Genomic DNA, 72089 nt, shown 5'->3' on the forward strand with positions numbered 1-72089 from the left:
GAAGCTGAACAGTTCTGTGAAGATCTACAAGACCTTCTAGAACTAACACCCAAAAAAGATGTCCTTTTTTTATAGGGGCCTGGGATGCAAAAGTAGGAAGTCAAGAAATACCTGGAATAACAGACAAATTTGGCCTTAGAGTACAGAATGAAGCAGGGCAAAGGGTAATAGAGTTTTGCCAGGAGAGCGCACTGGTCATAGCAAACACCCTCTTCCAACAACACAAGAGAAGACTCTACATATGGACATCACCAGATGGTCAACACCAAAATCAGATTGATTATATTCTTTGCAGCCAAACATGGAGGAGCTCTATACAGTCAGCAAAAACAAGACCAGGAGCTGACTATGGCTCAGATCATGAACTCCTTATTGCCAAATTCAGACTTAAATTGAAGAAAGTAGGGAAAACCACTAGGCCATTCAGGTACAATCTAAATCAAATCCCTTATGATTATACAGTGGAAGTGACAAATAGATTTAAGCGATTAGATCTGATAGACTGAGTGCCTGGAGAACCATGGACAGAGGTTCCTGACATTGCAGAGGAGGCCGTGACCAAGACCATCCCCAAGAAAAAGAAATGCACAAGGCAAAATGGTTGTCTGAGGAGGCCTTACAAATATCTATGAAAAGAAGAGAAGCAAAAGTCAAAGGAGAAAAGGAAAGATATACCCACTTGAATGCAGAGTTCCACAGCATAGCAAGCAAAGATAAGAAGGCCTTCCTCAGTCATCAGTGCAAAGAAATAGAGGGAAACAACAGAAAGGGAAAGACTAGAGATCTCTTCAAAAAAATTAGAGATACCAAGGGAACTTTTCATGCAAAGATGGGCACTATCTCTATATTAAAGTAAATCTATCCATTTTCCATACTGTCAAGAACAATGCATACTCAGTGGCACTGTGCTTACAAATCTCCATTACAATGTATCAGGCTGGAGGGTGATTTCTTTGATATGCCTCTTTTAAGAGAGCATCTTCCAGGCCTTGCTTGTTTTTACACCCACCCAGAAGCACATTGAAGAAAACCTGCAGTGGAATGGAGTTTGTTTTCCTCAGTTCAGAAGACAGAATTTAGAATTATAATAGCAACTACTTTTCCTTTTTCCCCCCCTTTGGCTTGTCACGTGACTTGCAGGATCTCAGTTCCCCAACCAAGGATTGAACCTGGCCACAGCAGTGAAAGCCTGGAATCCTAACCCCTAAATCATCAGGGAACTCCCAATCTCCTAAAGAATTTACTCCCAATTCAGAGTTTTCACCATCGCAACAGATAAAGACTAATTTGATTCACTAGCTATGAAAAATAGGCATAGAAACATCCTTTTTAAAATTCTTGGGTCTGTTAAAAATGCCAGGGATTCATTCAGCAAGAAAATCCTATGAAAAGTCATTACAAAGGTTCTTTTTCCCCCTTGCCTTTTGTGGAATCCAGAGTGGCAGCAGCAATTCCTGGTAGGACTGTCTTTTCCTGCACCATAGCCCATATTGGACAAGGAAACTGTATATCTGAATGATTCAGGAAATCAAAGTAATAAAACTGCCAGCAACAATGCAGCCAAGTGATTAGAAGAAGGCTGGTTGAAAATTGAAACACCCTTTTACTCATTAATCTCCAACTGCTAAAGACAAACAAAAAGCAAAATTAACATGATTGTAAACTAAGCACTTGCATCCTGTGGCTACCGTGTTGGCCTGCTGAGAGGGAACGAGCTGATCAAAGCTAGTTCGTCCACGGAGAACTGCAGGATGAATGCTGCTTGGGGGAGCACACAGCTGGGATCCATTACCGGGCCTGTTTCAGGAACAGGTGAATACCGTAATTAATCTTGGCTTCAATTTGGAGGGAAGCAGGGAACCTACCTGCCCTGTCCACTGAGTTTATATGTTAATCCCTCCAGCTCTGGGAAAAAGTTTTTAAATTGGTGTAAAGACTTCTACTGCCCTTCCAAAAGTATAGAGAGAAGAAACAGTTGGGGTGGGTTGCTAAGATCCCTAACTTCAGACAGTTAAGACACCTTCCAGGAAAGCTGTTGATTGCTACCATCCTTGGTTTGATGCATCGAAGCACACATAGCCAAGGCTCTTCCAATGAGGCTCGCAGGGTTTTAATGCAAGAAAATACTTGAAGATGCAGGGGGCCTCACCCCACAAACAGAAACCAGGAAATTCAGGTACTTGGAAACGGAGTTGCTGTCAGGGCAAACATCAAACCAATGGGTTCTTGAATTGCCTAAAGCCTGTCCAGGACTTTATATATTATTCTAGATAAAGAAAAATGAATAGGCACCTGCCTTGCCCCTTCTTTACACCAGATTCTTTCTTTTTAATGCAATAACTTGTACAAACAAAATATCTGCATCAACAATAGAAATTTCACAGTAAAAACACAGGGCTTGCACTAAAATTCAGTGCAGAATGAACTGGGTAGCAAAACAAAACCAGTGCGCAGATGCAATCCTTCTTCTTTGAGACAACAAATTGGGATGTAAGCAAAAGATGCTGGACTGTGCCCTCTGACACCCCTAATATGGGGCAGTAGAGACCGCTCTGTCACAGAGAACTGAAGAAAAGCCTGTTGAGAGGCCTGTTAGGAACTGTAATACATGGGTGCCCCTCCTTCAACATGGCCTCTGTGGTAATAGGCTAAGGTCCCACTGAGACACAAACTAGTCCGGCAAGCATAAAAACAAAAGTAGGGTCCTTTTCCCAGAGACACTACACATGTGGATAGAAAAGTAGCTTCACTGTGACTGCCTCGCCCATTCCACTTTCTCCTCCCACACAATTCAATAATAAAATATTACTACAGTTCTGAAATGTCATTGTTGCCAGCTTTTTTTTCCTTTTCATTTCATCTGGATCTGATGTCCTACTATTAACATTTTGTTTGGGGATCTGCTTAATTCAGGCTGTTATAACAAGACACCATAGACTTGCTGTCTTAAACCAGAGAAATTTTTATCATAGTCCTGAAAGCTGAGAAGTATAAGATCAGGGTGCCAGCAGATTTGGTGTCTGGTCATGTTAGGAGAAACACTGAAACCGTCCACCCTGACCAGTCCCATTTGCAAGAGTTATTTTATGACAGGAGGTCCTGGTAAGGAACATGGAACTAACAAGCCATCACCAACCAGAATTCCAGAAAGGTCAAAAGGAGACACTAGCCGGTATGTCCTACCAACATGCCAGAATCCTACTTGCTGAAATCCATCTTGGCTGACTGATGTGTGTGCCACCAGGAAGGACCCTGAATCAGAATGATTAGCCAATGACAACTCAGAAACCAATCCTGTTACCATAAAATCTGCAAGCCACCTGGCAGAGTAGCCCTCCTGGGTTCCCTTTAGTTCAGTTCGGTTCAGTCACTCAGTCACGTCCAACTCTTCGCGACCCCATGGACTGTAGCACGCCAGGCTTCCCTGTCCTTCACCATCTCCCCAAGCCTGTTCAAACTCATGTCCATTGAGTCAGTGATGCCATCCAACTATCTCATACTCTGCCATCCCCTTCTCCTCCTGCCTTCAATCTTTACCAGCATCAAAGTCTTTTCCAATGAGTCAGTTCTTTGCATTAGGTGGCCAAAGTATTGGAGTTTCAGCTTCAGCATCAGTCTTTCCAGTGAATATTCAGGACTGATTTCCTTTAGGATGGACTGGTTGGATCTCCTTGCAGTCCAAGGGACTCTCAAGAGTCTTCTCCAACACCACAGTTCAAAATCATCAATTCTTCAGTGCTCAGCTTTCTTTATGGTCCAACTCTCACATCCATACATGACTCTCCTTACATAACATAACAAAGCTCTAAGATGGTGGAGTAGAAGGACATGTGCTCATCTTCTCCTATAAGAACTCCAAAACTGCAACTCACTGCTAAACAACCATCGACAGGAGAATGTTTGTCCAAGGGCAAAGGAGAAGCCCCAGCAAGACAGTAGAAGGGACAGAATCATGTTTAGAATTAAACCCCACACCTGCCAGAGACGCCAAGTTAAGTGCTAAGTGAAGTCTCTCAGTCATGTCCAACTCTTTGCGACCCCATGGACTGTAGCCTACTAGGCTTCTCCATCCATGGGATTTTCCAGGCAAGAATACTGGAGTGGGTTGCCATTTCCTTCTCCAGAAGATCTTCCCGGCCCAGGGATTGAACCCTGGTCTCCCACATTGTAGGCAGGCGCTTTACCATCTGAGCCACCAGGGAAGTCATCGCTAGGAGACACTAGAGACACTAGGAGGGCTCAAACAAAATCTTGTGTGCACCAGGACCCAGAGACCCCTGGGTTCCTTACCCTCCTGCTTTCTGCCCCACCCTTCCCCGGGGGTGGGGGGGTGTCCTTTCCCCAGTAAAGTCTCTTTGTCAGCACATGTGTCTCCTCTGACAATTCATTTCTGAGTGTTAGCCCACTCTCGAGCCCTAGAAGGGATCCCCTTTCCTACAACAGTGAGAGCCCTCTTACCAGTTCGCAGATGTCACTCTTCTCATTGTATACTCATAAAGCAGAGAGTAAAAAGAGAAGCAAGCTTTTTCCTGTTTCTTCTAAGGGTACTAATCCCATCATGAGGGCTCCACCCACATGATCTAGTTGCCTCCTAAAGGTTCCATTTTCGGATAGCATTACAATGGGGATTAAAGTTTTAACATACAATTGAGGAGTGTGTTCAACTCTGCAACCAATGGACTCTAGCCTGCCAGGCTTTTCTGCCCATGGAATTTCCCAGGGAAGAATCCTGGAGTGGGTTGTCATTTCTTACTCCAATGTAAGTAAGGGGCACAAGGAATCAGAACCCATATCAATTTCCAACAGCATCCAACACCTATTTTTTCAAAATTAACTGAGCAAGACTGGACATGAATGCATGGAAAACAAATTTCACCATATATTTTATTTTTGTTGTTCAAGGTAGGGAGGGAGTCTGTGCATGATTCACCTATCATGCTACAGGCCTTGAGGTGAATTCCACATGGTCATTCACCTTGGGTTAAGGACCACTCTTTAGTGGGGAAACATACAATCTGAGGGTCAGGAAGAGAAGATGGCATGGCCTCAGGTCTTCCCATTATCCTAGAGAGAGAGAGATGCTGTGGCTATGTGCTGTTGCCTTCCAGTAGAGGGACATGTACCCTGAGATGATACTTTCTTGGAGTAAAATTGTGAGAAATCAGCCTTGTCCAAATGTGGAAGCAGAGACTGGAGCCAGTGTGACTGTGTTTAGGTGCCAGCTGCCCAATACCTGGGGATTTCAGGGGTCCTTAGGAAGTTGCAACCCCTTTTGTTAGGGGTAGAAAGTTACCCTGGGAAGCTAAGTTTGGGCACAGCCCATCCTGCTGGCAGAAAGGGAGACTCTTATCCCTCCTGGCATGACACACAAGGCATCGGGGCTAGCTTTCACAGACATTTTAGGATGCTCCTACTTGAGGCACCATACTCACCTATTCATTTTTTAAGAAGTGCTAGTCATAACCTGCTAATGGCCAATGTGAACAATACTGTGTTACAACAATCTGCTAAGTAAAGGAAATGTTTAGAGTTACTAAAGACTCTCAGAGCAAGTTTCAGCGGCGTACCTGTATTACATTTGGACACATCAGAATATTAAGTTATAGAAAGAAGGTAATTTTGAAAATGAATAACCAACAAGGACCTATTATATAGCACATGGAACTCTACTCAATGTTATGTGCCAGCCTGGACGGGAAGGGAATTTGAAGGAGAGTGGATACATGTGTATTTATGGCTGAGCCTCTGCAATGTTCACCTGAAACAACCACAACATTGTTAATGGGCTAAGTGTCAGTTAGTGTTGGTCACTCAGTGAACAGGGAAAAGGTCAGCAGCTCAGTGAACAGTGAAAACATCAGTCTTTCAGTCGTGTCTGACTCTTTGCGCCCCCATGGACTGTAGCCTGCCAGGTCTTCTACCTATGAAATTCTCCAGGCAAGAATACAGAGTGGGTAGCCATTCCCTTCTCCAGGGGATCTTCCCAATCCAGGGATCAAACTGGGTCTCCTGCATTGCAGGCATTCTGCTCAGTCATGTATAACTCTTCGCAACCCCAGGCAGATTCTTGACCATCTGAGCCGCCAGGGAAGAACTAACCAGCTATACCCTAATACAAAATAAAAAGTTTTAAGTTTGAAAAAAAAAGAAGGCAAATGGAGATAGTCTATCAACTGGGGCAAAAAGATGAAGACATAATAAGATAAAGGAAGATATGCTAAATAATACTTTGAAGTAAATTAATTCAACAAATATTTATTGAACACCTGTGCTAAGTTCTGAGGATAAGCTGATGAATAAGGCAGATGTAGTCCTGACTTGTCCTACAGACAAGTAAAGTGAAGTGAAGTGAAGTTGCTCAGTCGTGTCTGACTCTTTATGACCCCATGGACTGTAGCCTGCCAAGTTCCTCCATCCATGGGATTTTCCAGGCAAGAATACTGGAGTGGGCTGCCATTTCCTTCCCCAGAGGATCTTTCTGACCCAGGAATCAAACCCGGGTCTTACAGGCAGACTCTTTTACCATCTGAGCCACCAGTGAATCCCACAGATGAGTAAACAGCCCAGTATATCTTAAAAAGCTAAAATATTAATTTTTAAAGTTTTTTTCCTGAAACACTTGTACTAACACTTAAAACTCTCTCAAGGCGAAATCCTATTTACCTGAATGAACTGAAAAAAAAAATTAAAGATAAACAGAAGCAATAATTTCAAAGTAAAAGTAAACTTTATGTAATCTTTAAAAATGATTCAGAAAATTTTTGAATGTTTATTTTGTGCTAAACTTGTTTAAGGAAAATCCTGTCTTGTTGTTGTTCAGTCACTAAGTTGTGTCCAATTCTTTGCAACTCCGTGGACTGCAGCACACCAGGCTTTCCCTCACTATCTCCCAGAATTTGCTCAAACTCATGTCCATTGAGTCAGTGATACCATTCAACCATCTTATCCTCTGTCACCATCATCTCCTACTGCCTTAAATCTTTCCCAATATCAGGGTCTTTTCCAGTGAGTCAGCTCTTCACATCAGGTGGCCAAACTGTTGGAGTCTGAGCTTCAGCATCAGTCCTTCCAATGAATAATCAGGGTTGATCTCCTTTAGGATTGACTGGTTTGATCTCTTTGTCCAGGGGACTCTCAAGAGTCTTCTCTAGCACCGTAGTGCAAAAGGATCAGTTCTTGGCAGGCTCAGCCTTCTTGATAGTCCAATTCTCACATCCACACAAGACTGCTGGAAAATCCATAGCTTTGACTATATGGACTTCTATCAGCAAAGTGATGTCTCTACTTTTTAATATGCTGTCTAGGTTGGTCATAGCTTTTCTTCCAAGGAGCAAGCATCTTTTTAATTTCATGGCTGCAGTCACTGTTCGAAGTTACAGTGGAGTCCAAGAAAATAAAATCTGCCACTTTTCTCCCATCTATTTGCCATGAAGTGATGGGACTGGATGCCATGTTACTAGTTTTTTGAATGTTGAGTTTTATATTTTCATACAAAAGACTATTTGGGGAGAATTTTTAAGATTTAAAAATAAGAATCTTACAAGTATCCAAGACTCTTCATGTAACAATAAAGCAACATTCACCATGCTTCCAAGGACATGTTGTTATTTAATAGAAGGGCATTTTTCAAGTATGCCAGAACTAATGAAATGTAGCCACTCTATAAATAAGCTATTTCAAGACACATTCTAGAGCAAGAGATGATCAAAAGAAAAAATTCAAACATAAGGAAGTTGCAGTTGGAAGAGACTGGCAATAAGTACTGAAAACATTTCATTTGTAGGGATGAGTCTTGGTAACTGGTGTAAATACACGTATACCAAGAAAAAAAATAGACAAAAAACATGAATAAACAGTCCCCAAAGAAATACAAATGGCTGGTAAAATATGAAAGATGATCACCTTCACCACTGATCAGAGAGATGCAAGTTAAAACCATAAAGAAATGCCACTTTCCATGGATAAACAACTAGGTCCTAGTGTACAGCACAGAAAATTATATTAACCATATATACCATAATGGAAAAAATATAAAAACAGAATGTATATATGTATATAACCAAGTCACTTTGCTACACAGCAGAGATTGGCACAACACTGTAAATCAATTATACTTCAATTTTTTTAATTTAATAAAAAGAAATACCACTATCCAACCTATTATATTAACTTAAAAGAACACTTTTTTAATACTTACAGAAAAACCAGCTTGACAGAGGAAACTACTGGCCAAAGTTGGGACAATTTTAGTATCAAAAGAACAATGACTGTAATTAACTGAAAGACACTGACTATGCAAGAAACCTTGAGTTCATGTGATACTCAGGAAAAATAAAGCAAGAGGAATAAAACATGCAAGCAAGCAAAGCAAATAAATTTTGCAAGTAACCATTACACCAAGTTCTTTCTCTGAAAGGGACAGGAACATTTTTCCTTTGCAATAGTAATTACATCTCAGTGTACCTAATATTCCTAGTTGATGAGGAAAAGCACTTCTTTCAAAAAAAATGTCAGTTATAAAAGTAGACAGAATTGGAAAATCACAATTTACAATTCCGAAGGACACAATTAAGCCAAGAATTATCAACAGATGCTAAAATCACCAGGTAAAATGTTGGATAGTCACCTGGTGGCAAAATTATCACCTCATAGATCATTAGCTGGTTCCAAGGTGATAGTCACTAAAAACACCCTGTGATCAATCTCAACATCATCAACAATGGAATAACCCCAGAACTTCATTATGTGACTCCTAGTTATATCATTATGTGATACAGTATTTAACCTGACTTTAACTAAGCCTTTAGATTCAACTTCCAATAACAGAAAATTATCACAGTTATTGTTAAATGATAATAAGAAAAATCCAGAAATTAGGACATTCTAGGGAACAACTGACCTGATCTTTCCAAATGGGTGTCATAGAAAAATAAAAGCCTGGAGGGAAGACTTCCTAGTGGTGTAGTGGTTAAGAATTCATGTGCTAATGCAGGGGAAGTGGGTTCAATCCCTGGACAGGGAACTAAGATCCCACATGCCTGACACAGTCAAATGAATGTTTCGTTGTTGGTTTTTTTTTTTTAAGTTGGGGGATATGAGAAAGATAAAGAAGGACAGGAAAAGGAGTGTCTGTTCTAGATTAAAGTACACTTCAGAAACCCAACAACCAAATGCAATCAGAGTTCCTGATTGGATTCTAATATGAACAAAGTTGCTGCAAAGACATTTTGGGGCCAAGTGGGGGAAACTTAGGTGTGTGGATATTAACTGTGGTTCTGTAGGGAAGAATTCTTATTTAGATATGCATATCACAACAGTTAGGAGTGGGGGGTGGGGAGGGAATTGGAGGAAGGCAGTTGAAGGTACAAACTTCCTGTTACAAGATAACTAAGTACTAGAGAAGTAATGTACAACATAATAAATATAATTAACACTGCTACATGTTATATATGAAAGTTGTTAAGAAAGTAAATCCTGAGTTCTCACCAAAAGAAAATTTTTTTTCTATTTTTTAAATTTGTTTATATATAAGATGATAAATGGTCAATAAATTTATTCTAATAATCATTTCGTACTATCTGTAAATCAAATCATGCTGCACACCTTAAACTTACAGTGTTATTTATCAATTGTATTTCAACAAAACTGGAAGAAAAAATATTAGGAGTGAAATATTTAGGAGTCTATATTTACTTTAAAAAACTTCTATTTAAAAAAAGTAAAACATGACAAATGTTCAAATAATTATTAAATCTAAGTGATAAGTTTATGGTATTTGTTACTTATTCCTCTATTTTTCTGCACATTTATAATTTTCTTAATAAGGATAAAAAGTATTTTTAATATCTAGCATTTGTGAGTTTAACAAAATAGACCATCCCATACATATTATTTGGAGAAGGCAATGGCAACCCACTCGAATACTCTTGCCTGGAAAATCCCATGGATGGAGGAGCCTAGTAGGCTGCAGTCCACGGGGTCACGAAGAGTCGGATATGACTGAACAACTTCACTTTCAGTTTTCACTTTCATGCATTGGAGAAGGAAACGGCAACCCACTCCAGTGGTCTTACCTGGAGAATCCCAGGGATGGGGGAGCCTGGTGGGCTGCCGTCTATGGGGTCGCACAGAGTCGGACACGACTGAAGCAACTTAGCAGCACCAGTAGCATACACATTATTGGTTAGAGTGTAAATTGGTATAACATTCTTAGGGGACAATTTGGAACACATAAATTTTATTTATTTGTTACTGAAGTATAGATGTTTCACAATGTTGTATTTGTTTCATGTGTACAACAAAGTGATTCAGTTGTACATATACGTATAGATTTGATTATTTTTCTAGATTTTTTCCATTATAGGTTATTACAAGATATTGAGTATAGTTTCCTGTGCTATACAATAGGTCATTGTTGGCTATCTATTTTATATATAACAATTTGTATCTGCTAATCCCAAACGCCTAATTTATCTCTTCCCCCTTTCCTCTTTGGTAACCATAAGTGTGTTTTCTATGTCTGTGAGTCTATGTCTGTTTTGTAAACAAGTTCATTTGTATAATTTTTTTTAGATTCCACATATAAGTGATATCATATTTGTCTTTACCTGATGAATTTTACTTTTAAATATACATACCTGTTGACATGGTAATCCCATCTTTAAGAATTTACTAATGACTAGTGATACAAATATAGAGGGTATAGGTATAAGGATATTTATTACAAGCATTATTTATAATATAAACAAATTTGCAACAACAGTGAAGTGGTTAAATATATTCTGACAAACATTACATATTATTTATGACAAAGAAAGCCACATTACTGTAAAAAAGAACAAAGTAGGTGCATATTTACTATATTGGTTTGCTAGGGCTTCCTTAAAAAAGTAACAGATTAGATGGGAGGCTTAAAGAATAGAGATTTATTTTCTTGCAGTTCTGGAGGCTGGGAACCTGAGACAACTTGTCAATAAGGCCTCTTTCCTTGGCTTGTAAATGGCTCTCTTTTCCTGTGCCTTCATGTGGTTTTTCCTCTGTATGATCTGTGTCCAAATTTTCTCTTCTTATAAGGACATCAGTCATATTGGAGTAGGGACCACACTAACAACCTTATTTAAACTTAACTTTGTCTTTAAACTCTATTTCCTGGACTTTCCTGGTGGTATGGTGGATAGAAATTTGCCTGCCAATGCAGGAAACAAGGGTTCAACCCCTGGTCTAGGAAGATTCCACATGCTACGGGGTGACTAAGTCCATGTGCCACAACTACGGAGCCTGCTCTTTAGGACCTGCGAGCTGCAACTACTGAGTCCATATGCTGCAACTCCTGAAGCCCATGTAACTAGAGCCTGTGCGCCACAGCCAGAAAGCCATTGCAATGAGAAGCCCATGCACCACAAGGGAGAGAAGCCCCCACTCGCTGCAACTAGAGAAAAGCCATGCACAACAAGAAAGACTCTGTACAACCAAAAATAAAAACAAACAAACAAATAAATAAAAACACCCTATCTCCCAACATAGTCACATTCTTAGGTGTTGGAAACTAGAACTTCAACATATAAAATTTGGGGGACACAATTCAGTCTATAACATTAGTAACATAGACATTCATGATTTTTTAGGTTAAAAAAATTGTTGAGCAGAACAGCACATGCAGTACAATCCCCCTTTTTTCAAACTTAAACAATAAAAACAAACCTCTGGTATATGCTTATATGCAGTTTGGGGTACATTGCAAAGATTCTGGAAGGACATATACCCAGCTGTTAAAAATGGTCCCTGGGGAATAAAACTTGAGTTAGGAATGGGAGGGAGGGACAGATTTTCACTCTCTTTCTCTCTCTCTTTTTTTTTTTTACAAACATGGGTTACATTTGTAATTGGAAATTTTTAGCTTAAAAAATAGAGCTATAGGGCAGACCCCCTGATGAAAGGAAAACATATCCTTTCTTGAAAGAAAGTGTCCTTATTGAAATGAGGGTTGGGGACTGGCATTCAATCCAAGGTAGATTGACAAAGAATGGAAAATGGGAAGAAAAACAACTAAAACTGAAGTATTGTTCTGATATTGACTTTGATAATTACATAAAGGTTTAAAGCTATCTTTGAGGGGCTTCTCTGGTGGCTCAGTGGTAAAGAATCTGCCTGACAATGCAAGACACTCAAGTTCAATCCCTTACCCAGGAAGATCCCACATGCCAGAGAAACTTAGCTGGATTTTTCCACAGCTAAATAAGGCTCACCTGTGACCTGAACACATGTCTAGCACTTAGAAAACAGCCTTGAAAAAGTGTCCACACAAAACCTATCACACAATTATACACAGCAGCTGTACTTATAACAGCTAAAATAAATAAATAAATAAAGCTATCTTGGAAATACTGTAGGATTTCATTGAACTAGTAGAATTAAAAGCAGAGTTTTCCTTTCTTCCAAAGTACTGCAGCAGATAAGAGCAAACAAAGCATTCTATAATAGAAAAAAAAAAAAAAAGAAAGAAGGAAAATAAGTACTTGAAAATTAAATACATAAACAAAGAGGAAAATTAAGAGATAAGAGTTTTGGTAATCGATGTGAATAAGAGTTAAATTTACTGACTCCTGTGTGCCTGGCTCTGAGCTAAGGACTCTCCCCTGGGAAGATGACAGAATCTGCCTGCAACTCTTTTCTGGCTGTTGTATTTGAAACAAAGCTGAGCCTTGAAGAGAACTCTATGCAGCCAGCAACAAATATCTTGGTTAGAAAACTTGAGGAAAGGAGATTTTCTGTATCCCAGCCTGGCAGGATTCCCTAAACTGTTGGGAAGATGTAGGAAGAGGTAGGAAGAATGAGCTCTGTGGTGCTTCTGGGATGAGACCACCAGCCCGTCCAATGGGCCTGAGACGAGAACTGGAGGCAGGAGAAACCCTTGAGGCACAGGTGCCAAAAGGACAGGAAGGTGTATTTACCACAGCCCAGGGTTAGATGTATACAATCTGCCATAACTCCCTGAATCCTTAAGTCTCAATAAATGGGAAGAGAGAAACTCAGGATGCCCAAGATTCATTTTACCTGCCAGCTCAGAGGAATGAGGGGCTCAGGGTAAGAAATTCTGTCTTAGAAGATAAAGTGACATTTCCTGCATATCTGAACTTTTGGACAGAGATTCATACTGGCTATACATGCTCTTCTCATTTAATTCTCTTACAATCCTATTAACTTCATTTTACAGATGAGGAAAGGACTTTTTAAGGTTAATTTCTCTCCAGTCACAAAGCTAGTAAGTAGCAAAACTAGAATTCAAATTTGGGTTTCTCTCAAACTGAAACCAATGTTGTTATTACTATATGCTGCTTCAGATAGGTTTTGCCTTCTCTCTCCCACCTGCACCCAATGCCTACTCCCAAATCTTGCTTTTAATTAAGTGCATACTCTATTCCAAGAAGTCACTTTTGAGCATTCCCGCCCTCAAGTTTAGGCAGCCTGCTGTAGGCCTCCCTAAATCCCCTGACCCCATCTTATTACAGACCATACCACATTTGAATGATCTTGTGTAAGTGTGTTCTCCTTCAGGAGACTGTGAACTCTCCAGAGAGGAATGAAATAGTTCCTGTGCCTGACACATAGTAGACTATTTAGCTCTATAACACAAGAATATCACTTATATTAGATTGTTTCCTCACTAAACTCTGAAATTCATAAAACTAAAGAATACAGCTGGTTTTATGCATGATTAAATCACTGGAGTCTGACACAGAGTTTGGCACAGAGTCAGTTCAGTTCAGTCGATCAGCCGTGTTCAACTCTGCGATCCCATGGACTGCAGCACGCCAGGCTTCCCTGTTCATCACCAACTCCCAGAGCCTGCTCAAACTCATGTCCATTGAGTCAGTGATGCCATCCACCCATCTCATCCTCTGTTGTCCCCTTCTCATCCCACCTTCAATCTTTACCAGCATCAGGGTCTTTTCAAATGAGTCAGTTCTTCACATCAGGTGGCCAAAGTATTGGAGTTTCGGCATCAGTCTTTCCAATGAATATTCAGGACTGATTTCCTTTAGGATGGACTGGTTGGATCTCCTTGCAGTCCAAGGGACTCTCAAGAGTCTTCTCCAACACCACAGTTCAAAAGCATCGATTCTTCGGTGTTCAGCTTTCTTTATAGTCCAACACTCACATCCATACGTCACTACTGGAAAAACAATAGCTTTGACTAGACAGACCTTTGTTGGCAAAGTAATGTCTCTGCTTTTTAATATGCTGTCTGGGTTGGCCATAACATTTCTTCCAAGGAGTAAGCGTCTTTTAATCTCATGGCTGCGGTCACCATCTGCAGTGATTTTGGAGCCGAAAAAATAAAGTCTGTCACTGTTTCCACTGTTTCCCTCTATCTGCCATGAGGTGATGGGGCCAAATGCAATGATCTTAGTTTTCTGAATGTTGAGCTTTAAGCCAGCATTTTCACTCTCCTCTTTCACTTTCATCAAGAGGCCCTTTAGTTCTTCTTTGCTTTCTATCATAAGGGTGGTGTCATCTGCATATCTGAGATTATTGATATTTCCCCCAGCAATCTTGATTCCAGCTTGTGCTTCATCTAGTCCAGCATTTCCTTTTTCTTTAAGAGGGAAATAAAGTTTATTAGAGTGGGAGATGCTGTTAGACAAGTGGGCCAGCTCAAGGGAGAACCAACCTCAAATAGGGGTCCTTAGTTCACTGTTATACTCAGGGTACAAGAAGTGGGATAGGGGTCTTGCGGGTCATTTGCTGGTTGGATGAGGCACATATACTGGGTGGAGGGAAGAGTAAAGCAAACAGCTTCTCCCTGTGGGGTAGGAGGGGAGACAGGTTATACTGCTCAGGAAGATCTGAAATCCGTTAATAGTTACAATGTGGGGGAGAGAAGGACAGTAAGAATCTGGTTTATCTGTTCCTGCATTCCAAGACCCTCCTTGGTTTCATCTGCTCTTTTGTCCTTGGATCCTCTCTTTATTTTGGGGGCCAATTCTTTGGCCCCTATTGATACCTGCTCATGTCTAACTATCTACCTATTCACCTTCTCAGACATGTGAGAACCCAGTCTCAAAGAAAAAGGGGTGATGACCACTCTGTCAGTCCAGCATTTCTCATGATGTACTCTGCATATAAGTTAAATAAGCAGGGTGACAATATACAGCCTTGACGTACTCCTTTCCCGATATGGAACCAGTCTGTTGTTCCATATCCAGTTCTAACTGTTGCCTCTTGACCTGCATACAGATTTTTCAGGAGGCAGGTCAGGTGGTCTGCTATTCCCATCTCTTGAAGAATTTTCCACAGTTTGTGGTGATCAGCAACCCACTCCAGTATTCTTGCCTGGAAAATCCCATGGGCCGAGGAGCCTGGTAGGCTACAGTCCTGTGGTTGCAAAGAGCCGGACCCAACTGAGCAACTTCACTTTCACACAGTCAAAGGCTTTGGCATAGTCAATAAACCAGATGTAGATGTTTTTCTGGAACTCTCTTGCTTTATTGATGATCCAGCGAATGTTAGCAATTTGATCTCTGGTTCCTCTGCCTTTTCTAAATCCAGCTTGAACATCTGGAGGTTCACAGTTGAAGCCTGGCTTGGAGAATTTTGAGCATAGTTTACTAGCGTGTGAGATGAGTGCAATTGTACAGTGTTTGAACATTCTTTGGCATTGCCTTTCTTTGGGTTTGGAATGAAAACTGACCTTTTCCAGTCCTGTGGCCACTGCTGAATTTTCCAAATTTGCTGGCATATTGACTGCAGCACTTTCACAGCATCATCTTTTAGGATTTGAAATAGCTCAACTGGAATTCCATCACCTCCACTAGCTTTGTTCAGAGTGATGCTTCCTAAGGCCCACTTGACTTTGTATTCCAGGATGTCTAGCTCTAGATTAGTGATCACACCATCGTGGTTATCTGTGTCATGAAGATCTTTTTTGTATAGTTCTTCTGTGTATTCTTGTCATCTCTTCTTAATATCTTCTGCTTCTGTTAGGTCCATACCATTTCTGGCCTTAATGAGCCCATCTTTGCATGAAATATTCCCTTGATATCTCTAATTTTCTTGAAGAGATCTCTAGTCTTTCCCATTCTATTGTTTTCCTTTATTTTTTGCATCGATCACTGAGGAAGGCTTTCTTCTCTTTCCTTGCTATTCTTCAAAACTCTGCATTCAAATGGGTATATCTTTCCTTTTCTCCTTTGCCTTTCACTTTTCTTTTCTCAGCTATTTGTAAGGCCTCCTCAGACAACCGTTTTGTCTTTTGCGTTTCTTTTTCTTGGGGATGGTCTTGATCACTGCCTCCTATACAATGTCAGGAACCTCTGCCCTTAGTTCTTCAGGCACTCTGTCTATCAGATCCCTTGAAACTGTCACTTTCACTGTATAATTGTAAGGGATTTGATTTAGGTCATACCTGAATGGTCTAGTGGTTATCCCTACTCTCTTCAGTTTAAGTCTGAATTTGGCAATAAGGAGTTCATGATCTGAGCCATAGTCAGCTCCTGGACTTGTTCTTGCTGACTGTATAGAGCTCCTCCATGTTTGGCTGCAAAGAATATAATCAATCTGATTTTGGTGTTGACCATCTGGTGATGTCCATGTGTAGAGTCTTCTCTTGTGTTGTTGGAAGAGGGTGTTTGTTATGACCAGTCTATTAGCCTTTGCCCTGCTTCATTTTGTACTCCAAGGCCAAATTTGCCTGTTACTCCAGGTATTTCTTGACTCCTACTTTCGCATTCCAGTCCCCTATAATGAAAAGGACATCTTTTTTGGGTGTTAGTTCTAGAATGTCTTATGGGTCTTCATAGAACCATTCAACTTCAGCTTCTCCAGCATTACTGGTTGGGGGATAGACTTGAATTACTGTGATATTGAGTGGTTTACCTTGGAAATGAACAGAGATCATTCTGTTGTTTTTGAGATTGCATCCAAGTACTGCATTTTGGACTCTTTTGTTGACTATGAGGGCTACTCCATTTCTTCTAAGGGATTCTTGCCCACAGTAGTAGATACAATGGTCATGTGAGTTAAGTTCACCCATTCCAGTCCATTTTAGTTCGCTGATTCCTAAAATGTTGATGTTTACTCTTGCCATCCCCTGTCTGACCACTTCCAATTTGCCTTGATTCATGACTCTAACATTCCAGCTTCCTATGCAATATTGCTCTTTACAGCATCGAACTTTACTTCCATCACCAGTCTCATTCACAACTGAGTGATGTTTTTGTTTTGGCTATGTCTCTTCATTCTTTCCAGAGTTATTTCTCCACTGATCTCCAGTAGCATATTAGGCACCCACCAATCTGGGAGTTCATTTTTCAGTGTCATATCTTTTTGCCTTTTCATACTGTTCAAGGCAAGAATACTGAAGTGGTTTGCCATTCCCTTCTCCAGTGGACCACGTTTTGTCAGAACTCTCCACCATGACCCATCTGTCTTGGGGTGGCACGGATTAGGTTTCCAATAAATATCTTTGAATAAATGAGTCTATCTTGTCTCTCTATTGTTACATTCCAAGAAAAAGCAGCTTCTTAACATTCTTATTTAGTGTTTTAAATTCACTTTTTAAAATTTGTCATCATTTTCCCATTTTCATCCTCATTCGCATGAAACATGATCTCCACTATCTGAACTCATGTGATTTTGATTCAGCCGTGTGTTTATCCCTCAGTGTTTTATCCCGTGTGTTTTAGCTGCTCAGTCGTGTCTCTTTGTGACCCCACGGACTGCAGCCTACCAGACTCCTCTGTTCATAGGATTCTCCAGGCAAGAATACTGGAGCAGGTTGCCATGTCCTCCTCCACAGGATCTTCCCAACCCAAAGACTGAACCCAGGTCTCCCTCGTTGCAGAAGGATTCTTTACCATCTGAGCCACCGGGGAAGCCCTACCTGATTGCTGTTGCTAAGCCGCTTCAGTCTTGTCCGACTCTGTGCGAGCTCATAGACGGTAGCCCACCAGGCTCCTCCTTCCCTGGGATTCTCCAGGCAAGACCACTGGAGTGGGTTGCCATTTCTTTCTCCAATGCATGAAAGTGAAAAGTGAAAGTGAAGTTGTTCAGTCGTGTCCGACTCTTCGCGACCCCACGAACTGCAGCCTACCAGGTTCCTCAATCCATGGGATTTTCCAGGCAAGAGTACTGGATTGGGTGGCTATTGCCTTCTCCGATCTGATTGCTAGAAGGTCAGAAATCAGGAGGAGGTACTTAGAGGTGAACAGTTAGTCTCCAATTTACATGCTCGCTGCACTCCCAGGTAATTATAAAGTCACACGTTACTAGGGTGCCCTCACGACATAATCGCCTCAAGGAATAGATTGATTAAATTACATAAAACTGATTAAAATAACGGTGTTGTATAACGGAAGAGTTAAAATAATATTTGCTAGGCAAGGTTGTGTAGTTTCTTTAAATATATGACATAGGCTTTCACAAGATAAACAAGGAATACATGTTCCAAGTTACCTTCCAAGCAGTTAGCCTGGATAGACAGTCTCACGGACAATGGAGGGAACGAAGCACTCCTCCAGACCGGCGTTTGCAGCCCAACCCTGCGCCTCTGTGGGCGGGGCCACTGAGGCTACAGAGACCTAAAGCAAGAGGGGGCGGGATCGAGGGCGGGCCCAGGCCTCCAGGGGCGGGGCCGCAGCGGCCGAGGGGCAGGCTGGGAAGCGGCGCCATATTGGCGTCGGCCGCGCTGTATTGTCATAAATAGAGCCGGTTTTGTGGTGTTTTCACTACTCGGTTGGATGCCTCGGCTGTAGTAAGTGAGAGAGTGAGCGTGCAAGCGAGTTACAAGCAAGCGGAGGAAAGTGGAGGAGGAGAAGGGAAGAGCAAGAACAGGACTCCAGAGCGAAAGACAACTCGCCGGTGAGGGAGACGCAGGAAGCGATGAAAGAGATGTCTGCGTAAGTGGTGGGGGGCGGCGGTTGGGGGTGAGGCAGAACTGGGTGGGCTGGGGTGGCCAGCCCGGACCCCGTTTCCGTTCCCTGCCTCTCGCGTCCTGTCCAGAGCTCTACTGTAGTCTCCTTTCTCCCTCCAGACCGGTCGGCAAGGGCACCTCCCCTACACCCGGCGGCTCACCTGGCCAGACTCGGGGACTCTAGGAGTCCCCATCTGTTCCCTGGCTGCCCTATCTCCGAGGACGCCCCCGGACTAGGTTGCGGTGGGAGAAAGGCCTGTGTGTCTGTGGGGAAAAATTGTCGGTCACTCTCCTGCCCCCATCGCTGTCTGAGCCGGTCTCTGCTCCTGTCTGCATTGGCGCAAATACCATCCCCCTACCTCCCCCTCCTCCCTTCCCTTGACCGGCTGTCTTCAGGTCTTCTGGAGTGCATTCACTCCTATCCCAGCCCATGGGTTTCTCTTTTTATTCAAGCTATGGTTTTTTCCACCCTTCCCTCATTTCCCCACCTATCCACAGTACATCTGCCAGTCTATACCTCCTGGTCATACTTTGATAAGTCAGGAACAGTGTCGGTGCTTGGCAAGATTTTGTTGTAACTTCTTACGTTTTGGTTTATTAGGAAATAATTTAAACATACAGAAAAATGCCGAGAATAACATAACAGCATCATTTACGTAGCCATCATCCATCTCCCAAAGCATAACGTTCCGTGTGTGTGTGTGTGTGTGTGTGTGTGTGTGTATGTTCACACATATCTTTAGTTAAAAGAGACCGAACATACTGAATACATCTGAAGGAATTCTGTTACCTCCTCCTCTAGGCCCATTCACCTCCCTCCCTGGAGTTCCCCACAGTTCTGAATTTGATGCTTATGCGGCATATTTTTTTTAATGCTATTACTGCATACGTATATGTCCATATGTCCAGCATTGTTTTACTTGTTTTTAAACTTTATATGACTAGTACCACACTTGTCATTCAACAACTTCTTTAGTGCAACATATGTCTTTGAGATTTCTCCATGATAGTATTTTTCAGCTCTAATTAATTAATTCACACTAATACTGTATTGTATTCCTTTGTAGGGATACATTCTGATTTAGTCCATTTCCTGTTAGTGATTATTTTAGGTTTTTTTCTAAGTTGTTTTTTTTTTTAATGTCACAGTGTGGTAGTGAACATTTTTGTACATGTCTCCTTGTGCACTTATCCTAGAATTTCTCCAGTGTGTTTACTTCTCCAGGGATTATGTCACTTGCTTTTGTTTTCCTGTCCAGATGAGAGAGGTTCAGAACCATGGATTTGGAATTTTAGTGCTAGTAGGGACCTTGATAGCCAGCATTTTCAGCACAGAGATAAGAAAGTGGGACTCAAGATCATAGTTGGTATCATAGACTTCACTTAGACAGTGAAGAGAACAATTAACTAGAGTCACAGAATGTTAGGACTATAAAATCTGATGGAAGCAATGGATGTTAATAGGTTTCTCAGGGACACATCTAGTGATTTCTTTTTAAAAGCTAGAGTATTTCATGAGGACCTTCTAATGAAATAATTTTGTTTTTTTCCTGGGGTTGGGGGTCATTGTTTTCTTACTTAGAGCTTTCTTTCAAGTGGCTGACTGCTTTTCAAAGGTGGTACTTGACTTAAGTCTGCAGGGTATAGTCAAGGTGGCCCTGGCCCGCTCCCATTCAGGCTCTTTGCATTTGAGCTGAGTGGTGTTGGCACAGTTGTCCTGATGACAACACAGGCTGCTTTTGACTTGAAAAGATATCATAACCATGAAAGCTTGAAGCAGAATTAATAGTCCTTCATCTCCATAAGCACAAAATATCCTTTTTACCTTAAAAAGGGGGGCGGGGGCCCAACCCAGTAGTACTGAGTAAACTTTTAAGGTAGCTAAATTAATGAGTGGATTGAGAGATTTAATGTATCAGTAAATGAAACTTTAAGTTTTTTCTGCTGTTTCATTTTTCTTGAACAGAAACACCGTGCTGGACAGCCAGCGTCAACAAAAGCATTATGGAATCACCTCTCCAATTAGCTTGGCATGTCCTAAAGAAATTGATCATATTTACACACAGAAATTAATTGATGCCATGAAACCATTTGGAGTATTTGAAGATGAGGAAGAATTGAACCATAGGTATGTCGTTTAAAAATGCAAAGTATTTTACAGTACATTCTTTAATCATTACTTCTATAAGCATGTATTCATGTACCAGTGATGTCCCTGTGTAGGGATATAAAAATGACAAAATGAAGAGAAAACTTGGCCATCCAAGAGCTTAGAGGAGGAAACTAACAATTAGCCAAGTAAGTAAAATAAACACAGTGTTACATATGACAATTGCCGGCTGAGAAAAAATGAAGCCGTGAGTGAGGTTGTCAAGGAAGTCGTCATTGACATCTGAGGGAAATTTTGAAAGTGAGGAAAGAGCTATGTGCATTTGATGGAAGAGCAGTCTAGGCGGAGGCTTGAGATAGGACTGTACCTGGTATATTTAAAAAATAATAATAATTAAAAACCTAGGTATATGACACAGTGAACAAGAAGGGGAATGTGGGCTTAAAAAAATGAGGTGGGAAGGAGCTTGGAGGGAAAGGTCATTTAGGACCTTGAAAGCCATTATAAAGGTTTTGGCTTTTACTCTGAGATGGGAAGCTGTTAGGGTTTTGAGCAGCAGATTGACATGATTGATTGATGTTTAACACAGTCACTCTGGCTGCTTTACTGAGGTAGTCTGTAGAGGGGTCAAAGTCAGAAACAAGGAAACTAGTTAGGAGACTATTCTAATAACGCAAGGAAGAAATGGTGACCAGAACTAGGGGGATGGCAGTGGAGGTGATAAGAGATAGTAGAATTCTGGATGTCTTGTTTAATAACTGGAATGGGGGGTGGGAGGGGCATCAAGGATGATGCCAAGATTTTTGGTCTCAGCATCTGGAAGGATGGGATTCCATTACCTGAGAAAGGCTGAGGGAGAAGCAAGTTTGGAGAGATCGGGAATTCAGTTTCTCATGTGTTATCTTTGAGATGCCTGAACTTTTTTTTAATCTGGATTTGTATATGCCATCGGTTGCAAGTTTGTTTTAATGTCAAATTGCTTTTATTAAGTTAAATTTTATAAAAAATTAGCCAGTAAATAATTTGCCTGTTTTTATTATCCAAAAACCTGTAACTGTCAATGAGTGCTGACTTCTACTATTACCACACTGAATTGATTTTATCCCATAGTAAGGCCAAGAAAGTTGACAGTTCAGTTGGCCTCTGCAGCCTTATTGAAGGTAATTTTGATTTTTTTTTAACTAGGCTTTTTGAATTTTGAAAAAATAGCTCAAAAACCAAAATACTATCATCACATTTATCGTCTCTTTGGAACTCTTAGGAACCTAAGAATGCCAAAGAGATGTGCCTTGTGTCAACAGATGTGATAGCATTAGCACGTGTATAATATGCTTTTACTCTAGCACCAACATAAAGGTACTGCCTATATGTTTAATTACTTTTTAAAATACTGTTTGTTTTTGGTGGGGGTTTTTTGTTTGTTTTCATCTGAAGTATGTTATTTTTTATTATAGGCTGGTTGTTCTTGGTAAACTGAACAATCTAGTAAAAGAATGGATTTCTGAGGTCAGTGAGAGTAAGGTAAGACTCTAAATTGAATTCATAGTTTCATCGTGTCCTGGTAACAAAATGCAAAGTTAAGAATAATCAAAAATAGATTAAACGTTTTTAGTACACTTAGAAATGAACTGTTCTAGACAGCTGAAGTGAAGAGAAAGTCACTTAGTCGTGTCCCTTTCCACCCCGTGGACTATATATAGTCCATGGAATTCTCCAGGCCAGAATACTGGAGTGGGTAGCTGTTCCCTTCTCCAGGGGCTCTTCCCATCCCAGGGATCGAACCCAGTCTCCTGCATTGCAGATGGATTCTTTACTGGCCGAGCCACCAGGGAAGCCCTCTAGAAGTTGAGTCCTAAATAAATGAGGATTTACCCCAGAGGTAGCCAGTGTCTGACTACATTTCCACATAAATGTCTTCCTTGACTCACATGTAGTAAACCGAACTTTAAATACTGAAATTTTAAAAGCCAGATTTCAGAATTCTTGTGAAATGCTAGGTATGGCAGCACTGGGCCTTTCTTCGGGCAAGGCCAGAAGAGGCTTGAATGGAATTGGGCTACTCACCTCTGGTGCCTCATGGTCCCCATTACTCCCTGCTCTCAGACATAGCAACTGTCAGTTATCAGTTTCTGTTTCTTATGTGTATACTTTCCTCATTTGCATACCTGCCTGGCCTATTGAGACTTTGGAGTTTGCAAACCCTAATTTATGATTACACTGCTTTTTTCCCCTTCAGTAGCTTAGCTTTTTTCCTTCTAAAATCAATTACATATCTCTTGCTTTCTTAGAATCTTTTGAATATAATTGAATTCATTTGTTTGGGAATCCTCATTGGCTGTAGTAAAATGAGATAGGGCATGTTCAGTTGGATAATACTGTTTGTCCCTTTACTAAATGGCTCAGACTGTTGTGTTTTAAATTTTTAGTTTTTTTTTTTTAATAGTTTTCCCATCTCTTAACAGCTATCAGCTGAAAGTTAATGGCTCACAGCAGTAGTGTCTCTGTAAAATCCTTTTCTGCCCATTAATTTGCATCAGTTTAGAAAATACACACCTGTTAAAATTCTTTTACAACTTATATTATTTCCTTTTGTAACCTTTGATATTTGTATAAAATTGGTTCTTTCAAGCAGTGGGCTCTGAATAAGGTTATGAGGGACTGTGCTAAGTCTGCAGTCATTGAGTTTAAATAAATGGTCTTTACACTATTGACTTTTGCTGCCAAATGACTATCTGGCTCATTTTTGAGCTCACAGCAGGGTTATCAATAGTTGAAATTTTCAGTTAGGTTGAATTCTGAGCAGGTGAAATGCTAGTCATGAGTAATTAAAAAAAAATCATGCTTGTTTCTCTGCTACTAGCTGATCAACTCATTAATAAACTTGTCTTATTCATTTACACAACCTCAGGACAGAGCTCAGGCATTGAATGAATGTTGGGAAACCTGTTGTCTCTGTCTATAATCAGCCCATAATTGCTGTGGGTATGCAAACCAGATACACAACTTGCTAGAATTAATTTAAAATCAGAGTAACAAGCTTTTTGACTTCTTGTGTTGTCTTTATGTCATCTAATGTGGTTATACAGAGGTCTTTGCTCTCATACATATTCTAGGATACATCAAGGGAAGTCAAGTGTTAACTATTCACAAAAAAGGGCTAGATGCTTTATTGAGAGATGCACCTAACTAATTTTCTTACTGGGTGGTTTTTTTGCACCTAAAAAATTAATAGAATCTGTTCCAAGGTCAAAGATTTTTAAAAAATTTTTTAAATTGCTTTCCCCTCATTCACATCAGTACTTTAATTTACAAATTTCACTAGCTGGTTTCCATTTAATTTCTAGGCATAAAACCACTGTTAAAAATTTGAGGCATTACCACTATTTGATTTTTTTTTTTTAAGCAAATAAAATACAATTCTTTTTAATTTAATTGGTTTTAATATCTTCCTTTGCATAGACACAGTGATTGGTCATTTTCAATACCATAATTCTCTATCATTTATACCTATTTTATATGGAAAATATCAAAAGGATTTGAGCTAGGTCAAATATCATTTTAATATTCTGTGCATAGTTGGAATATTTAAACAATCTAGAACTCCAAATCATTTTAGTTAAATACTGTGGTTTGTGGTGAAAATCTTTTACTGTTTATCACTTTCTCATAAATCATTAAAGAATCATGCTTTTCAAAGTGGGGAGGTAAACTCAACAGGGCTTCTCTATCCTTTTGTTTCATGTTCGTCATTAATAATTTTATTAACTCCTTTCTAGCTATAAAATTATTTGTGGTACTCTTGAAACATACCCATTAAACAGAGAAAGTGACAAACATAATATCCTGGTATACATATATTTTTAATTAGCAGATACAACTCTTTGGAACTTGGACTAGGCATTTTGGGGAAATGCGTAGAAGTAGTAGACATAGTTCTCACCTTCAAGGAATGTAAATATAGTTGAAGTGATGGAATTAACATACAGGGAAGAAAAAAATAAATGTAGTATGAAAGAGCACATGGAGGGGAAAAGAGCTTCTTATAAGGAGGTGGGTAATCAAAGAAAGCTTCATGAGGAAAGTGGGACTTGAAGTAAACTTTGAAAAATAGATGGAATTGAGATAGCAGAAAGGACAGCAAGCATTTGAGGCAAAGGTGAAAGTGTTAGTCACTCAATCATGTCTGACTCTTTGTGACCCCATGGACTGTATGTAGCCCACCCGGTTCCTCTGTCCATGGAATTTTCCAGGCAAGAATACTGGAGTGGATTGCCATTCCCTTCTCCAGGGAATCTTCCCAACCCAGGGATCAAACCCGGGTCTCCTGCATTACAGGCAAATTCTGTACCAGCTGAGCCACCAAACCGTTGGCCCATTTGAGGCAAGGAAAATGGCAAATGCAATGGGAAGGATAGGTTATGTAACATGTTGGCAGTTGGAGCTTCAGAAGGGAATATCAAGAGACAAGGCAAGAAAGATCCTTAAGAGCATACCATGGAAGTCCTTAGGATCCAAGGGTCAGTATCCAGAAAAGAATGCATTGGCAAGTTTCGAGCAAAAGAGTTATGTGATAGAGTTAAAAATATCAGCCAGTGAATTTTTTACAAAATGGGATTTAGAAATAAAGACCAATGGCAAGAGAATAATTTATGATACTGTTAAATAGCACAGAATGGAGGTGGGTGGGGAGGAAGTGATGTGTAAGGGATATAATTTAAGAATTAGTAATCCAGGAAGAACAATGGTTTATAGGTATGGGCAGTAAGGAAAATGAGGAACAGAAAAAGAGAACTCAGAAGGAGGGATACCTGGTTTATCATAGGATTTTTTTTTGTTAGGTTTCAGTCATGGTTACTGAAGTGAATCAAAGTGTGAGTGAAAATATCTGATGGGCAGTTAGAATTGGCTCTAGAGAGGTGAAAAGTAGCATTGTAATTCTGATACAGCCCAAAATATGTAAAGTTGTTAGATTACCTCTCATGAGGAGATCATTTTAAGAATGACCCCACTTTCTTGCAGAAATATTATGGAGCTAGAATCAAGAAATTAAGCATATCTGTCACAAGAACTAAAGGGGAGATGGAATTAGTCAACTGTGATAACTACAGAGCTGAAAGTGCATTAATTTAGTAGTTGAGGGTTCTACTATTGAGAGTCACCAAGGAGTCAGCGACAGGCAGTTGAAGGGGACAAAGGTCAAATGATAGAAAATATTTTTCTTAAGATAGGGATATATGCATCTGTGTGTGTGTGTGTGTGTGTGTGTGTGTGTGTGTGAGTGTGAGAGAGATGTATGCATCTGTGTGTGTCTGTTCAGTTGTGTGTGACTGTGACTGTATGGACTGTAGTGTGTCAGACTCCTCTGTACATGGGATTTACCCAACAAGAATACTGCAATGGATTACCACTTCCTCCTCCAGGGGATCTTCTTGACTCAGGGATCTTGTGTCTCCTGCACTGGCAGGCAGATTCTTGACCACTGTGCCACCAAAGAAGCCCATGTATGCATGTATACTGGACACAAATTTGTTTTGTCTGTCCTCTGAGAATACCTTCATTACTTCAGGCTACAATCAAATAAATTCTATAAATCTCAGCTCACTAAATTTGACAAATGTAGTGTATATCAGTAGCATTTAGGCAGTTTTTTTTTTAATTGAGGTATAGTTTATTTACAATATATAAATGTTAGGTGTACAACATAGTGGTTTGCAATTTTTAAAGGTATGCACCACTTAAAATTATTTTAAAATATGGCTATGTTCCCTGTGCTGTACAGTATGTCCTTGTACTTTATTTTATACATAGTAGTTTGTACCTCTTAATCCTCTACCCCGTTGTGCCCTTCTCCTCACTGGTAACCACTATTAGTTCTCTGTATCTACAAGTCTGTTTCTTGCTGTTATATTCACTTGTTTTTTACATTCACATGTAAGTAATAACATACAATATTTGTCTTTCGCTGTCTGACTTACATAAGCATAATACCCTTGAAATCCATCCATGTTGTTGCAAATGGCAAAATTTTGTTTTTTTTATGACTGAGTACTATTACATTATACACATGTGCATACACACACTACATCTTTATCCATTCTTCTGTTGATGGACATTTAGGTTGCTTCCATGTCTTGGCTACTATAAATAATGCTGCTAAGATCACGAGGGTAGTAGTTCAATTGCTCAATCTTGTTCGACTCTGCAACCCCATGGGCTGCAGCACGCCAGGCTTCCCTGTCCATCACCAGCTCCCAGAGCTTGCTCAAACTCATGTACATCGAGTCAGTGATGCTATCGAAGCATCTCATCCCCTGCTGTCCCCTTCTCCTCCCACCTTCAGTCTTTCCCAGCATCAGGGTCTTTTCCAGTGAGTTAGTTCTTCGCTTCAGGTGGCCAAAGTATTGGAGTTTCAGCTGCAGCATCAGTCCTTCCAATGAATAATCAGGACTGATTTCCTTTAGGATTGACTGCTTGGATGTCCTTGCAGTCCAGGGGAGTATCAAGAGTCTTCTCCAACACCACAGTTCAAAAGCATCAATTCTTTGGTGTTCAGCTTTGTTTTTGTCCCACTCTCACATCCGTACATGACCATTGGAAAAACCACAGCCCTGACTATACAGACCTTTGTCAACAAAGTGACGTCTCTACTTTTTAATATGCTGTCTAGGTTTGTCATAGCTTTTCTTCCAAGGAGCAAGTGTCTTTTAATCTCATGGCTGCAGTCACCATCTGTAGTGATTTTGGAGCCCAAGAAAATAACAGTCTATCACTGTTTCCATTGTTTCCCCATCTGTTTGCCATGAAGTGATGGGACCAGATGCCATAATCTTCATTTTTTGAATGTTGAGTTTTAAGCCAGCATTTTCACACTCCTCTTTCACTTTCAGGAGGCTCTTTAGTTCCTCTTCGCTTTCGGCCATTAGGGTGGTATCATCTGCATATCTGAGGTTGTTGATATTTCTCACAGCAGTCTTGATTCCGGCTTGTGATTCATCCAGCCCTGCACTTATAATATATTCTGCATAGGAGCTAAATATGCAGGTGACAATATACAGCCTTGACATACTCCTTTCCCAATTTATATATGTTACAATTTAGATATGTACCCAACATGAAGGTACATATCTTTTTGAATTAATGTTTTTATTTTCTTCCGATATATTCCCAGGAGTGTGATCCAGTAATTGCTGGATCATATGGTAGTTCTGTTTTTAGTTTTTTTAAGGAAGCTTCCAGTTGTTTTCTATAGTTGTTGCACCAATATATTGATACATTCCCATAAATAGTCTGTAAGGATTACCTTTTCTTCACATCCTCGCCAATGTTTATTAGAGCACTTAGGCAGTTTTAATGTGAAATAATTTGAATAATTGAATGCCTTTTATATTTTTTATTTTATTTTAGAATCTTCCACCTTCTGTTGTGGCTACTGTTGGTGGAAAAATTTTTACTTTTGGCTCCTATAGACTTGGAGTACACACCAAAGGTAATTTCTTTTCTGTGTTTTAACTGGTAAGAACTTTGAATAACAAACTTATTTATTGTTTATAATTAGAAAATACAGGGGGAAAAAATTCCCATTATCTCATCACTCAGAGTTAATCAGTGTTAACATTTTCCTATACTCATTTTACATAGTTTCTTCTGTACATATGTTTTTGTTTACAAAAATGTAATACATACTCAATATACTGTTCTTAATAATACTTTGATTTGCAGGAGCTGACATTGATGCACTTTGTGTAGCCCCAAGACATGTGGAGAGATCTGATTTTTTTCAGTCTTTTTTTGAAAAGTTGAAACATCAAGATGGCATTAGAAACTTAAGAGTAAGTATCCTCTGTTATTTAATATTTTGAATTTGTTAACAAATAATAGCAAAAGCTAGGGCTTGTGATGATTGATATATTTAAAAAGTTGCTATATCTTAAACTAATGGATGGTGATTTAAAACATGGGCTTTTTTAAAAATTGGAGGGTAATTGCTTAAAATGTTGTACTGGTTTCTGTCACACAACAGCGTGAATCAGCCGGAAGTATAGATATGTGTCCTCTCCCTCTTCAGCCTCCCTCCCTCCCCGTCCCCATCCCCTCCCTCTGGGTTGTCGCAGCACCAGGCTGAACTCCCTGTGTTACACAGCGGCTTGCCACTGGCTGCCTGTTTTACTCATGGTGGTGTGTGTCAGTGTTCCTGTCTCACTTTGTCCTCACCTCTTCCCCACTCTGTGTCCACTCTGTGTCCGTTCTCCATGTCTGCCCTGCAGATAGGCTCACCAGTGCCATTTTTCTAGGTTCCATATTTGAGTTAACATAGGATATTTGTTTCTGTTTTTCTGACTGACTTCACTCTGTATCAACAGGCTCTAGGTTCTTCCACCTTAGTTCAGCTGACTCAGATTTGTTCCTTTTTAAGATTGAGTAATATTCCATTATATATAAAAACATGAGCTTTTTAGTTATACAGACCTTGATTGAGTCTAAAATCTACCACATATTAAATAGTGGATTTTGGTCAAGTTACCTATTCTGAGTCTCAGTTTCCTTAGCTATAAAATGACAATCTAGTGATAACTTTCTTATAAAGTTTTTTGGAGGATTGATGAGATAATTAACATAAATCAGTTACTGTAATATCTGGTAAATGGTTGATGCCTATCAAATTGTAGCTGCTATTATGTGTAAGGTTCTATCAGTAACTTTATGTGTGTATATCTAGCTATTCACTCAGCAAATAAAATTCCAACACCAGTGATTCATCCAATATGGCCTTAGTCCCCCAAATACAAGAGTGAACAAAACATAGTTTATGGGATGGAGGGATTGGGGGAACTAAACCAAACGGTTTATTTATTTATCTGTTTATTATTTTTGCTGTGCTGGGTTTTCATTGCTGCTCATGGGCTTTCTCAGTTGTGGCGAGTTGGGGGGCTACTCCTCATTGCAGCCCTTGGCTTCTCACTGCAGTGGCTTATCTTGTTGCAGAGCACAGGCTCTAGGCATCTGGGCCCAGTAGTTGTGGGGCACAGGCTTTGTTGCTCCAAAGCATGTGGAATCTTCTCCAGCCAGGGGTCGAATATGTGTCCCCTGCATTGACAGGCAGATTCTTAACACTGGACCACCAGGCAAGTCCAACAAACGGTTTTAATGTAATTTCAAGTGCTTGGATAAGGTGAAGCTCAGAGGATCTTGTTATTTGGGTTTCTGGAAATAGAGCAGGAGGCTAAGAATTCACTCGGTGGAGGGATTAGGAGGGCTCGAGAGAAACATTCCTACTAAATCCAAACTGTATAGGTTTTTTTGCTAAATTAGTCATGAGATCTGATACGTTATTTACACTAGTGCTCTTGGTAAATAATCAGATTTCAATATAAGTTCCAACAAATAGTAAATACCCAGATGATAGCATTTTTCCCTGCCAGTTTCTGATGAGTATTTTTAGGAGGATAATAACTTAGATAACTACTCGGATGGGTATTTTGCATATCTTAAATAACACAGTCAAGAGTTGAAGTACTTGGTTACCTAGAATGAGAAACCAAGAAAATTTTCATATTTTCTACTGAGTTAGAAATTGGGAGAAAAAGTATTCGCATTATTGGCATTTGAGAAGGACAGAGAAAAGATTACACCTTATTTGTTGTCATTGTTTTCTTCTTTTGCAGGCCGTAGAAGATGCCTTTGTGCCTGTTATAAAATTTGAATTTGACGGAATTGAAGTAAGTGTTATCTATTTTTCTGACTTTACAGTTGAACTATTTAACCTGTATGGGGTGTTTTTTTGGTCCTGTTCTGTATTTTTTAAAAATCAGATTTACAAAGGCCTGTATTTTAAGGAATTAAATAGTCTAGTCATGGTGAATCCTTCCTCACCATGGAAGGTGAACCATCCTTCATCCCTGCCCTCATTATTTTTATACACATCTGTCTCATTCCTATAATCTCCTAAAATAATTATATTATTATAGTTTTAGTTAGAGCAGTATTCATTGTTTTTGTTATTATGATCTTATAAATACTGTTCCAAACTAAGCACAAAATGTACTAGGTTACCATTCTTTGTTATGTGACTTTTGTTTTCTCGAAGTTAATGTTTTGTGTCTTGTCTCCTTGATTTTTATACTTTTACTAATTCAAACTCAGTCTCTCCTGATTGTCTAAATCTCCATTAAATAAATTTGGATTTCTCAGGTGTTCTGTCACTAGTATCTTGGAAAAATATCTCACTGATTCTTCTCATCTATTCAAATCTACTCTGATTGACCTCCATGAGAGATACACAGCTGTTATTCTGACTTCTCTCTTCACTGATCTGGGATTTCCTTTTGCTTCTCTTGTTTTCTTTTCTCTTGACTTGCTCTCTTTTTAGAGGCACTCATCCACCAGTTTCCCTAAAAAGAGCACATATTTTTGAGATCTTGCATTTTAAAAATGTCTTTATTCTGTTCTCACACCAAATTGATATGTTGGCTGTGTATAGTGGGAAATAATTTTTCTTAGGATTTTGAAGGCCTTGTTTGCTTCATTGTCATCTTGTTCCCATACTCTCTTGAGGAATGTGAAACCAATTTGATTCCTCATCCTTTGTATGTGACCTGTTTTGTCTTTTTGACCACTGTGTGGTTTTCTTTTTTCCCCCTGGTCTTCATCATTGTAAAATTCATGGTAATACACTTTGTTTTGCTATGTATCTTTTCAAACAGATGTGCTAAGACACTCAGTTCCTTCAATTTGGAAATACCTGTCCTTCACCTCTTGGAAATTGTATTGAATTCTGTTGTGTTTCCTGCCTTTGTTTTCTGTCCTCCTGGAACTCCTCTAACATTTTTGAACCCCCAGGACTGCGTTTTTTTTTTAACCTTTTCCTTCCTACTTATAACTGTGTCTTCATATTTTGTTCTGCTTTTTGGGCTTGTCTCATCTTTTAAACTTTTCTCTTGTTTTTCATTTCTGCCATCATACTTTATTTTCTAAGAACACGTCTTTATTCTCTAAATGTTCCTTTTTATTTATGAGTTTATTTACAGCTTCTTGTCCTTATTTCTGAGATACATTTTATCTCTGCTTTCTTAGATCTGCTCAGTCTGTTACATTTGTCCATCTGTTTTCCAGCTTTCATAGTTTTTGCTGTTTTCTCCCACTGTGTTCTTTGCGTAGTGGGTTATGCCTTTAAAAACAATAACACTAGAACACAACAAAACAAAATTTTGCCAGTATTTTAGTGGGCTTTCAAGAGGAAATGAATGTAAATGTGTTGAATCTGCCATCTTTATCTAGAAATTTCACTCATATGGTTTTGATTTTTTTTTTTTCAAATGCTTGGCAAAATTAAAATGCTTTCCCTTCATTTGAAAACTGTTCTCCCAAAACTTTGCAGTGATTTTCCAATGTGGTGTTGCCTGCATAGGCCTTTGGAAATTTTGGTAGAACTTACCAAACTAGTAATTAGAACTTTTCACATTTTTGAGATGGGAAAGACAGGGAGAATGGACTAGGAGAAAGTAATATTTCTCTCTTGCTTTTCTTTTTTCCAAAGATTGATTTAGTCTTTGCAAGATTGGCAATACAGACCATATCAGAAAATTTAGATCTAAGAGATGACTCTCGACTGAGAAGCCTTGATATCAGGTGTATTCGCAGCCTAAATGGTAAGCTTCCAAAAAGAAATTTCAGAAACCTGCTTGAAAACAGTTACACAAATAGAGATCTTTTTGCAAAACTTTTATAAGAATTAGCCTAACTTAGTTTAAAATGATGTAATTTTTTTCATACAAGTAATCTGATCACATTTAACCATCATAAAACACAAATTTGAAATGTTTATAGAGGTGGTTCTCAGGCTTTTTGGTGTCAGGACCCCTTTACACTCTATAAACATTTTTTGAGGACCCCCCAAAATCTTCCATTTATGTGAATTATATTTATCAATATTTCATATTAGAAATAAAAAGTGAGAAATTTTTAAGATATTTACTTAGTCCATTTAAAAATAGCTATAATTCCATTTATAAGTGAATATAGATATATTTTTATGTGAGAATGGCAGGGTTTTTTTGGCATTTTTGTGACTAATATTTTCTCATACCTGCTTTTATTGTCAGTATCATAAAATTTTACTTTGATTGAAGCATAGGGAGAAAATCTGACTTCTTAAAGATATGTAATTGGAAAAGGGAGTTATTTTAATAGCCTTTCACATAATTGTGGATATTTAATACTGCACCAAAACTTGACCAGTGACAGTTTGTTTTCTTTTTAACAGCTTTATTCAGGTATAATTACATACTATAAAATCCATCGTTTTTAAGTGTATAATTTAGCAGTCTCAGTATATTCACAGTTTTACACTACAGTAGAATTTTAGAACATTTTTTATCATTCTCGAATGATCCCTCATACCCATTTGCAGTTATTCCCCTTTTCAACCTCCAGTCACCAGCAACCATTTCTATCTCTGTAGATTTGCCTTTTCTAGATATTTCATATGAATGGGATCATATAATACGTGGTCTTTTGTGTCTGGCTTCTTTCACTTTAATGTTTTTGAGGTTTATCCATGTTTTTAGCATACGTCAGTAATTTGTTCCCTTTTCTGAGGAATTAAAAGTGATCTGTTTTACATGTTGATTAGAATGTAGAACCTGAAACTGTTATCAGTTAACTTTTGTACACTGTTACATTAAAATCTATTGGTGTGTCTGATTCTTTGAATGGATCTTTTACCCATGCATGAGTCAGTCTTATCATGCCTTAGGTATGTGGAAAATACTGGCTCACAAAGTTACTTGGATCTTCTAAATATTAACACACATTTTACTATAAAATAATTTTTTTTAAATTACATTCATCATTGTCACCACCAATCTCATCAGAAAAGCCTAGGTCTTGGAAAACTGTCAAGCTCACAGTAGCAAATACTAGTTGTCCAAACTTCTGATTTTTACTTGAAAGCTCAAGTTTTATTGCAATAAATTTCATCATTTGGTTTTCTAAAAGTGAGGGGCTCATTTTGTTCATTTTTTATGAAATGTCTGCTTAAACACCCAAAAATGAATAACCACTGTTGTCTGTCAATCATTCTTCCTACTAAAACTGATGTTCCCTGAAAAAAAGAACATAGTTAGCTTACCTTGAACACGTTCAGACATCACACAAGTTCCTCTCCTGTTTTCTAACTGCAAACTTGTGGTGAAGATAATATCGTCTACTGGTACACTTTGTTGGCACAGCTTTGATTCACTGCTTAGATCCCAGCAGTTTTATCCAACACTGGTTTCGCACCTTGAGTGCAAATTTAACATGGTGAAACAAAGAACACATTAGTGTCACAAAAATAGATTTGATCTAAAAAGAGTCCCCAGGGCCCACACCTTGAGAACTACTGGTTTAGAGTATCTTCTTTAACTTAATCATTATGTTTTGCTATATTTCCAGAGAGCAGCAATAGATTACAGTATTTGTAGATAAGGTTTGCATTAAAGCAGTAGTAGTTTTCTAACTTAGAGGCATTTGAATAACAGTAAAGACAGATGTGGAAAAAAAAAAATATTTCAGATTCATCTCTTATTTTAATATTAGATTGTATTACCCATGTGCTGTTTAATTCTTTATAAGCAAAGTGATTTCTGTTATATAAGGGTTAAATTGAAAGTACATGAAGAAATTAAACTTCATAGTTTATTATCTTTGGTATTTTTAGCATTTGAGAGTTGAAGTTAAAAGGCTGTTTGAATTAACTGGAATTTGTTGCATAATGAAAAATGAATGCTTTATGTTTTTCAGGATGTAGAGTTACTGATGAAATTTTGCATTTAGTGCCAAATAAAGAAACTTTCAGACTCACCCTAAGAGCAGTTAAACTATGGGCAAAACGTAAGTATACAAGGTCTTTAATTTTACCTTGAGTTATAAAATTACAATTTTCAGTTGCTCATGGTAGACAGACACAGGAAACTACTGTGGGGGATTGAAGTACAGTAGGTTTTGCAGGGGCTGTTTCTTTTTCAGATGTGATGCTTCTGGTTCTCTGATGAGTGACTCTTTTTTTCTTCCATAGGTGAAAACTAAAAGCCCCTGACTCTTAGGTTTCAGCCAGGGAGTTAGAATGAGTTAGAACTTGAAGAGTAAAATCCTTACTCATCTTCGAGTTCTCCTGGGCAGAACCATCTTGATCATCTTTATCTCTATCGTCAGCCGTCTAGTATATAATAGGTGTGCAGTAAATTTTTTAAAGGAGGAACCTACAGTGATAGTTTTAACATTTTCTTTTTACCTTACAGCACTCTGTATTGGAGGGCAAAGTAGGAGATAAGATGAGTGACTTAGGGTTACTAACAAGAATGAGCCTGTCATGAAGGTCTGCTTGTTGATTTTAATGTTTCTATAATGGAAAAGAGTTCCAAGCAAATCTTAGGAGAGCAGTTAAACTTTAAGCTGTTCCTTATACGTGAATGTCATGGATAGTAGGTCCTAACAATAATTAACAACTATATTAATTTTCTAGGACGTGGTATTTATTCCAACATGCTGGGATTCCTTGGTGGTGTCTCCTGGGCAATGCTGGTTGCAAGAACTTGCCAATTATATCCAAATGCAGCAGCTTCTACTTTAGTTCATAAGTTCTTCTTAGTTTTTTCCAAATGGTAAGTAGTCATATACATATTTTATTCTGCTTACTAACTTCTGCGTATGTGTATACTTATCTGGAAACTTAAGAGTTATGCTTACAGTTTTCCTGTTGTCTTACATTCCTTTTTAAAAGTTATATTTTAAACATCAAATTTGAGGAAATGATGGGACACCAGATGGTGCTTTTTCTAGGGGGTCTGTAAATGTGGGCCTTTAGCTAGTGAGAGTGGTCTTTGCCAGTTACTAGCTCTATATAGGTTAAGATCTCGTCTGTAAAAGAGAGATAATAACCATAGCTGCTGCATGTATTTATTAGGAGTATTCTCGGTAAATGTTAGCTGTTGATGTTACTAAATTATCAGAGTTAAGTCTATGAAAGCAAATGAGAAGGAAAGAAAAAATTCAGGTTTAAATTAGTTAAAGTTAATGGGCAAAGCAGTATTCGCCCTTTCAGAGAGCACCGCCTTAAAATAAGCAGCTTTTAATATTTCATGTAGTTCCTGAAGTGACGTCTTACATGAGTTTATTTTCCTATTTCATGTTAGGGAATGGCCAAATCCTGTGCTGCTGAAGCAACCAGAAGAAAGCAATTTGAATTTGCCAGTTTGGGATCCTCGGGTGTGTAACTTATTAAAGCTTTCTAGGAAAAGGACACTTCTGTAAAGTGAAATCTAGTTAAGGATAATTCCCCTTGTTCCTGTTCATCTTCCTTCTGTGTAACTATAGTCCTTTCCCTCCTTCTGTGGTGTTTTTTGGTGCAGATGATTTGTGTCTCCAATGCTGATCCAAATATTAGGGCATTAAAAATCACCCGTATAAGATTTGATGAGTGGTTGTATCAACCAGGATGTCATAATCTATTGTTTAAAGCTGTCTTACAAGTAATTAGTTATTAATAATAAAATACCGACATATATAAAACATGTACTTTGCTGTGCAGGTTAAAGCAGATTCGTGGTCCCATGATAGCAGAACTCTCACCTTGCATTTTAATTTGCTTTTAGAGTACTGATTCCTGAGTAACCAGGGGGAAGGTGTGGAAAGAGGATAGAGGACCTTTGGACCAGATAATCCTCTGCACTTACTATTATATTTCCTTGGTTCTAAAAGACCATTGTTTATAAAGTGTACCATCAATTTGAAAACTTTTCAAGGGAAAAATAAAATTTTGCAGAGTTGTTTTTTTTTAAGTTTGACTACCATACACATCTGACTTCAGAAATAAATGTAGTTGGGGAGGGGAAATGTTCTTCTTAGAATTGAGGAAATGTAGTATTAAAATATATTTCATATTCTTCAGACTTTTGGGGAAATGAAGTGAGGACAACTGAAATAGGAGAATAGATCAATTATTCTGCTTCTAATTTCACAGGTAAATCCATCAGATAGGTATCATCTCATGCCCATAATCACCCCTGCCTACCCACAACAGAATTCTACGTATAATGTGTCCACATCAACTCGAACAGTAATGGTAGAAGAATTTAAACAAGGTAAACCTGTTAGCCCTGTTGCCCTATACATATTCCCACAAGTTTTGATTGACAACAATTTTATTCTATTGCAGTTATGCCTATTATTTCTAAAAATCCTTTCAGATGTGTATTTTTTCAGTAATTGGTTTTGCAAAGTATGTGATAATATTAAAAGGCCAAAATGAAGCCACTCCAGTCTGGTTGAAATTTGAGTTTTGTTTTCTAAGAAAGAACATAATAAATTTATACTTTATTTTTTTAACTTAGGGATTTGATGGAGTTAGAGCTTTGAGGGAAGGGTAATACAGGAGCTATGATGCTGAGTTTTCAGAATCTGTGTTTCTTTCTCTCTTTAGGTCTTGCAGTCACAGATGAAATTCTTCAGGGGAAATCAGATTGGTCCAAACTACTTGAGCCACCAAATTTTTTCCAAAAGTATAGGTATTTGAAATTTTGCATTGTGTGTGTGTGTGTAAGGAAGAGGAATATTAAACTTACAAAGTTAATACATAATAGGTGACATTTGTCACTTGAATAGTTCAAGTGAGGTAGAGAATAGGTTAGCAGAAACCCTAGGTGATAAGAAAGTCTGTACTCTAGTAGTATCAACCCAGTATTTGTGGGGTTTTGGTTTTAGTGAATTGTTTTTAATTAGAGGGTCTAGAATTAATTTTGTGAAAATCAGAGCATGTTTCACTTTTCATAAATGTGTGCCTGTGTTAGCTTTTTTGTTCATTGGGAGGGAGAAAGAAAAAGTAATGATGGAAAGTCAGACTCTTAACAATAATTTCTGGTTTTTTCCCCCCGATTGTTGCTGAAAATTCTTCACAGACATTATATAGTATTGACTGCCAGTGCATCAACAGAAGAAAATCATCTAGAGTGGTAAGGCATTTCAAGTTCTTTGCCTACTATGTAATGATAACATATTTATATGATGCTTTATCATTTCTAAAACACTTTCTTACTTTTCAGTTATTAAATATTATAGTGACTGTTGTACTTGTATCAGTGTTTCAGAAATGCCATCAAATTAATGTTTCAGAGTTGAAACTGACATGAGATAAGGATACATGCACAGACTTTTGCTTTTTGTCACTTCTCAGAGTCAGATTTAAGCAAAATTGTGAGGGATTTGAATGATTCTGATACCTAGTATATAACCATAATGTGTATTGAGACACACATATATACACACATGCTCCAGTTGTGACTATTTTATGGCCCTAAAAGGCAGTATTTTAGATCAAGAGCATTAAACAGATAGGTCCTTCTTGAAAAAGAAAGGAGAGGAAACAATTCACTAAGTAACTTTTCATTTACTTGAATGATATCCTAACAGGGTGTCTTAATACATTGGCCTGAATTTTTTTAATGAACACATAAAGCTAGATTTAGAAACCAAAGATCCAGTTGCCAAATCATTTGGATCATGGAAAAAGTAAGGGAATTCCACAAGAACATCTACTTCTGCTTCATTGACCACGATAAAGCCTTTGACTGTTGTGTGAATCACACAAACTGGAAAATTCTGAAAGAGATGGGAATACCAGACCACCTTACCTGCCTCCTGAGAAACGTGTGTGCAGGTCAGGAAGCAACAGTTGGTACTGGACATGGAACAACAGACTGGTTCAAAATTGGGAAAGAGAGTACGTCAAGGCTGTATATTGCCATCCTGCTGATTTAATTTATATGCAGAATACATCATAAGTGCTTGCCTGGATGAATCACAAGCCGGAATCAAGATTGCTGTGAGAAATATCAGCAACCTCAGACATGCAGATGATACCACCCTAATGGCAGAAAGCGAAGAGAAACTAAAGAGCCTCTTAATGAAAGTGAAAGAGGAGAGTGAAAAAGCTGGCTGAAAACTCACCATTCAAAAAATGAAGATCATGGCATCTGGTCCTGTCACTTCATGGCAAATAGATGGGGAAACAGTGGAAACAGTACAATGATAGACTGTGTTTTCTTGGGCTCCAGAATCACTGCAGATGGTGACTGCAGCCATGATTAAAAGACTCTTGCTCCTTGGAAGAAAAACTGTGACAAACTTAGCATATTAAAAAGTAGAAATGTCACTTTGCTGACAAAGGTCTGCATAGTCAAGGCTGTGGTTTTTCCAGTGGCCGTGTACGGATGTGAGAGTTGGACCATAAAGAAGGCTGAGCACCAAAGAATTGATGCTTTCAAACTGTGGTGCTGGAGATGACTCTTCAGAATCCCTTGGATAGCAGGGAGATCCAAGCAGTCAATCCTAAAGGAAATCAGTCCTGAATATTTGCTGGAAGGACTGAAGCTGAAACTCCAATACTTTGGCCACCTGATGCAAAGAGCCGACTCATTAGAAAAGACCCAGATGCTGGGAAAGATTGAAGGCAGGAGAAGGGGACAGCAGAGGATAAGGTGGTTAGATGGCATACTGACTCAATGGACATGAGTTTGCTCAAACTCTGGTAGATAGTGAAGGACAGGGAAGCTTCGTGTCTGCAGTCCATGGAGTCAGAGTCAGACACAACTTAGCAACTGAACAACAAAATCATCATAGCTTATATGCTATTTGGTTTACTTGGATATAGCTTCCACATTTAACATTGAAAATTCTTGTCTGTGTTTTTATTTTAGGGTTGGGTTAGTAGAATCTAAAATACGTGTACTTGTGGGAAATTTGGAACGGAATGAATTTATTACTCTTGCCCATGTAAATCCCCAATCATTCCCAGGAAATAAGGAACATCATAAAGAGTAAGTTAATTATTTTTTAATATTTTATTTCTTAAATAATGTTACCTGACATATGTATATTTAAGATCAGTTATAAGATTGCCATGTTACATAGCAGTTATTGCTGGAGGATGGAGAATGATAAATCATATACTTGAGCATAAGTGATCATGCATTAAAACCAAGTACATGTTGGGAATTCCGTGGTGGCTCAGTGGTTAGGACTCTTGACTCTCACTGCCCAGGGCCCAGGTTCAATCCCTGTTCGGGGAACTGAAATCTCACAAGCCACATGACGAGGCCAAAAAAAAAACAACCAAGTACATGCTATGTTGGTAGCCCGCAGACCTCAGCAAAAAGGTCCATCACAGCCAATATTTGGAGCATCCTTAAATAGATATTTAGTTAGTCATTTTCAAAGCATTTAATCTGCTATAATAACACAGGATAACTTAACAGTGTTTAAGAATTTGGCCAAACCATTGAAATTTGTATTTGTGCTTCCACAGAGACCAAGTTTTAATTACCAAAGAGCATCTGTAAAATTATTATAAATTAATGGAAATTCTTACATTTTATTTTATAGCAACAATTATGTATCAATGTGGTTCCTTGGAATAATTTTTCGGAGAGTAGAAAATGCAGAAAGTGTTAATATAGACTTGACATATGATATACAGTCGTTTACTGATACAGGTAAGACTTTGTCGTCATAGAGCTGTGGCACTCATTCTTGGCTGTAGTGCAGTATCCTCTGTCTAGGCTGGCTGTATTTTTATAAAGTTCCACAATTGGTTAAATGAACATGAAACATCTATATTATGAAATTATACGCTGCCCTTAGTAAAGGCATGATGAAACAACTTACAAGACCTCTTGAGGGAGGGGGGAGGTGCAGACCAGTAGGTATAGTATAGTATCATTTATATAAATCGGTAAAGAAATGCATGCATTTTTGGTTAAAAATCATAGACTATGTATGCCAGGTATTACATCATTAGAGATGTCTGAAGTTCAGATGCTTTTTGTAATAAAAGCAGAATATTGGAAACCCTGAGAACAAAACAGTCTGATTGACATAATATATAATTTGAACCATAAAATCTTATCTTGCAGCACTATCAGTACTCTGCTGAATTTATTATGTATATTATTTCTAACATCCAGAACTAAATAATTGATTTTTATATGTTTGTTTATTTTATGATGTTACTATTAAATTTTTATTATCGACCTGAAAAAAAAAAATCATAGACTATCTCTGGAAGGATATATCAGTTCAATTCAGTTCATTCGCTCAGTCATGTCCAACTCTTTGCGACCCCATGAATCGAAGCACGCCAGGCTTCCCTGTCCATCACCAACTCCTGGAGTTTACTCAGACTCATGCCCATCGAGTCGTTGATGCCATCCAACCATCTCATCCTCTGTCATCCTCTTCTCCTCCTGCCCCCAACCACTCCCAGCATCAGGGTCTTTTCCAACAAGTCAACTGTTCGCATAAGGTGGCCAAAGTATTGGCGTTTCAGCTTCAGCATCAGTCCTTCCAGTGAACACCCAGGACTGATCTCTTTTAGGATGGACTGGTTGGATCTCCTTGCAGTCCAAGTGACTCTCAAGAGTCTTCTCCAACACCAACAGTTCAAAAGCATCAATTCTTCGGTGCTCAGCTTTCTTCACAGTCCAACTCTCACATCCGTACGTGACCACTGGAAAAACCATAGCCTTAGTTTTTTAATAAAAGAAACTGGCAGAAATGCTTTTAGGTCAAGGACCTAATTGGGTGTGTCTTACAGAGGTCACTTCACTGTATACATATGAATCCTTTGAGTTTTGTACCATATGAATGTGTTAACTTTAAAACAGAAGACTAAAGAAACTCTATAGGTGATTTTTCGTTTGTGCAGCCAGTGTTTATAACCAAAATCATAAAGATTACTTGTTTTTTGACTTTTATTTTACATGAAATAAATATCAGTCAATACAGGCTTGCTGAATATGTTTCAGAATCAATGAAAAGAATCTTTCACATCTTCTAAGACCACCTCTGTGGAATATCTTAATATATTTGTTATAAATGTGGAGTTGTCTTAATCATGTGAAAACTACATTTATACTATTAATATTCTTGGTTAGCTCATCTGAGTTTTTCTTTTGAACTAGCACTCATATTTATCATGAAAATGCAGGTTTCTCTGCATCACCTTACAACTACTGAATCATAGGCTCTGAGAGTGGAGCCAGAAGTTTGCACATTGAACATGCACTCCTGAGGGTTCTTTTATAAGCAATGTGGAATGAAAACATAGATATAAAATTTTCAATTCTAATTTGGACTCATTTTTTCCAAAAGGAAGGGGTTGGGAAGCTTTGTTTATTACAGGTTTATAAAATGTTCTCCAGGTAGAGATATTGAGGCCCCAAGAGATAATATAATTTACATTTCCCGGTAGATACTGTGCAGAAAAAACCTCCGAACCCTCTCCAGTTAGCTTATCATATGAGTATTCACAGTTAACACACACTAAATAATTTATATAGTAGTTAATAAAACTGACTTTCTTACAAGGAGTGAGAAGCACTAGAGAGGGAATCTGGGGCTATGTGTATTTCAGTACTGGCAGGGCATTCAAGGCTGTTGAGTCTTGTTTACCTACCTGCATGATAAGGATGTACTTCTAGATGGTTTCTCACGTCTAACAGTCTATGACTTGTGTAGTAAAAGAAACTTCATGGAGGAGGAGAGCTTGAATTGCATCTTGTATATATGGTATTAGGATTAGCTCAGATTTGGGCTGGTAGTTATGAGAAGAGATTGCCCTTAGGGAAAATAGCAGAAAAACAGATTTAGGAAAACTTTTTTCCATACATTAATTTTGTTAGTGAGATTTGATTATGGGAAAGTCTTAGAAGTTGGACATGAGGAAACTAGTCAGTACTTGAAAAGGATTGTGATGTGAAAATGTTTTGGAAGTATTTGTTCTGTAAGAAGAATATGTTTTTGTGTAGTGATGTGGAGATATTGAAGGTACATATTTTAGAAAAAGAAAATAGCACCCTTTCTTTAGAAAGAAGTTTCCCATTTAAATATACTGACTTTTGTTACAGTGTACAGACAAGCAAACAATATAAACATGCTAAAGGAAGGAATGAAAATTGAAGCAACTCATGTTAAAAAAAAACAACTTCATCACTACCTTCCCGCAGAAATTCTTCAGAAGAAGAAAAAGGTGAGTTTGTACTCACCTCTCCAGTCTGAACCCAGACACATGATCCTAGGCCTAAATCTGCATTTTTACAGCACCCAAACCTATTGAGAAGGTTTGGGTGCTGTACAGGGAATTGGGAAAGTACAGGCAATTCAATCTAGGACTAAAATCTTAACCTTCATTAATCACAAAATATCTTTTGTTTTATATGTACTTCAGAATTGAAACAATTTTTCTCATATACTTTTTGAAATCCTAAAAGCTTTTCCCCTGTTTCAGCAAAGTCTATCTGATGTCACTCGAAGTTCAAGTGGACCTCAATCCAAAAGATCATCTCTGGATAGCAATTGTTTGGACAGCTCCAGAGACACTGATAATGAAACACCTTTTAATTCCCCAGTGTCTGCAAACAAGCCTTCCAAGCCTGATATTCCTCCTTCAGGGGAGACAGAGAGGTCTGTATTTCAAAATTTTCCTTTCAGTCTTCAGTTTATTTGAGGATAATGTAAACTTCTGTACTTTTGCTAAATATCTGTCAGTTTCTTATTTAGAATTACTTGACAGTTTGTGGTAATCCTGTGGGATGTGGTCTAGGTTTATGAATATATGGGAATATTAATAGGTAAGTAAGCAGAAATGTCCAGGTTTTCTCTTTTAATTTTTCCTGTTAATTCTCACTGGGTCCTCTTCCTTTCCCCACTGTTTTTTCTTCCTTTGGTGAAATTTTAAAGTAGGAGTACTTGAAAGAAGTAATTTAAACATTTAGTTAAGGTTTTAAACACATACTACTTAAATAATTTAATAATGACAGTTTAACACTTTTTATAGGAATAACGCTGAGCCTGCTGCTGTAATTGTGGAAAAGCCACTGAGTGTCCCGCCAGCTCAAGGGCTATCTATTCCTGTCATCGGTGCAAGTAGGTATCTACACTTTTCTTAGTTATGATTCTATTACTTCTGTATTTAATTACTAAAACCTTTCTTTTTTCCTTTTCAGAAGTCGACTCTGCATTAAAAGCTGTATCACCCCCGGCTGTGTGTACCATTCCTACAGTGGTAGGACGAAATGTCATTCCTAGGGTCACACCTCACAACCCTGTCCAGGGGCAGCCACATCTAAACGGGATGTCAAATGTAACTAAGAATGTTACGCCTAAAAGACCCCACTCCCCATCTGTAGATGGGTCCTCTAAGAGGTTGAAAGACATAGAAAAGGTATGATTGCAGAGTTAGTGGTAATTCTGTGGTCAATTTTTTTTTTTCAAAGTAAAACTTAAAAATAGTGCTAAAGAAGCTCATAGTTCTTCATAGTTACCTTAGTATTCCATTAGGATTTGACCATTTAAAAAGACTATTTCCCTAAACCCTAATAGGATAATACTAATTGTTCATTCTGAATTCAAATCAATAATGTGTCTAAAAATTTGAATGATTAGTCTGAGTTTCTCCTTGGCTTACGTAAAAGTCATTATTAGTAACTATTTATTGAGCTATAATGGTGATCTCCTCTGCTTCCAGTAGGTGGTGGTATAAGTATTCTATTATCATCTCAGTAGATCAAACTATAGAAATTAAGGGTGTCAATTAAATTCAGTCTGATTTAAATTCTCTTTGCTCACCAAACCTGTTTGTAATAGTTTTGACATTAGCCTGGTCACTAATTAGTTTCTCATTTTATATAGACTTATATGGTTTTATAGGTAATAAATAGCACCTATAAATAAATAGTACCTATTTAATAGGTAATAATAGCACCTCATTTTAATGTTTATATTCTAGTTTATTCGACTTGAATCAACATTTAAGGAATCACATGCTGCTGAAGACAGAAAAAGAAAATCAGTGGTAAGTATATTAACATTAATATATTAATGTTATATATATTATATTATTATGTTATTATATTAAAGTATATTAATATTTTTAAGTGTGCTTAAAAATACTTAAAGAGTCATGTATCAGGAAAAGTACTATATTCAAAAGTAGATCAGATTTATCTCTTAACTTTTAGTTATGACTTATATCATGTAGAAATAAATATTTGCATATAGGAAAGTTTTCACTTGTATGTAATTCTGTTTTTAGGATGCCATTGGAGGAGAATGTATGCCTATTCCAACTATTGATACATCACGCAAAAAGGTAACAGATAGTCTAATTTGTAAGTAAAATACACAGGTACGAGTTCATAGGTAATCTACAGGTACAAAAAGCTCATTAAGAAGAGTGTAGCACTAGGGGAAGGAAAGGGCTAGTAAGATTTTGTCCGTGTCCTCCATATCAGCAGTGTAGTTGCAAGTTGGGGATGGAAATAGCAGAGTATATGAGCCTAAACGTATGTATCTCAAAAGTCTAGAAAAGAGGGGGTTGTTCAAGATTTCATGATTTATTCAAGGTATGTTCAACTTATGTTTTTATTTTTAAAGAAGCAGTTTAGTGCTCAGCACAGTAATTCCTACCAACACCGGATAGTCTTTTGTTGTACCCCATTGCTTACTGATGAAAATCAGGCTTGATAGTTGGGGACCATACTTACTAATATTTTGGAGGAACCAAATATACTGGTGTATAGAGTAAATATCTTTGAAACATGAGCTAAAGATAAAGAGCCCCTAAATCTTAATTTAAATATTTTCAAGGGGTTAACATTTTAGTTAATAATGTAGGTGCTCGTGTTTCTCATTGTAGTCAGCTGTCACCCTGCCAGATTCCCCAGCATGTATTGGCAATTCTGAAGCAAATTAGAAAATATCCTCATACTTTCTATTGTAGAATTTGTACAGTTTAACATAAGAGCGAGTTATAAAAAATAGAGGTGTATAATTATATAATGTATGGTAATGGAAGAAAAAGTGTGAGGTAGATATTAAAAGTGTGAAATGAAATGTCTGAGTTTTACTTTAAAAGATTTCAAGTATAAAGGGCAAGGGGTACAACACAAACAACTATGGCAAAATTTTAATAACGTCTGAGTCTTCATTGTGGCATCTTCATCGTCCGTTCTTTTATGCATGTCTGAAGTTTTTCGTGTTTTTTTAATGGATGCCTGTATGATATAATTGTTTAGCCAAGGTAACGTGAAAGGAGAATTACTTCTTGCAGTCTTCTCTTAATGACTTGAAGCTAACATACTGTTTCCATCACACAACTATCTGTATTTTAGGTTTCTATCTTTGTTTCTCAGTTTCATAGACTTGCCTTCATTATGTAATAATCTTTAGTGTCTTCAAAAGCCTTCATAGAGATGTTGCTGAATTGTACCATCACTAAAGTTACCTACCCTGACTGCAAAGTCAGTTTTCCTAAAAACTTAATTATCTTACAAGTTGGGTTATTCTCCATGAATGTTGTACAGAAACTAATTGAGAGCTATAACTCGATATCAAGTTTCCCTCTGTATCACACACTCATTCTCACCTTGCACCCTGAGAATTTCGTGTTTAGTGACCGTAGTCTTCCTATTTCTCTTTACCATTGCCTGACTCTGAGGAGCACTTTGTTCTTTGTGCATTTCTCAGTGTAGAAGTGTCGATTGATTTTACACAGCCCTCTTTTTTATTCATACAGCCCTTCCACTTCTGCCCTTTCCCTGTCCCTTTGCTTTTCACCTGTTTTTAAGTCCCCCAAACAAGAAGTACCTATGAACATTGGGAGAAAGTATTCAATGCATACTTGAGTGTATAGGAACTTAGAGCTCTTGGCAGAAAACTCAGACTTTTGTTACTGTTTTACTCACTGGACCTTTATAATATGCATTTGTTTTTCCTTCTTTGTTTCTATTTCTTTCTAACAGAGACTGCCCAGCAAAGAACTACCAGATTCATCATCTCCAGTTCCAGCAAATAACATCCGTGTCATCAAAAATTCCATTCGGCTGACCCTAAATCGGTAAAAGCAGTGCCTCCTTACTAAAGTGAATATGCAATCATTTAGTGGTATAGATGCATCCACTCTTAAAAATAGAGTGAGCTGTCACACATAAGATAAGGTGAAAGTTACAGTCATCCGCCTAACGACCTTGAAGTGTTTTTTGAACTCTCACACTTTGACCTGCAGATGCTGTAGCATTCTCTCATTGATTGCTACATACACTTCTCTGAGGATCACCTGCTATCAAATTGTCATCTGCAATATTATGACTTTGCGTTGGAGGTTTTACTGCCTTAACTTTCGATGCTTGTTTCTCTGTTATGGGAACCAGTTCTTGGCTCTTTGGACACTCATAAAACAAGTCCTGAAATATCCACGACCCGACCCCCCCCCACCCTTTTTTTAAAGTCTTATGTTGTAATCATTGTATAGAACTGAAAAAATTGGGAAAAAAAAACACAAAAAAAGCCTTGTAATTTTCCAAATGTTAACACATTTACTTTAGCATTGAAGCCACTTTGTGAAACCTGAGATAAATGAATGTGAGGTATCTTTTCTGCTTTCCTCATTTGTGTAGATGTACTTTTTGTCTATTCTGTTGATTTAAATTATTTTTTCTCAGATTGGCACATGAAATATTTAAATTTTATTTTTTTGTGCCTTTCTGTCCAAATGTTGCATAGTTACCAGGGAGGATTAGTCCAGTGATTACATAAGAGTTGGGCACCATAAATTCTCTATATTTTGCCTCCTGTGGAGGCCTTTGAAATGCATCTTTATTAAGAATCAAAATATAACCAGAATACTGAAAGTCAGTATATGAACGGTGAAATTGTTACATAACCTATCTCATGCCATTCTTGTTAGTTGACTGGTATTTTTTACTGAGGAGCAACTCAATCCGGCATCACCAATAAAGATACTTTAAGTATGGCAAACTTGTATTTTTGACGTGTACAATTTAACTTGGCATGATAATTCCTGACCATTACGTACCCCCACAACTTCAGTTTCTTCACGGACTAGGCATGCAGAAATAAGCAGTGGATTTTATTGAGATCTAAAGGCATTTTTGATGACATTGTTACCAACCATTAATTGGCTCAGGACCTTTGTAATTTTTATTTAAATATGAGTTGTCTTTTTTTACACTGCTTTTTTCAGTCCTTTTCTTAATATTTTTTAAGTTTCATGAATGCATGCTCCATTTATTGAAATCCACAACCATGTAATTCTTGTAATATGTTGATTCAGTGTTTTGTAAATGAAGTCGTATGTATTTTCAGAGTATTTTTGTATGTACTGTAAGATACCATCTTTTCAAAGAGAAAACTTTAAAACCTTTACTGTCTCTCTTTAGTCTAATTTTTTAAATATGGATTATGCTTGAATTAAAATGAAAATGTATAGATTACACAGCCAGGAATGCTGGTATGTATTACCTTCCTCATCTTGCACTCACCATTTAGCAGGTCTAATAGGAAAAACAAAATGGTATATTTGAATAGTGCAGGGAGAAGCCCTTAGTTGTATAGTTTACAGGACACACGGGATGCCATTTAGCCATTGGAGTCATAGTCCATTTTCTCTTGCAAGCCCTTTACCAATGAGCTGAAATAACTTGAATTCTAATTATCAGAGAGCAGTATCCTTCTTCTCCCCTCCTGTTCCTGACCTCTGCCTACATCTCTGAAATGGAAATTCTAGTGTTTACCTCTAAAGTTTTCCTTTGTGAAAGTTAAAGAATAGCAAGGAGAAAACAATGGTTGTTCCTTTTTTACTTTTTACATAGGAAAAGACAAGAATGAAGTCCCATGACCAAATGGTAGCTTCCTTGGCAAAGCTGTTTTTTAGCTGACCCTTTTCCTTTATTCAGGTATTTTGAGCTTTGTTTTATAAATATTCTATTTGAGCAGAAGTGCATGATTATGAAAGGACTGAATAATTGTCATGTGACTCAAAACATTAAAAACTTCTTTAAGGGCTTTAAGAATTCTTCATACATACATCCAAGTTTCACCTACTATGTAAACCAATTCTTTGGAGTAACTAGTGGAGTTTCTCTTTAATAAGAAAGCAACAGGCCTAACCTTTGTACTATAGTATAGTCATATCTCTTGTTTTAATTGTCCATTCGACTTGGGGTTAAAGACATGGCCGAGTGTTTAACTCCTCAGAGACCGCATTCTTCAACCTGTTTGCTGACTGGTTCGGGGTATTGATGAGATGCTTTTGAGATGGTGGGTTTGGTCAGAAATGAAGTGTTTTCTATCCCAGACAGTAGGTAGAACAATCAGTACAGTTGACCCTTGAAAACACAGATTTGAACTACACAGGTCCTATATGTCACCTATACATATTTTTTCAGTAAATATAATACTTGTATTTTTATCTTACAGATCTTTAAGTAGGAGAGATCACAGTATGTAGAATCAAAAGAACTAGGGTTTGAGTCCTGATTCTATCCAAACTGTTTCAGCTTCCTGCCCTTGGGTGAGTCATGTATCAATTCCTAAGTTTTTGAGACAGAGTTAGCAGTACACGTGTTTTCAACTGGGATGAGGGGTTCAGCACCTCTACCTCCTGCGTTGTGCAAGGGTCAGCTGTACATTCTGTTACCATGGTAGGAGATGGGGTTCCAAGTAAGTTAAGAGGGAGAAGGAATGGTCTGTGATTGTGTGCTATGTTCAGAGGCACTAGGTGAATGTGTTTGATTCTAAGATGTGTTTTATTTCAAGTATAACTAGAAATATATTTTATAAAGTCAAATAACCTGTATGTAGACAACACATTCATTTTTGTGACGGTATTAAATTTTAATCTTACTTTTCAATGACTGGCTCTAAAGAATAATATATATCAAAGAAATGATTATCTGCTAGTTTAAACCTTAGGGATTTAACTAATTTGAGAGACAGGATACATGGCTTAAAACCTCGTAAAATTAGGCGAAGAGGATTTTACAAGACTGTGTTCACAATAAGAGTTTTTGTCTCAAGACAGCAATTTGGTAATATTAAAATGCTTACTGTCCTATATAGGCACAGAGAAGTGAAGATGAACAGTGTCAAAATGGGCTAAACTTATTTTCCACAGTGTCCACCACTTCAAAATAGGAACTCCCAACTTGCAAGATCATGGACTGTAGGGAATCCCTTGCAAATATATATAAGAAGTTTTTGTTCATATGCATATTTCTGAGGGGAAGTTCATACTTTCATCAGTTCTCAAAATGGTTCACGACACTAAGAAAAAAAAAAGTTAGGGACCACAGCTTTACAGGATTGAATAATCCCAAACTTTGGAATTTTCTTAAGATTTTTCTGTGGTATATTTCTGAAAACGTACTGTGGCTCTTAACTAGTAAAGTGGGCTAATGAAAGACTCTGGAATACTGAATTTCTCTTTTCAAGTTTCTTTATGTATCTCAGATGAAACATTGTCAGTATTTAGAAAAAGGCTTATGATTGGATTTATAAATGTCTTCATGTTAACTTCAATTCATTAGCAGGATCAAACCAACAAATTTCAACATAGGAATGATCACAGTAGAATAGCTTAGAATAATCATTAGAAATGGTAAAAAGCAGAATTAATAATTAAAGATCCTAAAAAAATAATAATTAAAGATTCTAATCCTTTGATTTGGTAGCCTTAAATTTCTTATTCCTCCATGTTTGTGGTTCAAATTGAACAGACCAATAAATAGAACTTTAGTGTAAAAAATTTTTTTTAATAAAGTTATACAAGTGCGTAAATAACTACTTATTAAACCTTCCAAAGCTTGGAATTTAAGTCATGATAATAATGATGAATATAGTGCAAGCAATAGAAGAAAGCCAGTCTAAAAAATGGTAACTATTTCCTTAGGATTTTTTAAAAGAATTGTACAAGGTCAGAGCCTTCCCAGATTTCCTATTTTTTTCTGGAATTTTATATTTGAAGTTAGGTGAACATAAGATTATCAGGCTTGCTCTAATTTTTTAATGTATTGCTGCATTTTTAGCAAGGACCCAAGTAATTACCTTAAAAAGTACTTAGGATATATTTGAGGTAAATGGTGCTACATCACTTCACAGTGTTAATGTAAAATGAATGCAGCTGCTGCTCCTTTCTAGTTAGCTGTTTGTGTAATTCATATTAATTTTTCCTGCCTTTTATTTGGATTGTCTTAATTTCTTAGTTGTACACACAAGCCTCATTATCTGTCTGGAATAAGTAATATAATAAACTTGCTTTGATAAATAGGTATTGGTGATTGACTGATATTATTTGGGAGTAACTTAAAAGTACCAGATGTCTTTATTTATTTCTCAGACTGACAACCAGTTGGTCATTTACCTCAGACTCTTTGGCAGATAATGGGATTCACTATCTGCTTAACACAAAAGCAAAGCTCATACTCAGTTTGCCTTACACAGAATATCTGATTAAACATTAGCAAGCAGTAGCATCTGCCTCAAACACTGGGGGCAAAATTCTATCACCCTTTTGGTCAGCATCAGGCAAGCAGACTTCTCTGCTAATGGCTGAACAGCAGTGCATTTAGCAGTCAGATCTTGGGTACCGTCCACAGAAGTACAAGCTACAGATCTTGTCACCTTCTTGTTAATGAACTGTGACTTGTTTGTAGTCAGCACACCTATCTTGAATCTAGTACTGAATTCACAAATAAGAACCTGTGTCTGCATCAAGATATTAGCAAGCCACTCACGACCCCAGTGGAAACACACTTGACATTTATTAAGCTAATTAGCAAAGCCTTTTGTATGGATTGAGCCATGGATAACAGAAGGACTTCTAATAGTCACTTGTAAAGTACACTAATTGGAGTGCCAGTTAACCATACCCAGAGTGGAAGTTTCTGATGAGGGCAACTCATTGCTCCTAGGATCTAACTAACACAGTTATCATACTATGCTTCATGAGTTAGATTAACATCATAACAGGTTCTTTGTGGATCTGACTGCATGCATTAAGCTATTATGGGCAAGATAGAATCTGATGCTTTTAAAAGCACATGTGCTAAAAACCATCTTTCAAACCATATGAGCCAGCCAAACTTTGTATTACTTACTAGTCCTTAAAAACCCTTCTTGCCAACCTCTGATTACTAACATTTTGAGCCTAATGACCACATAAAACTTTCCATGATAACCTGACCACAATCTATCATCCTACCTCTGTATCGTGTTACTTTTCAACATTTCAGTTATTTAACTTGCATAATTTTTCTGTTTACCTACTTGCTTTTCCCTGAGAGATTGCAAGTTGAGAGTAGGGGCCTCTATCCAAGAGTCTTTGTGTAGTGGGTGCCCAGAAAATTCCTGAAGAAGAAAATGAGTCCTGTTTAGTTGGTTGGTTTTTGGTAATTTTCTTTTTAAATTTAAGAGGCTTATCTAGAATAGAGAGGCCTGATGAAGGAACTAAGAAACAAAACAGTGAAAATCACTAAAGTATGTTTCTCAACTTTTTTTTTACTGTGAAGATCATTAAGATACATTTTTCAAGCTCTTTCAACTATAATGCTTGGTTTAAAACATTTTATATTGTAAACCAGCACATGTATATGTATATGAATATGTATGTGTAATTTATATATGTATATACACACATACATAATTGAAGCAAGTTTCACAAAATGATTTCCTTACTGTGGCAAGATGCAGGTTGCCATCTTAAGTGCTAGCTATGATTTCACTAAGGTGATTTCACTACGTCTCCTGAGTTTTGACCTGTTAATACAATTTGAAATACGCTACATTGGAAGTTTTCTTCCCAAAAGTTCATGTCAAATTTGAATCATCTTTCTTTATACAATCTGTTCTAGTATGCAAACTTTAAGCAAGTAGTACCAGAAAAACCCAATAGTATAAACCATAAAGGAGAAGTAGGTGAAATATAGCTATGCCTTTCTCCTAAGGAAAAAGGTTACCCAAAAACATCTTTGCATCAACTGATAGCAAGAGAGGGAAAAAAATGTGAAAGCCAAAAAATCAGTAAAGGGAAGAAATTGGAACATTTGAATGATCTTTATTTTAGTATTGGTCAGTTTACTTCAGCTGGCCAAGGGATGTCATTGAACCCTGGATGGTGGACTAGGGGATAGACTAAAGAATGACAGGTATATCTTGTTAACCAAAAGTCACTCCAGTGAGATGTATCAGTTACTCATTTGGAAAATTCTGTTGTACACAGCTTTCATATAATATTCCAACATGGTCCAGGAATTCAAGGATACCAGAAAATTGGCATCCAACAGTGAAAGTATCAACATTCCCATCTCCTGCGAAATTCTAGAGCATAATTTTAGATGTTTAACATTTCCTAAGCACTTGGGATGTGCCTTTTAAAACATTATGCACTTAATCTTTACAATGATCCTAATGAGGTAACACTGTTGTCCTTATTTTACAAATGAGGAAATTAAGGCTTAGAGGGTTTATGTGATCAGCTCCAAATTGCGTAGCTATTAACTGGCAGACTAGCACTCAGTTGTATCTCCCATTTATGAGAGAACTTAGAGGAAGGTGTGGATCAAATTCCTGCCACACAGCATTCTCCTGTGGAGTCTGGAACTTTTGAGGGAGACCTGGTCAGTAGCAGTCATTTGTGCCAGGCTGCAGGGGACACTGTGGCTTCCTCCAGGGAGCCTGGAGCTAAGACAGGAAAACCCATCTCTGCCCAGGCTCAGCCGCTTATATCTGTGTACCTTCCACAGACACTCAGCCCCCCTGTGCTTCGTTTTCTCCCACTTAAAACACTTGCCCTTCAAACCTCATGGGGAAACTGTGATATCAAACTATTCCCAAAGATTGGCAGGTTCTACAAATAGGATGGACACACAGACCATTAATCTCTCAGAATAAGAGCTGTGTAGGATTCCTTAGCCATCAGTCTAAGAGCAGGAAGAAAAGGGATCCAGGAGGAATATAGCCAAGAAAAGTGAAAATGAAGTTTTGCTCAATATGTTTTATCATAGAGGGTATTAACACCTCTCTCAGGGTTTGAGAACAAATAATTTTTTTAATGACATAATTTCAGGGCAATCAAACAGGAAATGTACCTACTGTCTATCACATGGATTAGCTATAAATAATCACATAGTTGTATTAAGTAGAGAACATTGAACAAGCCCCAAGTTGTAACTATACTGGGAAGGGGTGGAGGGAGAAGGGAGGATAAGGGTGTAAGAGAGTGAAATCTTCAGTGGTAGTAAGTAGAAAATATCTAAAGCCAAAAAGTCCAGAATAGGGTAAGCATGTTATTTAGAAATAATAGAAACATAAATAGTAACTAGGAATAAATAATAGGAGAAAAGTCTTAAAGGTGAAAATAAATGGCTCTAGGGAGCAGAAATCAAGCCTGAGGCATAGGAAAGGAAGTGATGTTTTGTTGTTTTTTAAGAAGACTTGTAGAATGTGTTGCCTTTTAAACTATTGTATCCACTACCTGAAGAGTATGCAGTCAGAGAATGTGCTAGACTTTGGGACAGAGAACTGTGGGCTCCACCTCTACTACCTGTGGGACCTTGGGTTCCAGGTCCTAATGTGTACAGTGAGACTGTCAGTACCTATGTCACCAGAGCAGCATCAAAAAATAACTTAGAGCAGCAATCCCCAACCTTTTATGCATGAGGGACCAGTTTCGCAGAAGACCATTTTTCCACAGCGCAGGTGAGGGGTGGTGGTCCAGGCGGTAATGCAAGTGATGGGGAACGATGGGGAGCCTCAAGTGAAGCCTCACTCACCTAGCACTCACCTCTTGCTGTGTGGCTCAGGTCCTAACAGGCAGCAAACCTAGGGGTTGGGGCCACTGGTTTAGGGACTCTGCAGTCGGACTGCCTAGACTCAGACTGCAGTTCCACCTAACTAATAGAAGTTGTGGAAATTATTTCCCTGTGCCTCAGTTTTCTCCTGAAAATGATGGTTATGATAACAGAACCTACCTCAAAGAGCTGCTCAGAGGATTAAAAGAGAGATTCAGAAGCTCCTGGGACATAGCAAAGTTCAATTAGTAACTGAGGCATGAGAAGGTTACACACAACAGCACATCATGCACTATGCGTGGTGCTTCCCCCTGAATGGGCATCTGCTTCTCCTAAACCACATCCGAAGAATCAGGGAAGAAGCCACCTCTGTCTCCCCAGCAAGACCAAAGGAGTAGGTTGCTAACTCCCCTGCAGTGACGGAGAGGTAATCGGTCCTTGCCCTGCCACCAAGCCCCTCGAAACATACTTTCTGGGAGAGTTATTTGGAGAAAGTAACTGTTTGGGGCATCCCTGGTGGATCAGATGGTATAAAGAATCTGCCTGCAACGTGAAAGACCCAGATTGGATCCCTGGGTCCGGGGGATCCCCTGGAGAAGGGAATGGCAGCCCACTCCAGTATTCTTGCCTGAAGAATCCCCATGGACAGAGGAGTCTGGTGGGCTAGAGTTCATGGGACTGTGAAGAGTTGGACACAACTGAGCGACTAACAATTTTGTGTGAGACTAATTCTTACAGCATTTCACTGGCTTGTTCTTCAGTCTGCTTAAAGGTTACAAAAGGTTAGGCTAAGAGGAGAATGCCTATTGAGGCAGTCTGCCCTCCAGGACTCACGGAGCACCTAGCAGGGCAGCTACACCACCAATGTGCAGTAGACATGCTCCAGCTTAAACAAGCATCCTCTGATTTCAGGTGAGACTATGCCTGGGAAACCTGCTACGCATGGGGAGGGGCCACGGGAATGATCCAAGGCCACAGCCACCCCCCAGACATACCTCTTTACACCTGCCTCTCCCAGGACTGAGACAAGACTGTCTAACCCAGATCCCAAGTCACTTCCTGCCTGGGCTTCAGGGCAATTCAAAGAACTGCTTGGTGCAGGTTCTTTCCAAATAGATTGGTTTCTTGAAACTCACAAGAAGTCAAACACCAGAAAGGAGGGGATTTCTGAAAGCCACCCACTAGGATGGCAACTGGTGTTTGGTAGTTTCAAATATTAAGAAAAGAAAACATCGGCGTCGATTAGGCAGTATCTAATCTCCCTGAGCACAGGAAGTGAAGGCGATGAGCCTGATCCGCGGGAGGCCCTGAGGATGTACAAAGCAGCCACTCCTCTAGCAGGGCCCACTCACCGCCTGCAGGCACGCCGGCTTTTCCTGCCTCCAGCTGAGAACCCCAGAGGGAAAGCACCATTAAATTCCCTGTGTGCTGGAGCCCATTAGCAGCACCGAGGTCACCAGGTGAAGGGGTGGGGAAGGAGGGAAGGAAGGATGAGGTCAGCTTGTCAGGCTAAGTTGATGGTCTCAGTGGGAGACAAGGGCCATGAAAACATTCATTCCATGCAAGTTTTTGGAGCCCCCAGCATCCCCCCACCCCCGCCCCGGCACTGACTTAGGCACCCGGGTCACTCACAAAGAAAGATGAAATGTGTCTGCACAGAAGGACCCCTCAGACGGGCAGGAGGTTGTCTGATATGTTGGTTCTGCTGCAGTGTGGGAACACAACAGAGGGACCCCTTCCTTCTTCTGCCTTGGTCAGGGATGGTGCTGGGAAGAGTAACCTTAGGGTTAAAGTTGTAAGACAAGTTGAAGCTTTCCAGGCAGACAAACAGCTGGTGGAGTTGGGAGGGTGAAAGCAAGGCAGAGGAAGAAACCACACGTGTGAAGGATGGAGGCTCTGGAAATTAGATGGTGGAGTAGGGCTATGTGGAAGGAGTGCTACAAGCATTTGGGGAAAGGTGTGAGAAGAGGTTAGAAAGGTTGGCAGTCCACTACCTGTGGATGAGAGCGGGGTGGCGGGGTGGGCAGGCAGATGGCGAGGTTCTTGCTGTTGGTCTAGCTAAGAGATGGAGAGGGCAGGAACCACAGCCACAGAGAGGGGACAGGTTTCGAGAGGGTTGTGGGGTAGAATGGATGGGGATGGGCTCTGCTGACAAACCAGACCAGGGACAGAACAGAGGATAGTTTCCACTTCCCCTTGGGTTGGAAGATATTTTTCTGTCATTAATCAATTCTGAGAACACAGGGGCGGTGTTTGGGTGAGAGGGTCATGAATTCAGACCTGGCAGTGCTGAATCTGCGCTGCCTCAAGCCCGTCCCCATGGAGATGTGCAATAGACAGTGGGAAATACAGACATAGCTCATTTTATCATACTTTGCAGATATTGTAAAAAAAAAATGAAAAAAGCAAATTGAAGGTTTGTGGCAACACTGCTTTGAGCAAGTTCATCAGCACCATTTTTCCAGCAGCATTTGCTCACATCCTGTCTGTTATATTTTGGTCATTTTCACAATATTTCAAACCCTCCACCAGCACAAAGATTACAACTCACTGAAGGCATAGATGATGGTCAGCAGTTTTTAGCAATATAGTATTTTTTAATCAAAGTCTGTCCTTTTTTTAAGACATAATACTATTGCACACTTAACAGGCTAGAGTATAAACCTGCCTTTTACATGCATGGGGAAATTTAAAACAAAGTTTGGACTCACTTTATTGCAGTGGTCTGGAACAGAATCCCCCAAATCTCCCAGGTGTTCCTGTCCTGGTCTGGAGCCCAGGAGAGAGGCCTTGGCTGCAGGTTCGGACCGCACAGCTGGTAGGGTTAACTCTACAGACATTTTGTTAGTAGGGAACTAGCCTCAGGGATTCTAGTAGGGACACAGGGAGAGGACAACTTCTCTGATTGGTCAGTTGGGAAAGGAACAAAGCCAGTGCAGCCCTGGGGGCTCCACTCTGTAGATCTACCCCATGTGTGCTGAGTGGTTCTCTGGGGACTGCAGTGGGGTGGTTTGTAGAGCAGGCCACTTGGGACAGACCCAGAGCAATGGTCTCCATCAGCGTTATCAGTAACAGGTGAATGTCTTTGATCTCCATCTCCCTCCTACAAACTCATGAGGGAAAGGGTATTATTTACTGAAACCATTTCCAAACTTTCAACACGACTAGTGTATGTTCTGTTTGTTGTACTTTTCTCTCCTCTGCATTTCAAGCAGGTGGTCAGACCTGTTAGGGTTTCCTTTCCTGAGATGTTTTTGCAGGGTAAAAGAGCTATCATTGGTAGCCTGTGCATACCAATGCACAGAAGGACCCCTCAGACTGTGGCCTGGACTTGAAAAGCTATAAGGGAAGAGAGAACAGATTCAACACTGGACTGGCATCATTGACTCGATGGACATGAGTTTGAGCAAGCTCTGTAAGTTGGCGATGGACAGGGAAGCCTGGCGTGCTGCAGTCCATGGGGTCGCGAAGAGTCGGACATGACTGAGCGACTGAACTGACTGACTGGGAAGCAAGGGAAATGTCAGCAGGTCCGGAGGACTGGGGTCTGGATGCTGCTCTGAGTCAACTTGCCAGAGAGGTGACAAGTCCTCAGTGAAGGCAGTTAATCAGTGTAGGTGAAAAGGCTGGACCCCAGGCCCAGCAGCACTCATGAACTTTACCAAGGACTCCTTTGCTCCAAGCAGCTAGGTCACTGGCTTTGAGGAACCACAGGCCCAGACAAGGGAACATCTCAACAATTATCAGCCAGAACCAAAGACCAATGAATGGCTTTGCCTAGAGGGGCCTTCCAGGAGGAGCCAACATTGGCATACTCCTGGATGGAAGGGGGGACATTGACAGAAACAATTTCCTGCCAACACAGTAGAATGGGGACTCTCTGTGAGACTGAAGTTGATTTAAACAAAGTCAAGAAGTGTGTTAATTACTTCACCTCAGAGTTAGAAGACTATGATTCACAGGTCTGACCACAGTTATCAGAACACAGAGGTGCTGGGAGTACTGAATATGGGTTTCAGGGGGAGTAAAACCAAGGAGTGTGGGCAAGAGCCTGGACAATCTCAGAGCTTGGAGTAAGGGAAGAAAGAGGGGCTTCCCAGGTGGCATGGTGGTAAAGAATCTGCCTGCCAATGGAGGAGACACAAGAGATGTGGGTTCGATCCCTGGGTTGGGAAGATCCCCTGGAGAAGGAAATGGCAACCCGTTCCAGTATTCCTGTCTGAATAATCACATGGACAGAGGAGCCTGGAGGGCTACAGTCCATGGGGTCGCAAAGAGTCATGACTGAGCACCCACAAAGAAAGAAGGAGTTGAAAAAGTGAAATCGCAAGGCAAGATATGCTAAAGAGAGCAGAGCTAATAGCATTAAATCCTGCACAGGTCCACCAAGACAGGGACTGAAATGTAGCCACATGATCTGGCATTTAGGATGACTTTAGTAGAGCAGTGCTGTGGAGGTGGACCTGAATACAAGGAATAAATGTCACATTCTCAAGAATAGCAAGAGGAAGGAGGGAGAAATCAGGGGTCATACATAGATGTATGTATGTGGAGGGAAGGTTTAGTTTTAATTTAAGAGACTTCTGGAACTTCCCTGGTGGTCCAGAGGTGAAGAATCTTCCAGAGGTGAAGAATCCACATGTCAATTCAGGGGACACAGGTTCAATCCCTGGTCCAAGAAGATCCCACATGCCTCGGAACAACTCAGCACATGCACCATGACTACTGAACCTGTGAGCCTAGGGTCTATGCTCTGCAACAGGAGAGGCCACCGTAATGAGAAGCCCTCGCCCCACAACAAAGAGTAGCCCCATCTCACTGCAACTAAAGAGCGCCCACATGCAGCCAAAAATAAATATAAATTAAAAGAAGAGGGACTCCTGAAAGTGCCTCAAGTTAGAGGAGATGGAGTCGATGGAACAACCGTGGAAACGATACAGCTGGATCCAGAGGTCAGGAACATCTGCACGTGTTGAAGAACTAGTTCAGATAGGGAGTAGGAATATGGAAAGGAGGGCAGAAGGGAGTAGGTGGCTTCTAAGATGGTGCCTGGGGATCTCTGCCTCCTGGTACTCATACCCTTGTGTAATCCCCTCCCTTTAAGAGGGGGCCAGACCTACTGGCTCAATTCTAACAGAAGGCAGTAGAAGTGATGGTAAGCCACTTATGATGTTCAGTTATGAAAAGAATGTGGCTTCTATCTTGGACACTCTTAAACTGCTGTCTTTTGGATTGCTCCCCCTTAGCGCATATCAGCTGCCATGTGTAGGCAGCCCTCTGTAAAAGGCCCATGTCAGTGACCCCAGAGGAGGGTTCTTCAGCACCAGCCAATAGTGTGATTGCCCTTTTCTGGGAGACCTTGAAGGAGAGGCACCCAAGTAAACCACAGCCAAAGTGCACAAACTGTATGATAATAAATGTTTGTTATTATTTAAGCCACTAAGTTTTGAATGCAGCAGTGAATATCAAGAAGTAGGTATGTTTGCATACAAGGAAGGCAAACATTTGAGGGAGCACATGCCCGAAACCGTCACATTTTCTGTGCTGAGAGCAAGTTGAAAAAAAGAACAAAATTTTGGTGTGGGTACCCTGGAAGATGGGAAATTTAGCTGCCTAAGCATGCATGAAAGAGTGGATCCGTATTCTTAAGAGCCCAACTGAGATGGGTGATTTAAAAAAAAAAAAATTTGAAGCTACTGCAAAATGCAGTTAAGGAATTATTGTCCAGAATAATTGGATTTACATTTGACCTATAATAGGACATACATTTACTATGTCCCTGACACCCTGAAATAGAAGAGAAAGAGGTTGTTGAAATGACCAGGATTGGGAGTTTATAAGATGATGGAGTAGAAAGCCAAAGAAGCCGATCAGTTGAAGATGCCAGCAAGAGATGGGCTACAGTGATGGACCAGAGGAGGAAAACAAGTAGTGGTCAGAAGGTCACAACTGGCTGGGGAGAAAATGGAAGGTAGCCTCAATGAAGCTGATGAGCTGGTTAATGGGTTTAAGAGTGAGAAGAGTCAAAGGCTCTAGGTCTATGCTCAGAGGGGAGCAGTTCTCGGTAACCAGATGACTCAAGGTGTGCCCTTGGGTGCAGGTTTATTAAATGAGTGCCTTCTGCCAACACCTCCAGTTTGACTCAAACCAGACTGAGCTTCCTCCATCCCATCACCATGAGCGCCGTGCTTCAGCCACAAAAGACTCCTGTGGGGACGTCCCTGGTGGTCCAGTGTTTAAGAATCTGCCTTGCCAAAAAAAAAAAAAAAAAAAGAATCTGCCTTGCCATGCAGAGGACGTGGATTCCATCCCTGGTCTGGGAACTAAGATCCCACATGCTGTGGAACAACTAAGCCCATGCATAGCAGCTCTTGAGAGCACGCTTTGGAACCCACAGGCCACAGCTAGAGAGTCCATGTAGAAAGAATCTACATGACACGACAAAGATCCTGCGTGCTGCATTAAGACTGATGCAGCCAAACAAATTCATTGTTCTGCTTTGTTTTGTTTAAAAAGACTCCTGTGGTTCTGTTCTTGTCACGTCAACCTGGGTTGCCCTCCCTTCTACCCCCATTTTCCCCAATAGATTCCTTTTTAACTTTTAAGCTCCAGCTCATGTTCTGCATCCTTAGTGAGACCCTCATAAATATGTCCCATCTGAATTAATGCCTCCCACCTCCAGCCTAAAGGAAAACAGTCCTGAATATTAATTGGAAAGACTGATAATGAAGCTGAAACCTCAATACTTTGGCCACCTGATGCAAAGAACTGACTGATTGGAAAAGACCCTGATGCTAGGAAAGATTGAAGGCAGGAGGAGAAGGGGATAACAGAGGATGAGATGATTGAATGGCATCACCGACTCGATGGACATGTGTTTGAGCAAGCTCCAGGAGTTAGCGGTGGACACAGAAGCCATCCATCCACCACAGGGAGGCTGCGGTCCACGGAGTCACAAAGAGTCAGACGTGACTGAGTGATTGAACTGAAGCTCCAGCCTGGCTGCCCATCTGTTACAGCCTTGAGTTTGCCATTACATTATCATGTTGATGGGGTTTTCTGTTTTCTCCACTGGAAGGTACATCCTTGGAGGGTAGGCAGTGCAAGCCAGGATCTTTAGGTCGCTGGTGTTCCCAGCAGGGAGGCTGAGTCAGCGCTCAGGACTAAGTAATAAGGTAAGGCTGAAGACCCTGAGCAGACGGTTGGTGTGCCTGAGGAGCTCCGAGATGGAAGAGGTGGCGGGAGAGAGCACTGTACTCATTGTGCCCCTGCCGACACTCACAACAGCTGTGCCAGGGAGATCTTCCAAGTTTGGAAAACTAAGGCTCGAAGGTTCAGTCTTGGCCATCACTTGTGTTTTTACTTCTCCCTAGGGTCTCAACCAGTCTCAAGACTCAAATCCGTCAGTATGCTAGTAACTCCTAGAATCCCTCTCCAGCCCAGAGTGCGCCTGTGCTGGACTCTAGACACGACTCCTACCACCTCTAGCATCTCTCACGGGTCTCTCAAACTCACACAGTCACAGACTTGTGATTCCACCCAAAATGTGTTTTTCCCACAGCCGCCTTCATTCTAGTAAATGGCCGCTCCATTCTACCAGTTAGGACTGAAAAAAGTGACTCCGCTCTTTCACAACCTTCCCCCAGTAGTTCTATGGGCACCACCTGTAGGTGTCTAAATTTGACCACCCACTCCCCTGCCACGCCACTTCTGGTACCTGCCACCTGGATTATTGCCTTTCCTAACCACCTCTCAGCTTCCCTCCCTGCCCCCTTCAGCCTGTTTTCAGCGCAGCAGCAGAGCAGAGAGGTTCTCTCCAAATGTAAACCCTATTATTCTGCCCTCCCACTTACAGCCTTCCAAGGGCGCCCCATCTCAGACCCTCAGATGGCACATCAGGTCATACCTGATCCACTGCTTCTATTTTTAAATAGTTTTTTCAGATATAATTCACATACCATGCAGTTTGCCTATTTACAGTGCTCAATAGTGTGGCTTTTAGCACATTCTCAGAGTTGTGCAGTTACCACCTCAATGGATATCAAACCATTCCCATTGTTTCATAAAGAAACTGCGTGCCCCTAGGTATCACTCCCCAGTCTTCCCCCCCCTTCCAGCCCCAGGCAACCTGCTTTCTGTCTCCATATATTTCCCTTTTGTGGATATTGCCTAGAAACCTTTCTGAGTTTCTCTCCTCCTGAAACCCCTTCCTCCCCACCTCTTCCATTTTCCTCTCCTGCTTCACCCAACACCTTGGCCTCTTGGTGCTCCCTGATCCTCCCTTCAAAGGGCCTTTGCACAGCTGTTCCCTTCGCCTGAACTCCTCACCCCCTGGAGTTCCTCTCTGCACAGCCACACCTCCTGTCTCAGCTCGAATGTCACCTCCTCAGGGAAGGAAGCCGTCCTGACTTCTGCACAAACCAAGCATCCCACATTCCCTCATCCCCACACCCTTCTCACATTCTCCATGTCACTGATCATTATATATAATGCATAGAATTTATACAATATATATCAAATATATATTTGATATAAAGTGTATGTGTGTGTATGTGTATTCCTTTTTTAAATTGCCTGTGTCTCCCTGCCACACATGGAATATAAGCTCCAGAGAGAAGGGGTTACTACTTTTTAACCCATAGTGCATTGAACAGCACCTGAAATATACACTATAAATATTGCCAAATGAACAGTAGAAACAGGACTTGAGTCCACTAGAAGCCTATACCTTCAGTCATTGTACTCTGTAGGTCTTAGGAAGTGGGAAGGATTTGGACAGCAGCAAGAGGTAGGCTCCCCTGGTGGCTCAGATGGTAAAGAATCTGCCTGCAATGCAGGAGACCCGGGTTCAATCCCTGGGTAAGGAAGATCACCTGGAGAAAGAAATGTCAACCCACTCCAGTATTCTGGCCTGGAGAATTCATGGACTGCATAGTCTATGGGATCGCAAAGAGTTGGACACAGCTGAGCGACTAACACACACACAAGAGGTAGAAAGGTCTACCACCCATGGTTAGTGTGCTGGACCCTGAGGTGCATTGCCCAGGTCTCCCCCCCGGGTTGAGGGGCTCTTTAACCCAGCTTCGGGAAGTGTTGGTGGGATCCTTAGAGCTGGCCCTGGTCTATAGAGGGCCGCCTTCCCCAAAGCCTCTCTGTGCCTTTCTAGAGAAGCCTGTAGCCAGCGGTCAGTGTGCGGGTATAAAGCCTGCCCTGGATTCCAACTGTAAAGGGCCATCCTCGCTCCAGAGCTCCTCATGACATCAGCTGAAGCCTCTGTTGGGAGAGCATCAAAGTTCAACTTTTCCTTCCATCCGTTCTGCTCCTTCACCTCTCCCTACAGGTGTTGGTTCACTCCCCAGGAAACTTTGTGCAGGCAAAGCTCTGTGGCAGAGCCTGCTTCCTGGGGAGCTCAGCCTGTGATACTCAGAATAAATTACTGAATAACCTTCCAGAAAAGTCAAAGGATCTTTTGGAAACTGGACACAGAACAAAGAAGCTGGGCCTCTGAAAGCTATGCCAACAACCAGATGAACCCATCCAACCTGCATTTACACCAGCTAGGCTCATCATTCCGTGTGATGAGCGTGGAAAGGAAGAGGACGTGGTGCACAGGGCCCACGACCACCACCTCGGCTGGGAGCAGCCCTCACGTGAAAGCAGCTCTATTTCTTAGCCCAGCAGACCTTGGCTTGAGTCCCTGTCTGTGCCGTGACCTCACCCCGGTGGGCCAAATCCACAGCAAGTCGTGAGTCATCAGGCTCCATCATAATTTCCTCTTAGCTATGTACCCCGCCCCCACCCCACGGACAGTGGTTATCTCCACCTCCTCTTCTGGAGCCTGGCTGTTGAGTGGGAGAAAAGAGGGGAGGGAAAAAAGAGCCGATCAAGAAATGACAGCCCCAAGGGGGCAGCAATACCCCTGCCTGAAGTCTAGAGAGGAGCTGGCAAAATTATTAAAATAACACTTGCCTGTCAGTCTTGCAGTTGAATAAGAAATTAGAAGGTGGTCTCCTTCCTAGTGTGGATGCAGCTTGAGGACAGGCATCTGTTATCATAAGTAAGAGTGCAGCCATTCATAGGACTGAGAGTTATCTTCAGGCCACTGCTCATAGAGGAAACTGTGCCAAGCTCTATTCTGAGCTCCTGACACATGTTCACTAGTCTCACCCTCATAACGATGACGGAGGGGCCAGCATTACCACCCTCATCTTGCAGACGAGAAGACTGAGGCCCAGAGAGCTTAAGAAAAGGAAGGAAACTCACTAAGGCCGCACAGGTGACAAGTGGGTTTGGCTACTGTACCTACCACACTGCCATTGTGTGTAATTCAGGGCTGAAGTCAGTGTTGGGGTTTAGTGGGGTTGGATTAGGAGTTATGCTGCCCCAGGGGTACTCCTCACAACTACCCACACACCCCTCAGAAGCAAGTAGGGGTGAGCAGCACCCCTGTCCCCGAGAAACCTGGGTTAAAGAAAACACGGGTTAAGGAGAAGTACAGGCGCTTCCTTCCCTCCAAGCCCCCCTTCTTCCTGCCTACTTCAGGGGCTGTGAACATCGCAGCCTGAGGCATGGTGTCTTTCTCTCTGATGCATTCATTCTTTCCAGATTTTTTATTTTCTTTCCGTTTGCTCACCAGGGAAGGCCTGCTGGGGCGGAAACATCACGCATGGGCAGAAGGAGAACAATGGGTGCCGGCGGCCGAGGAAGCCTCGACTGCGGTGGCTGTATTGTGGCTCCAGAGCTTCCTCCAGGCAAGATCTGATCTCACAAGACACCCAGCGGGCTGGTGGAGACAGTCATCACTTCCTCCCTCAGCAGAGGTGCTAATAAAATAAACTTTTCCTCTCACGGGCCAATTGGCTGCTACGTCGATTACAGCAAGATCTTCGTGGACTCTGGTTCTTCACTTGGCCTTTCAGAGTGTTATATTCCTTGTACCTACAAGTCCCAGTCCCTCCCAACACACACACGAAAGAATTTAGCTGTGTTATTCCGTGAACATCTCTGGGTACTGTTACTTATTCCCAAGTTCCCCTCCTGGACCAAAAAGAGTGGTAATCCCCTCAGAGTCCAGATGTTGGAGCCAGGAGAATGTATTCATTCAGCTAGACTAGTGTTTCCCAAGCTGTTTTACTTATCACCCCCTAAAGAGCCCTGTCAGGAAATTTTTTTCCTAATTGCCCTTCTTCCCATAATGTGACTGTATATCAACATATCTCAGGGCATGAACCATTGTAATATATAAGATTTTTTTTCACATACCTTTGCCCCTCACCCACCTCCACCTAAGAAACACCTTGGGAGCAGTATTGCCTATTAAAAATACATGAGCTGCAGGGGACTTCCCTGGCAGTCCAGTGGTTAAGAATCCGCCTTCCAATGCAGGGGGTACAAGTTCGAGCCCTGGCTGGGGAGCTAAGATCCCACATGCCTCGTGGTCAAGAAACCAAAACATAAAACAGAAGCAATACATTGTAAAAAATTCCATAAGGACTTTTAAAAAAATGGTCCACATTAAAAAAAAATCTTAATAAAGGAAAAAATTTATGAGCTAGAATCAGCAACCGAGATCGCAGCCTGGCACTTTGTTCCTTTTCGATGGTGATTGCCGACATCCTGCCGAGTGCTGCACTTATTGCTCCTAGTTATAAATCAACTCCCGTCTGCCTCTCACAGTCAAACCTTAAGCCTGAAGTAATTTCACTCCTATGCAGTTACCTAAAAAGAGAAATGAGTGACTGTGTTCATCAAAAGACTAAGTACAAGAATGCTCCTAATCCTTCTACACTGTTGAGGAGTGCAAATTGGTACAACCATTCCAGAGGACAGTATGGAGGTTCCTTAAAACACTAGAATAGAGCTACCACATGACCCTGCAATCCCACTCCTGGGCATATATCCAAAGAAAAATATGATCTGAAAAGATACATGCACCCCAATGTTCACTGTAGAACTTTTTAAAATAGCCAAGACATGGAAGCAACCTAATTGTCCTCAGCAGAGCAATGGATATAAAGAAGATGTGGTACAAATATACAATGGAATATTACTCAGCCATTAAAAAGAATGAAATAATGCTATTTGTAGCAACATGGATAGACTTAGAGATTGTCATCCTGAGTGAAGTAAGTCAGACAGGAGAAATATCATACATCCCTTATATGTGGAATCCAAAAAGAAATTATACAAATGAACTTACAAAACAGAAATAGACTCATAGACTTAGAGAACGAACTGATGTTTGGCAGGGGGATTGAGGTGAAGGATAAGGGGAAGGGATAACTAGGGAGTTTGGGATGGACACCTATACACTGCTATATTTAAAATGGATAACCAACAAGGACCTACTGTATAGCACATGGAACTCTGCTCAATGTTATGTGGCAGCCTGGATGGGAAGGGAGTTTGGGGGGGAATGAATACATGTATATGTATGGCTGAGTCCCGTCACTGCTCACCTGAAACTATCACAACACTGTTTGTTAACTGACTATACCCTGATATAAAATAAAAAGTTAAAAAAATGAAACACCTAAAAAAAAAAAAAAAGAATGTTCCTAGCAATGTTAATCATAACAGCCCTAAACTGGAAACAATCTAAGTGATCTTTAATAAGAGAAAAGATAAATAAATTAGGACATACTCATACAATGGAATATTACCAACAATAAAAGGAAACAAACTACTGGCACATATAGCAACATGGATAAATTGCAAAAACAATGTAAGTGAAAGAAAACAGACACAATAGCATAACGGTATAATTCCACATCTGTGAGGTTCAAAAACAGGCAAAACTAGTCCATGGTAATATTCAGAACAGCAGTTACCTCTGAGATGACGTAGAGGGAAACTTCCTCCTCTATCTTGATCTGACTGATTGCTACAAAGGTTTACTCAGGTTAAAATGTACGTACTTTATAATAATTCTAGCTCTACACTCGAGATTTGTGGGCTTATCTCTGCCAATTAAAGCTCCTAAAAAAAAATTAACCAGAGGTGCCTGGTTAACATGTCGAGTTCCCACACAGAGACCTACTCTATGGAGCAGAGTTGAGAAACTGACCCTTATCCAACCCCCAGGTATTTCTGCTGCAGGTTGTCCTGGCATTACACTCTAAGACACGCTGGTCATGAGTTTTAGCAGAAGGAATTTACTGGCTCCAATAGCATCTTGTTACATGTTCCTTCTCTATAAACCTAAAGGACTTGGAGTGAATGGAATAAATGTAGCAAAAGGTTCCCTGAAAAAACTGTGAGAAATGCAACAGGAATAGACCTTATGTCCCATAAGCTTAAATTAAATCAATCTGTAGACAAACTGGCCCTTAGGAATGAAGGCCCTGATGTTGGAGACTAGGAAAAAAGACAAAGAAAGGGACACTTTAGACTAAACTGTTTTTCATTGCTGCGGTAGAGTACTCTGGTTCCATCCCACCATAAATCACTGTGTGTGGAAGGCAGAAAATCATATGTGTACCTGAGTACTAGCTCCTGTTGAGTTGTGAGACTTTGGGTAAGTTACTTAACACCTATGATCTTCAGTTCCTTCTCTGTAAAATGGGAATAACAGAATTTATTTTACTTCATGGGGTTGTTGTAAGGATTAAAAGAGAGAAAGAATATAAGGAATATATGATATTGTGTGTATTAGTCACTCAGTCGTGTCCGACTCTTTGTGACCCCGTTGACTGTAGCCCACCAGGCTTCTCTGTTCATGGGATTCCACAGGCGAGAATACTGGAGTGGGTTGTTATTCCCTTCTTCAGGGGATCATCTGGACGCAGGGATCGAACCTGGGTCGGGAAGATCTCCAGCATTATAGGCAAATTCTTTACTGTCTGAGCAACCAGGGAAGTGTATGATATTAGGGAAGGAAAAAAATATTTTCCCCTCTACACTCAGGTTCTGTACCTGAAGCCTGTAAATTAGGCTAACAAAAGACAGATTAATAAGAAAGAAACAGTTTACTAATATGTGCAGTGCACATATACATGGGAGCCCCAGTGATGGGTAACTCAAAGGGATGATTACAGCTGGGCTCTGTGACATCTTAACAAAAGAATAACACTTTTAGAAGTGACAAGAAAATTAAATTTCTACGGCAGCAAATTGTGGGAAGGCAAATACAGAGCAGGAACCAATGAAAGACAAAGTTTGTTAGGTAGATTCCTCTGGTGCCATCTCTGAGCTGGTAAGGATCTAAAGGTATTTCCAGTGATAAAATTCAGTTCCTTCTGGTAGAGTGGGAGAAAGGGACACCTTTCTGAACTTCTGTCCTACTTTTAGGTAATTATGGAGCAAATGAGAGCTTTTCTTACATCCACTTCTCAACTGCCTGCAGTTCAAAATAATCCTTATGCCACAGTGGCATATTTTGGGGTAGCATATTCTGCTGCCCTTCATATACTTGGCATGCAGAAGGAACTTGTAAAGTGCAGCATTCTCCCATCTTTCCTGAAATTTAAGTTGTTTGCAATAGCTTCAGCCCCTCATAATTATTGGGCACTGATTTTGTGCCTAACTTTGGGCTTCCCTGATAGCTCAGTTGGTAAAGAATCTGCCTTCAATGCAGGAGAGCCAAGTTCAATTCCTGGGTCTGGAAGATCCACTGGAGAAGGGATAGTCTACCCACTCTAGTATTCTTGGGCTTGACTCAGCTGGTAAATAATCTGCCCACAATGCAGGAGACCTGGGTTTGATCCCTGGGTTGGGAAGATCTCCTGGAGAAGGGAAAGGCTGCCCACTTCAGAATTCTGGCCTGGAGGATTCCATGAACTGCAAATAGTCCATGGGGTCATAAGAGTCAGACAGGACTGAGTGACTTTCACTTGTGCCTAACACTTGCCGGGGCCATGAGATGCAGACACTCACAGTAGAGGGGGGCATGATAGAACAACCTAGGAGGACAGGAATTGGGGAAAGCACTGCATGGTGCAGACAGCCCACCAGTCTTGCATGATGTTCTCAGAGTTCCCCCAAACCGAGTTCAGCAGGCTAATAGGGAGTTGCCAAAAAGGCAAGCATAAGGACCAATGAAGGCCTAGGGTGAACAGGGGATCTAGCTGTGTAGACTTTCTGGGTTCTCTTTCATGGGGACATTGATTCAAAAGCCAGCATCTAGGGAAAGACTGCTGAGTAGCAGGCACGGGGTCAGAAGTGTGAAGAACACGAGGCTGACTAAGTCAGTCCCTGCTCTCAGGAGACTCGTGATCTGAATCAAGCCCTCCCCACACCACTGCAGGGACAGAAAGCAGGGGGTTGAATTACACACATAATTTGTGTCTGACCTATGTCATGAACAACCTGCTAGTCCAAAGGGGAGGGCAGAGGTCTGGGGTCTTTAACTATTTGGCTATTGGACCTGGTAACAGTCTCTGACCCTGAAAGGAGTCAGCAAGCATGTGACTGTCCCAATCTGACTACCTCCATCACCCTCAGGTAACAGAACTTCTGAGGTTCTGTTTCTTGAAAGCCAATTGCCAGGAAACCTTCATGAGTGGCAGAAATCATACCTCTGGTGGGTCGGCAGTGTCTCTCCCCAGCTCTCTCCGGCAGAATCCAAAGGCCACCATGTCACACTGTCATAAATTCAACCTTTTTAAGAAAACTTATGCTGCTCTGTGAATTGGGTAACCTCTCCAGAACTGTGAGAAGTGCTTCATGCTCAGTACCCTACTAGTAACTGTTTAACATGGGCTCTGCAAGGATAAAAAAAGCCTGAATTTGTTCACCACTTTCTCTGGTGTAAATACTCCAACCATGACCAATTTCAAGCTACCAAGGCTATGCCACTGAATGTGAAATTGGGAAGAGATGTGTACAGTCAGCTCTGGCGAGCGGAAGGGAGCTGCTCCAGCACACCACTGAGTCACACTCTCGATGGTCCCTGAGAGATGACTTACCAGAATGATTTGTAAATGGAACTTCAGTGATGAATAATGTCATATTCTTAAAATCCCAGAAGCATTGTTTGAAACATCTTTGGGCACTAGAGTGACCTGCTTTCAGAGCTGGGCCCATGGTTCTTATCTCCTCTGGACCAGGTTACCTTCCATATCAGGTCTCATCCTTTGTCTGCCCAGTCACCTCCTACCCATCCATCCTTCCATTTGGAGCTTGAGTCACTTCCTCAAGGAAGTCTTCCCAACATCCCAGCCTCCACCAAGTTCCCCCTACCATGAGCTCTCAAAGTCCCACCGTTATCTCCTTCCTGGGCTTTTAATAGTAAATGTTTTTGATATGGGGCTTGCCTGGCAGTCAAGTTTTTAAGAACCCACCTACCGGTGTAGGCGACATGGATTCAATCCCTGGTCTGGGAAGATTCCACATGCCTTGGGAAAACTAAGCCCCAAAACTACCGAGCACATGCTCCAGAGCCCTTGAGCTGCAACTACTGAGGCCAAGTGCTGCAACTACTGAGCCCACACACCCTAGAGCCTGAGCTCCACAGCAAGAGAAGCCACAACAGGCCTGCACAGTTTGCTGAAGAGTAGACCCCACTTGCCACAAGTAGAGAAAGCCTGCATGCAGCAATGAAGACCCAGTGAAGTCAAAAATAAAAATAAACAAATAAATTTTTAAAAAATTATCCTTTAAAAAATGTTGTCAGTGTGATTATCTGATTTGTATCTCTCTCCCTTTAAATTCCCAAAGAGCAGAGCCTGGTCACCATGGATCCCTCCTCCTGCCACAGGATGAGGGCTCAGAATATACTTGTGAGACAAAAACATACAAGATGTAAAAAAAAAAAAAAAAAACAAGATGTGAAGAAGAGTCTAAACCAAGAGCATCAACACAAGGCAGAGGCAGAGCTAGAACTCCCTTTCAGGATCACGCCACAGAGCTCTCTCCACCTCCAGTCACTTGCAAGATTTTCAGCTTCAGTGTTAATTCAGCCCCGGAGTCACCTTTATCCAGTAGAGGAGAAGAATTTCCAGCTCTGATGAGGAAGTGCTGGGCTACCACCAGCTTTATTTGCTTGTTCAGTCACTCAGTCGTGTCTGGCTCTTTGCGACCACATGGGCTACAGCATGCCAGGCTTCCCTGTCTATCACCAACTCCTGGAGCTTGCTCAAACTCATGTCCATCCAGTCAGTGATGCCATCCAACCATCTAATCCTCTGTCATCCACTTCTCCTCCTGCCTTCAATCTTTCCCAGTATCGGGGTCTTTTCCAATGAGTTGGTTCTTTGCATCAGGTGGCCAAAATATTGGAGTTTCAGCTTCAGCATCAGTCCTTCCAATGAATATTCAGGACTGATTTCCTTCAAGATTGACTGGTTTGATCTCCTTGCAGTCCAAGGGACTTTCAAGAATCTTTTCCAACACCACAGTTCAAAAGCATCAATTCTTCAGCTCTCAGCTTTCTTTATGGCCCCACCATTCTTTATGG

The 72089-nt window shown here is 40.2% G+C and overlaps 1 protein-coding gene across 4 annotated transcripts; it reads left to right on the plus strand.

Moving 5' to 3' along the window:
• The first annotated feature begins 18644 nt into the window (after positions 1–18644).
• Positions 18645–51173, plus strand: PAPOLG (poly(A) polymerase gamma). Of its 4 annotated transcripts, none has more exons than XM_020909057.2 (23): positions 18645–18896; positions 20877–21038; positions 22475–22541; positions 28425–28506; positions 28740–28849; positions 30683–30736; positions 32554–32665; positions 34800–34889; positions 35521–35659; positions 36191–36263; positions 37018–37138; positions 37477–37561; positions 37952–38005; positions 39749–39868; positions 40434–40543; positions 42956–43077; positions 43336–43511; positions 43885–43973; positions 44054–44271; positions 44836–44901; positions 45142–45198; positions 46850–46944; positions 48719–51173. In XM_020909057.2, the coding sequence occupies exons 1-23, from the start codon at positions 18880–18882 to the stop codon at positions 48732–48734; spliced, it is 2235 nt and encodes a 744-aa protein (XP_020764716.1). In that variant the 5' UTR covers positions 18645–18879; the 3' UTR covers positions 48735–51173. The 4 variants fall into 4 exon arrangements, with proteins under 4 accessions (XP_020764716.1, XP_020764713.2, XP_070334831.1 ...); XM_020909054.2 differs by lacking the exon at positions 48719–51173 and adding an exon at positions 47113–48270; XM_070478730.1 differs by lacking the exon at positions 48719–51173 and adding an exon at positions 47113–48270 and having other exon boundaries at positions 22475–22526.
• Positions 51174–72089: the final 20916 nt, after the last annotated feature.

Source organism: Odocoileus virginianus, chromosome 2, assembly GCF_023699985.2.
Source record: "Odocoileus virginianus isolate 20LAN1187 ecotype Illinois chromosome 2, Ovbor_1.2, whole genome shotgun sequence".
In the NCBI taxonomy this organism is placed as follows: Eukaryota; Metazoa; Chordata; class Mammalia; order Artiodactyla; family Cervidae; genus Odocoileus; species Odocoileus virginianus.

Excerpts from the sequence above, each read along its gene's own strand:
- PAPOLG (XM_020909054.2), top strand. Across the intron at positions 35,660-36,190 it reads TTCTTAGTTTTTTCCAAATG|GGAATGGCCAAATCCTGTGC; the intron begins GTAAGTAGTCAT and ends ATTTCATGTTAG. Across the intron at positions 45,199-46,849 it reads TTGATACATCACGCAAAAAG|AGACTGCCCAGCAAAGAACT; the intron begins GTAACAGATAGT and ends TCTTTCTAACAG.